General features: G+C 46.2%; 1 protein-coding gene across 1 annotated transcript; it reads left to right on the top strand.

Annotated features, from left to right (window-relative positions):
* The first annotated feature begins 1,048 nt into the window (after positions 1-1,048).
* ints6l (integrator complex subunit 6 like) lies at positions 1,049-31,913 on the top strand. Its single transcript, XM_029659365.2, has 18 exons — positions 1,049-1,347; positions 1,464-1,541; positions 12,931-13,080; positions 14,247-14,336; positions 15,080-15,263; positions 17,459-17,587; positions 17,794-17,957; positions 18,768-18,920; positions 19,414-19,546; positions 23,304-23,398; positions 23,528-23,638; positions 23,926-24,141; positions 24,336-24,462; positions 25,554-25,696; positions 25,820-26,051; positions 26,466-26,873; positions 27,861-27,954; positions 29,861-31,913. The coding sequence occupies exons 1-18, from the start codon at positions 1,237-1,239 to the stop codon at positions 29,967-29,969; spliced, it is 2,727 nt and encodes a 908-aa protein (XP_029515225.2). The 5' UTR covers positions 1,049-1,236; the 3' UTR covers positions 29,970-31,913.
* Positions 31,914-72,089: the final 40,176 nt, after the last annotated feature.

The following is a 72,089-nucleotide window of genomic DNA, read 5'->3' on the forward strand; positions in this document are numbered from 1 at the left end:
AACCGATAAAAGGATCTATCGTAAATCTGCATGTAAATGTACTGGCAGCTATCACAGCAGTTTCTTTTACTGCCTGCTACGTTTAGGTTAAGGACAGCAAGTCGACAACCCTCCCTCTCCGTCATATTCAGCCAAGTACACTAGTCTCTTAGTTAAGACAGCCACAAAGTCAAATTTGGCAACGACAAAATAAGCTTATTAGCAGTGTGGTAAGGTTAGGTAAATCGAATTGCAAGAAGATAAATGGTAGAAATGGGCGGGGTTTAGCCATAATTATGACTTTGTGGTTGTGTTAACTAGTGATGACCCAAACAGGCAGAGGGGCGGTCGTTGCATATGTCCCTGACCAAAAAAACTAAAAGGTTTTGGTAAACAGTGTGGCTCCTACTGTCTTTAAAACGTGTTCTACAGAAATTACACAACGATTCCCAAGTAGCAGAAACATAAAATAAGGAGCCATGATGAGGCAGCAGCAGAACATTCACCTTCGTGCAAGCACGCATTCGCACTGGAGCTTTTGCATTTTGCAATATGGCGCTTCGAGGTGCTGCTTGCACAGAGGAGATTTAACATGGAGGGGAAGGTGAGGGAAGGCACGATTATTATCAAAATCGTACGGTGATGCGACTCTCTCGCACCCTCCCCCACTAAGACAGCAAAACGGGAACGAGGGATGGGGGGTCGTCGTCCTTTATGTTCAACTATCCCATACCACTAATTAATACTCGCAAATTATGAGGTCATATTGCTTTTTTAGTATATGTTGTATGTATGTGAAGTCATTACAACGTTATACTATGCAGAATAGAGTGGCCATATCATCAATATTTGTATTAATGTATCTTCTTGCAACAGTACATGTATCCCCTCTCTGAATGATCCTCTGCTTAGCAGAACAAGAACGGAGAAACCATCTCGACCTCATTATTACATATTTATGCACGGCAGGGAGTGGCCACTGTGGTCAGGCTCAACCAATACGATCGCAGCGGTGAAAGGAAGGCGTTTCACTCTGTTCGGAAGATAACTTCTCTAAACAGCGCTAACCCAGCAGTGCTTAGGAAAGACAGATAGTCAGGCAGCGGCAAGGGGTGGCTGTACGACCCTCTTTTGGGGGGGGTCTGATTATTACAAAAAAAATATACACACATATATGCATGCCCCGGCCGCAAGATAGGTCATATGACGATAATAGGTATTTTAGAAAGCATATAGCTATATATCTATAAATTTAAGATGCCTATTTTACTTTTCCTGATAGACACGTCCGCTTCTATGAATCAGCGCACTTATTTGGGTACGACGTATCTGGACATTGCTAAAGGCGCGGTTGAGATCTTTATGAAGGTAAAGAATAATTTTACCCCAATTTTTTTCAGCTTACTATTTGCCTTGATAGTGTTGAGGGTCCCTTTGACATATTCAGTCGAAATTAACATGTATTGTTTCGTTTTCTTTAACAGCTGCGTGCCCGAGACCCGGCTAGTAGAGGCGACAGGTACATGCTAGTTACATTCGATGATCCACCATACGGAGTTAAGGTAAATAAATACTGTTAAATGGTTTTATATGTGATTAAGGCGCGGATATTTTGCTGGCAGTGAGACTTTACTGTCCCTCTGGTTTGTAGCTGCGGGTTGGGCGGCCTCCCGGTGGCGAAAACGGCAAATTTTTGTAAAAAATATCCGCAGACCGGTGCAGCGCTGCCTCTGAACATGGCGGACATTTTGCTTTTGTGTTGGGAGAGCTCTCGGGCGCTGAGATGGAGGCGGAGAGATATATTATCTATCGTGACGTCTCTATTTCTGTGGGCTAACTCATCCTGGATTGGTCAACTGGCCTGCACCTCTTCACGAGTCCTCCTGTTGCATTCGTTCTGTGGCTGAACTCTATGCACTCGCATTGGCCAATGTGGACTGGGCGACTCAAACTTATTTGATTTGACAAAACCTCCTTTATCATAGAACATGATGATGTTCACACGACACTCAATATTTTCATCTAAATCTGAGTTTACACCGTAAGGTGCCCATTCTGTAGTTTACACTATCATAACTTCATAATGATCAAATGCCCTTATAAAGTGTCAACATCATAACCCCCCCAGTCTATACACACCATCATCATTACAATGGTTAATGTGAAGGTTAAAGGTTAGGATAGGGAGGTCTCAAGGATCAGGATAGAGATGACCATTTCCCAATGCCCCCACCCTCAGGGTCCCTTTTCTTATATAAAAATAAAACATCCTAACCCATGCCAATAATTAAGCAACAGGCAGAGGCAGCAGGTAGTAATGTTTACATAATCAAATCAAATTTTATCAAATCAAATGTCATGTAATAATGTGGCATAGGCACATAAGCACATATGACTCCTTATGGGTAGTTATAGACTGTTGTTTCTGCCACCACCATGCAAGCAGTACCGGTGCACTAAGTCTGGAACCAACAGGACCCTGAACAGCTTCTACCCCCATAAGACTACTAAATAGTTAGTCAAAATAGTTGACCAATAGCTACCCGGACTATCTGCATTGACTCTTTTTGCACTAACTCTTTTTGACTCATCACATATGCTGCTGTTACTACTGTTTGTTATCTATCTTGTTGCCTAGTAACTTTATCCCTACCTATATGTACATATCTACCTAAATTAACTCGTACCCCTGCACATCGACTTGGCGCTGGTACCCCGTGTATATAACCAAGTTATCGTTACTCATTGTGTATTTATTATTAGTTTTATTATTACATGTTTTACCTTTTCTATTATTTCTCCATTTGTTTCTCTCTGCAATTTGGGAACGGCCCGTAAATGAACATTTCACTGTTAGTTTACACATGTTGTTTATAAGGCATGTGACAAATACAATTTGATTTGTTTTGGTATCCAATTCAAATCTGCCCCAAAGCAGGAAAAGATGGAGTGAAATATGTTCTCCATTTTAGTGTATGTGAGTGGCAGCTAACACCAACGCTCTCAAACATGGAAATAATATTTCAATGACAAGTTCTCTCAGTTTACAAAACAATTAGATGTGACTGTTTGAATGAACCCATATGAATCATGCAGTTACTGCAGCAGCTAGCTTTATCATTGGGATGTCAGTGTAACATTACACCAGACTTAGGAACATGAATAAGCAGTTGGGGCTAACTTGCTGTCAAGTATCTGAGTCTTTTAGCAGACACTCTTATCCAGAGTGACTTACAGTTAGTGCATTCATCTTAAGATAACCATGTATTAATCCTATATGAATTCACTGTCACATGTCTATTCATGCACTCTTGTTGGGGATGGGCACATATTTTGTATAATAGTCAAATGAGTAGTGCTGAAGTGCATTGCATGTAGCCTATGTTATAATGAATGTGTAAAGGCCAAGTGTATGAAACTGCATTGTTGCTTCTTTCATGTGCAACGTTGCCGATGTGCAGAAGGTGTGCCTGCATCAGTGTATGCTGCTGTAGTTTTGTGGTTTGACAGTGACAGTACTGTAGAGTGGCTTATTCCCTGGCACTTCATTAGCTTTGTCTCTCTGGCAGGTGGCCAGACATCCTCCCAGGGCTTTTCTACACCCCCCTCCCTCCAATGCATACACATTTTGCCTCCTTCTCCAGGTCTTCTTCCTCTCCATCCAAGGATAGGTGGTGGTTCATTAGCTATTCCATTTCACATTCCTTGGTGTCAGAGCTTGTTCAGGTTCTGTTTCTGTCTTAAATTACCAGATAGGCCTATAAAGCTTAATTGTCTTCAGAATTTTCCTTGAGGGCATTTTTCCTGATTTGTTGCATATTAATGGATTATTATCAAGGGACTTTTGATGAAACTATTCAAAAGCAGAAGTGCTAAGCGTTCTGGGAAATAACTAGCTAACTGCATGTCTACTGAATTTTTTTCTAGGCACTTTGGAGAGAAAGCTCCTCCCTGTGTTAGGTTTTGACAACCAGACGAACAGATTTTGCCCAACAATAACCCAGCCTGTAATGTCTTGCCTACATTGCCTGGTGCGAGATGGAATCTGACTACTGAACTTCTGCACTTCTACTGAGCAGTGTGGCTGTTTAGCCCTCTTTTATTATTCATAAGCTATTCAGCCACCAATAAGAGAGGAGTTCCATGGAGACGCTGCTGGATAAAGACAATGCTGTCTTTTCCTCCTCCCCCTGAGTTCACTTGTTGTCCCGTTCCTGGACCGTCGAGAGGAAGGTCATTCTTCTCTTCCTCTTCCTCCTCCTGCCCCAGCGCTGACATTACTTTTCTCACTTGGATTTTTTTTCTCTTTCACACTCCTTTCCTCTCTAGCATGACATGTTATTAGGCAGGAGATGTGTACTGTGTGTACGCTATGCATGCTGAAGCAGTTCATCCACGTTCTGTCATAAAGAGCACATGTTCAACTTCATAAAAAAACGCGACAGGGTTGACCGTAAAAGGGTTGACAATTTCATCTTAAATCTGCTATAAATCCCCTTGTTACAGGAGGAATGGAGTCTTGTTGTCTTGTTGTGTTCAACAAGGAGTGGCAATTGAGTTCATTGTTAAAACATTTCTAGCCTGTCTATCTATGGGTAACAGGGTTGACGTGTTATACTCAACCCACTCAGTTTTCCATCACAAAATGGCCAAAAAAAGTACCTGCTTTTACACTATGATTTGACTATTAGATGTTCAATGTTTCTTTTGAAAAAACATTTTGCAAAAGGAATAGTTTCACCACATTAAAACGAGAGTTCACTTCATGTAATAGGACAGACGCAAATGAATCACTAATCACATGAAATAGATATAATGTTCAGGAAAGACTTTGTCAAAGCAACAAGATAACTAGGGCTTTATAATGATAGTGAAAACCTTTGGAAATGTTAGGGTTAAGTGGGTTATAATTTTCCTGGAAGTCACAGAAGGTGCATGGGGGGACATGTCAATATGCTGAATTTTGGCATTTTAGCAAGTCGTTATTCATATTTTAAAAATCTGATTAATTGAATTATCCATGTAGTCTATATTACAGGCCACTTCATTTAATATAACAGGCTTTTAAAATTAAATAACAAAGGGGTGCAAAAGGCAGTCTTTTCGTGAAATGACTCCAAATGTTTAACATTGTGTTATAATCATTCAGGCTTGTGTTTACACATACCTGACCGGTACATCCAGGGCTGTCAGTCACATACCTGACCGGTACATCCAGGGCTGTCATTCAGTAATACAATGTGCATATAAGGAAGACTTCTGCCCTCTTCTTATGGGATTCTGGTTTAGGGCCACACATCCTAATAGTCATTCCTTGACCCTGTCTACTAAGGACTTTACTCCCACTGAGGCCTGTAGCGGGGACTGTAGCGAGGTCTGTAGCGGGGTCTGTAGCGGGGTCTGTAGCGGGGTCTGAAGCGTTCTGTAGCGGGGTCTGAAGCGTTCTGTAGCGGGGTCTGTACTCGTGTCTGAAACCTACTCCGCTTCACTGGCTGTGAGTCTGTGACCCCTTCCCTTTGCCTTCCATATGATCACAGCTCTTTGGGCTTGTTAAGCAGCCTAGCTTTCACTGCAGTGATAGCTCTGATTTCTACCATGCTCACGCTGCTCTCATCTCCTGCTCTCATGACCAGTTAGTTCATCACCACCCTTCTGAGTCAGAAATGCACAATGACATGATGCTTTCTTTTTCCATTCTACTGAATGGGTATTGGTGCTTTCTGGTGGTGCTGTCTTGCCTGCTCAAGTTCCATGAATCAAGACCTCATCACGTGCCTTCAACCTGGCACATTTTGGTTCTGCTCCTTAACTAAAGGATCATGGGAACTTAATGTTTTTTATTTATAGGAGTCTGCTTTCCCATAACTGGGGCTTTTGCGTGGAACAAGTTGTTATCTGTCTGTTTATGGAAAGCGGTCTCCTGTCCTGCAGTCAGTATGTGCAGGAACCCAGCATGACTTAGCCTAGGCCCCAGCTGCTGTATCCTGGCTTATAGACTGCCACTGTTCTATCGGGGGTGGGGGGACCTAGCTATATTCAGCTGCTATACCCTGGCTCATAGACTACCACTGTTAAATTGGGGGTGGGGGGGCTTAGCTATATACAGACACAAGTACATATAACAGTTTTTGATAATAAATCATTCATGATGATGTAATCACTTTTTTCATTGTGAATTTGATGTTGTCTTTTTCTTGGCACTCTAACTCGGTGTCTGGGTTGCCGAGAGACATTTGAAGACGATGATGTCAGTGCTGTAGGCTAGCTCTATGTCTTGTGTCATGTTGTATTCCTGTTTCACCACATGGCATGAAGCGCAGCCCACAAATAAATAGCCTAGCAATATAATGTTGACAATCCAGTCTCAATATCCTAACCCTTCCCCAAACGCCGCAACATCAGCATAGTGGAGCACATTTTTTTCTAATGCATTGAGCCTCTTTCACTCTTTTTCATGTCTCCCTCCACCTGTTTTCCCTCCCTTTCCCACCCCACCCACCAGACAAGGTTGTCTTAAAACAAGGGACTCTGGTTGCACACTTATACAGCCTATAATGAATAGTTGATTTGGAGGGGGGGAAAGAAGGTTGGACAGGTAAAATTGAATTACTCTTTCGTTTGAATTATTGAGTGTGAGTTAAGAGTTCTACGGCCTGCCAGTAGGACTTTGTCTTCAGTTCTACGGCCTGCCAGTAGGACTTGTCTTCAGTTCTACAGCCTACCAGTAGGACTTTGTCTTCAGTTCTACAGCTTACCAGTAGGGCTTTGTCTTCAGTTCTACGGCCTGCCAGTAGGGCTTTGTCTTCAGTTCTACAGCCTACCAGTAGGGCTTTGTCTTTAGTTCTACAGCCTGCCAGTAGGGCTTTGTTTTCAGTTCTACAGCCTGCCAGTAGGGCTTTGTCTTCAGTTCTACAGCCTACCAGTAGGGCTTTGTCTTCAGTTCTACAGCCTACCAGTAGGGCTTTGTCTTCAGTTCTACAGCCTACCAGTAGGGCTTTGTCTTCAGTTCTACAGCCTACCAGTAGGGCTTTGTCTTCAGTTCTACAGCCTACCAGTAGGGCTTTGTCTTCAGTTCTACAGCCTACCAGTAGGGCTTTGTCTTCAGTTCTACAGCCTACCAGTAGGGCTTTGTCTTCAGTTCTACAGCCTACCAGTAGGGCTTTGTCTTCAGTTCTACAGCCTACCAGTAGGGCTTTGTCTTCAGTTCTACATCCTACCAGTAGGGCTTTGTCTTCAGTTCTACAGCCTACCAGTAGGGCTTTGTCTTCAGTTCTACAGCCTACCAGTAGGGCTTTGTCTTCAGTTCTACAGCCTGCCAGTAGGGCTTTGTCTTCAGTTCTACAGCCTACCAGTAGGGCTTTGACTTCAGTTCTACAGCCTACCAGTAGGGCTTTGTCTTCAGTTCTACAGCCTGCCAGTAGGGCTTTGTCTTCAGTTCTACAGCCTACCAGTAGGGCTTTGTCTTCAGTTCTACAGCCTACCAGTAGGACTTTGTCTTCAGTTCTACAGCCTACCAGTAGGGCTTTGTCTTCAGTTCTACAGCCTACCAGTAGGGCTTTGTCTTCAGTTCTACAGCCTACCAGTAGGGCTTTGTCTTCAGTTCTACAGCCTGCCAGTAGGGCTTTGTCTTCAGTTCTACAGCCTACCAGTAGGGCTTTGTCTTCAGTTCTACAGCCTGACAGTAGTTTTTTGTTCTTCAGTTCTACAACCTGCCAGTAGGATTTTGTCTTAACTTCTACAGCCTACCAGTAGGGCTTTGTCTTCAGTTCTACAGCCTACCAGTAGGGCTTTGTCTTCAGTTCTACAGCCTGCCAGTAGGGCTTTGTCTTCAGTTCTACAGCCTACCAGTAGGGCTTTGTCTTCAGTTCTACAGCCTACCAGTAGGGCTTTGTCTTCAGTTCTACAGCCTGCCAGTAGGGCTTTGTCTTCAGTTCTACAGCCTACCAGTAGGGCTTTGTCTTCAGTTCTACAGCCTGCCAGTAGGGCTTTGTCTTCAGTTCTACAGCCTACCAGTAGGGCTTTGTCTTCAGTTCTACAGCCTACCAGTAGGACTTTGTCTTCAGTTCTACAGCCTACCAGTAGGGCTTTGTCTTCAGTTCTACAGCCTACCAGTAGGGCTTTGTCTTCAGTTCTACAGCCTACCAGTAGGGCTTTGTCTTCAGTTCTACAGCCTGCCAGTAGGGCTTTGTCTTCAGTTCTACAGCCTACCAGTAGGGCTTTGTCTTCAGTTCTACAGCCTGACAGTAGTTTTTTGTTCTTCAGTTCTACAACCTGCCAGTAGGATTTTGTCTTAACTTCTACAGCCTACCAGTAGGGCTTTGTCTTCAGTTCTACAGCCTGCCAGTAGGGCTTTGTCTTCAGTTCTACAGCCTACCAGTAGGGCTTTGTCTTCAGTTCTACAGCCAACCAGTAGGGCTTTGTCTTCAGTTCTACAGCCTACCAGTAGGGCTTTGTCTTCAGTTCTACAGCCTACCAGTAGGACTTTGTCTTCAGTTCTACAGCCTACCAGTAGGGCTTTGTCTTCAGTTCTACAGCCTACCAGTAGGGCTTTGTCTTCAGTTCTACAGCCTACCAGTAGGGCTTTGTCTTCAGTTCTACAGCCTGCCAGTAGGGCTTTGTCTTCAGTTCTACAGCCTACCAGTAGGGCTTTGTCTTCAGTTCTACAGCCTGACAGTAGTTTTTTGTTCTTCAGTTCTACAACCTGCCAGTAGGATTTTGTCTTAACTTCTACAGCCTTCTTTATTTATTTATTTTTGTTCAACCTTTATTTAACTAGGCAAGTCTGTTAAGAACAAATTCTTATTGACAATAATGGCCTACAGTGGCCAAACCCGGAGGATGCTGGGCCAATTGCATTTCTTCTACAGTGAAGGAACGCAACATGCTACTTCACATATACAATTGCTTTAGCATTTATGCTATTTTTCACTACTTCATAAGTACATTGGAGTAAACACAATCTAGAGGTTAGATATAATAACTTATGCCTTGTATCCAAGGACTACAAACACTTAAAAGTTAAGCCAACTCTGTCCTGTTGTATTTCCTGCTCAGTGTCCATGTCACCTCCAAACTCCCACCCTCTATTTCTCTCTTCCTCCTTCTCCTCCTCTCTCTCTTTAGGAAGCATGGTACCGCTTACGGTGGGGCTGGTAAGCCTGCAGGTCATCCGTAGATTAAGCATAATGCTGTAACAGTAAGGTACTTGACCTCAGTGGAGGAAAGAGCGAAAGCAGCCACTCACTCACACTCCCCTACTAGGCTGCTCTCCTACGGGAAAGCCCCGGTCTCGTGGGAAAGCCCTGGTCTCGTGGGAAAGCCCTGGTCTCGTGGGAAAGCCCTGGTCTCATGGGATGAGCAGCTTCAGGAAGTGCTTCAGCAAGAGCCAATAGTGGCCATTACTTTGTGTTTTCTGAGATATTTTCTACATTACAAATAGACCTACCATTTTCAAACCAAGCACTCTAAAGGCATAACCTAAGGAAGATGTAATCTCGTAGCTTCATAGTATCATAAACATATTATTTAAAGGGATAGTTTACCTAAATTACTAAATGACTCACTGGTTTCCTTACCGTGTAAGTATTCTATGGACAAGGTATGACAGCAATCCATGCTTTGGTTTAGTTTCCCTGGCACTGTTTCCACATGCTAACGTTTTAGCATTTTTGGCACAAATCCCATTTATGTCAAGGGACCGATATTAGCATTTTTTGCGCATCATAACCAAATTAGCTAAAAGTATCTAACATTGATTGTGAAGCTCAGCAAAGTCACTTATAGATGATTTTAACATGGTCCATGAAAAATGCTAATTTTGGTCCCATGACTTGAATGGGATTTGTGCCACAAATGCTTAAACGTGAGCATGTGGAAACCGTGCCAGCTAAAACTAAACCAAAGCATGTATTGCTGTCATACCTTGTCCATAGACTGCTTGCAGGGTAAGGAACCAATTAGTGTTTTGTCATTTGGGTGATCTAACCCTTTAATATAGAGCCTAATGTATGATAAATATATTTCATCTGTTGTGATAATACATATTTTCTTTAGCCTATATGAGTATGGAGCTTTTACTGTATGTCTTTAACCCAGCACTAATATGTTTAATATGAGTCAGTGTGTGGTTGTCTTTAACCCAGCACTAATATGTTTAATATGAGTCAGTGTGTGGTTGTCTTTAACCCGGCACTAATATGTTTAATATGAGTCAGTGTGTGGTTGTCTTTAACCCAGCACTAATATGTTTAATATGAGTCAGTGTGTGGTTGTCTTTAACCCGGCACTAATATGTTTAATATGAGTCAGTGTGTGGTTGTCTTTAACCCGGCACTAATATGTTTAATATGAGTCAGTGTGTGGTTGTCTTTAACCCAGCACTAATATGTTTAATATGAGTCAGTGTGTGGTTGTCTTTAACCCAGCACTAATATGTTTAATATGAGTCAGTGTGTGGTTGTCTTTAACCCAGCACTAATATGTTTAATATGAGTCAGTGTGTGGTTGTCTTTAACCCAGCACTAATATGTTTAATATGAGTCAGTGTGTGGTTGTCTTTAACCCGGCACTAATATGTTTAATATGAGTCAGTGTGTGGTTGTCTTTAACCCGGCACTAATATGTTTAATATGAGTCAGTGTGTGGTTGTCTTTAACCCAGCACTAATATGTTTAATATGAGTCAGTGTGTGGTTGTCTTTAACCCAGCACTAATATGTTTAATATGAGTCAGTGTGTGGTTGTCTTTAACCCAGCACTAATATGTTTAATATGAGTCAGTGTGTGGTTGTCTTTAACCCAGCACTAATATGTTTAATATGAGTCAGTGTGTGGTTGTCTTTAACCCAGCACTAATATGTTTAATATGAGTCAGTGTGTGGTTGTCTTTAACCCAGCACTAATATGTTTAATATGAGTCAGTGTGTGGTTGTCTTTAACCCGGCACTAATATGTTTAATATGAGTCAGTGTGTGGTTGTCTTTAACCCAGCACTAATATGTTTAATATGAGTCAGTGTGTGGTTGTCTTTAACCCAGCACTAATATGTTTAATATGAGTCAGTGTGTGGTTGTCTTTAACCCAGCACTAATATGTTTAATATGAGTCAGTGTATGAGTCAGTGTTGTCTTTAACCCAGCACTAATATGTTTAATAGTGTGTGGTTGAGTCAGTGTGTGGTTGTCTTTAACCCAGCACTAATATGTTTAATATGAGTCAGTGTGTGGTTGTCTTTAACCCAGCACTAATATGTTTAATATGAGTCAGTGTGTGGTTGTCTTTAACCCAGCACTAATATGTTTAATATGAGTCAGTGTGTGGTTGTCTTTAACCCGGCACTAATATGTTTAATATGAGTCAGTGTGTGGTTGTCTTTAACCCAGCACTAATATGTTTAATATGAGTCAGTGTGTGGTTGTCTTTAACCCAGCACTAATATGTTTAATATGAGTCAGTGTGTGGTTGTCTTTAACCCAGCACTAATATGTTTAATATGAGTCAGTGTGTGGTTGTCTTTAACCCAGCACTAATATGTTTAATATGAGTCAGTGTGTGGTTGTCTTTAACCCAGCACTAATATGTTTAATATGAGTCAGTGTGTGGTTGTCTTTAACCCGGCACTAATATGTTTAATATGAGTCAGTGTGTGGTTGTCTTTAACCCGGCACTAATATGTTTAATATGAGTCAGTGTGTGGTTGTCTTTAACCCGGCACTAATATGTTTAATATGAGTCAGTGTGTGGTTGTCTTTAACCCGGCACTAATATGTTTAATATGAGTCAGTGTGTGGTTGTCTTTAACCCGGCACTAATATGTTTAATATGAGTCAGTGTGTGGTTGTCTTTAACTCAGCACTAATATGTTTAATATGAGTCAGTGTGTGGTTGTCTTTAACTCAGCACTAATATGTTTAATATGAGTCAGTGTGTGGTTGTCTTTAACCCGGCACTAATATGTTTAATATGAGTCAGTGTGTGGTTGTCTTTAACCCGGCACTAATATGTTTAATATGAGTCAGTGTGTGGTTGTCTTTAACCCAGCACTAATATGTTTAATATGAGTCAGTGTGTGGTTGTCTTTAACCCAGCACTAATATGTTTAATATGAGTCAGTGTGTGGTTGTCTTTAACCCAGCACTAATATGTTTAATATGAGTCAGTGTGTGGTTGTCTTTAACCCGGCACTAATATGTTTAATATGAGTCAGTGTGTGGTTGTCTTTAACCCAGCACTAATATGTTTAATATGAGTCAGTGTGTGGTTGTCTTTAACCCGGCACTAATATGTTTAATATGAGTCAGTGTGTGGTTGTCTTTAACCCGGCACTAATATGTTTAATATGAGTCAGTGTGTGGTTGTCTTTAACCCGGCACTAATATGTTTAATATGAGTCAGTGTGTGGTTGTCTTTAACCCGGCACTAATATGTTTAATATGAGTCAGTGTGTGGTTGTCTTTAACCCAGCACTAATATGTTTAATATGAGTCAGTGTGTGGTTGTCTTTAACCCAGCACTAATATGTTTAATATGAGTCAGTGTGTGGTTGTCTTTAACCCAGCACTAATATGTTTAATATGAGTCAGTGTGTGGTTGTCTTTAACCCGGCACTAATATGTTTAATATGAGTCAGTGTGTGGTTGTCTTTAACCCGGCACTAATATGTTTAATATGAGTCAGCGTGTTTGTTTGTGCGTGCAAACATGCCTCTGTGCTCTGGGGTCAATGTAATGTAATACTGTCTGTGTATGTGTGTGTAAGAGTGAGCGTGTGGATGTTGTGTCCACTTTCATGACTGGTGTTTATGTGGGTTGATCATGCAGTGTATTGTGATGACGCAAGACTCCCTCTGTCTGCCTGAGTATGCAATGTACTGCATTCCCTTCATGTGTGTGTGTGTGTGTGTGTGTGTGTGTGTGTGTGTGTGTTTGACACACTATCCCTGTGTGTATTTCAGGCGGGCTGGAAGGAGAACCATGCCACGTTTATGAGTGAACTGAAGAATCTGCAGGCGTCTGGACTGACAACTCTGGGTCACGCTCTCCGCGCAGCCTTTGACCTACTCAACCTAAACCGCCTTGTCTCTGGCATCGACAACTATGGACAGGTATTCCTGACACTCAACCCTCTACACCTTTAAATATAACATACTTTAGTATAAAGTACATCACCCAGGTCATAGAAATAGCATTTATTTCCCCCAAAATATCCTATGGAATATCAGGCAATAGTTAACTTTTTTAAACGTATTATTATGCACAAGCATTGTGTACAATAGCATGCAATACAGTGCATATATATTTGAGGAATATTCCGTTTGTGTATGTATTTGTGTATATCAGCCAATATGAGCAGTATTAGACCATTAGGGCTAGGCTAGCGGTGAACCTTGGGAGTATGTAAATCTTCTTAGTCTTTCTCTGCAGGTAGCATAGTGGTTAGAGCGGTGGGCCAGTAACTGAAAGGTTGCTGGATCGAATCCCAGAGCTGACAAGGTAAAAATCTGCCGTTCTGCCCCTGAACAAGGCAGTTAACCTACTGTTCCTCGGTAGGCTGTCATTGTAAATAAGAATTTGTTCTTAACTGACTTACCTAGTTAAATAAAGGTTCAATAAATAAAACATATATATCTAAAAAATGTCGCTGATAGTGTGTGTGTTTGTGTGTAAATAAGAGAACGCTGGCGGTAGGAAGCTCAGCAGCTAAGGAGTTGGACCTGTAGCCTCAAGGTGTCCGGTTCGATTCCCGGGCCGGGCGCTAGAAAAAGGGCAAAATTAATCTGGCAACTTGAGGGCTACTCTGGGTTCACACCCTCAAGACATTCCCCTACTGTTGGGCCTTTGAGCAAGGCACTTAACCCCATAACCCTGTACTCATCTCAACTGTCTGTTTGGTGTCTGGTGGTGGGGGGCTGAGAACACAAGACAATATTTAGTGGTTCTCTGGAACATCTGGACAATAAAGTTGTATTGTATATCACAGAAGGTTGATGGCACCTTAATTGGGGAGGGCGGGTTTATGGTAATGGCTGGAGCGGAATTTGTGGAATGGTATCAAATATATCAAAAGCATAGTTTTCATGTGTTTGATGCCATTCCATTGGCTCCATTCCAGCCATTAGTATGAGCTGTCCTCCCCTCAGCAGCCTCCACTGTTGTATGTAGTCCAGGGAAGGAGCCTCTGTCCTCACAGAGTACCAAAACGACAATCATCTCTCAGCCTGACCAACAGCAAACAGTTTTTTAACCCATGAACTTCCCTGTCTATCCTCAGGGCCGTAACCCGTTCTTTCTGGAGCCTTCGGTGATCATCACCATCACGGATGGGAACAAGCTGACTCACACCTCTGGGGTGCCGGATGAGGTGAGCGAGGACAATGGTCGTTCCTCTGACTGGTTAACTGTAAGTCAGAGGCCGTGCTCATAAAGCGTCTCAAAGTAAAAGTGCTGATCTAGGATCAGGTCCCCCTGTCCATGTGATCTTATTAAGGAAAAACTGATCCTAAGTTAGCACTTCTACTCTGAGAAGCTTGATACATATGGCCCCAGGTTTAAAAGCAGTGGACTGTGGTCCTGGCTAGGTCTAATGAAGAAGGAACAGTTTCACTCTCCAGCCAGTAGAGTTCTACTATGGTCCTGGCTAGTAAGTGAGGCTGTTAAAGAGAGCCCACATTTGAAGCAGGCAAAGAATTCCAGGACATATGATTCTTTATGAGCTGCATGTTATTCCGATGACTCACATTATCTAAATCGTTATTACACTGTATAAGAAGAATACCACTCATCTGGGCCCAATTAAGATGTCCAGCCAGAGTCTAATAACAAGACAAATTAAATGCTAATCCAATTTTCACATCTTCCCCACCTCTACATTTTAGTCATTTAGCAGACGCTCTTATCCAGAGCGACTTACAGGAGCAATTAGGGTTAAGTACCTTGCTCAAGGGCACATTGTCCATTTTTTTTTGTTGCCTACTGTAGTCGGCTCAGGGATTTGAACCAGCAACCTTTCTGTTACTGGCCCAATGCTCATAACTGCTAGGCTAATTGCTGCCACCTCTACCACGCCCCTCTTCCTCCTTTGTGCTCCTCTCTCCCTGTCTCCAGCTTCACCTGCCCCTGACCTCTCCACTGCCAGGCAGTGAGCTGACCAAGGAGCCATTCCGGTGGGACCAGCGGCTCTTCGCCCTGGTGCTGCGTCTCCCTGGGGCAGCCACGCCCGACAGCGAGCAGCTGGGCAGCGTCCCCAACGACGAGTCTGCCATCACCCAGATGTGTGAGGTCACTGGAGGTAGGATGCCCCCCATAGAAATAGTTAACATCCTGCTTTTACTTCTTGCCCTATGGGTACACTGACAAATGTCTGCCAGTTCAACTATTATGGCATCATTGACTTCAATGGAGACGCCCATTGTACTCATTCTAACTGGCTCTGGGGTGGGACTGTGTCTGTTGTGATGTCAAAATGTGTAATGTATAAAAACACAGACACAAGGTCACAGTCTATATATGCTCTCAACAATTTAATGGGTCAACCAACATTTGGGCACAGAGTACCTTCTTCAGGGTCCAGGCTATGTATCATTTAACATTTGCAATGTTTCTAGAGACTGGAAATTAAATCTGCAACTACTTTCTGGAAGATATAGAGTACTAGTCAAAAGTTTGGACACACCTACTCATTCCAGGGTTTTCTTTATTTTTGCTATTTTCTAAATTGTGAATAGTGAAGACATCACAACTATGAAATAACACACATGGAATCATGTGGTAACCAAAAAGTGTTAAACAAATCTAAATACATTTTATATTTGAGATTCTTCAAAAAAAACACCCTTTGCCTTGATGACAGCTTTGCACACCCTCGGCACTCTCTCAACCAGCTTCATGAGGTAGTCACCTGGAATGTATTTCAATTAACAGGTGTGCCTTGTTAAAAGTTAATTTGTGGAATTTCTGTCATTCTTAATGCGTTTGAGCCAGTCAGTTGTGTTGTGACAAGGTAGGGGTGGTATAGAGAGGATAGCCCTATTTGGTAAAAGACCAAGTCCATATTATGGCAAGAACAGCTCAAATAAGCAAAGAGAAACAACAGTCCATCATTACTTTAAGACATGAAGGTTAGTCAATCCGGAAAATGTAAAGAACTTTGAAAGTTTCTTCAAGTGCAGTCTCAAAAACCATCAAGCGCTATGATGAAACTGGCTCTCATGAGGACTGCTACAGGAAAAGAAGACACAGAGTTACCTCTGCTGCAGAGGATAAGTTCATTAGAGTTACAAGCCTCAGAAATTGCAGCCCAAATATATGCTTCACAGAGTTCAAGAAAGAGACACATCTCACTGCGTGAATCAGGCCTTCATGGTCGAATTGCTGCAAAGAAACCACTACTAAAGGACACCAATAAGAAGACGAGATTTGCTTGGGCCAAGAAACACGAGCAATGGACATTAGACCGGTGGATATCTTTCATTTGGTCTGATGCGTCCAAATTTGAGATTTTTGGTGCCGACCGCCATGTCTTTGTGAGACTCAAGAGTAGGTGAACGGATGATCTCGTGATGGCGTGGGGGTGCTTTGCTGATGACACTGTCTGTGACTTATTTAGAATTCAAGGCACACTTAACCAGCATGGCTACCATAGCATTCTGCAGCGATACACCATCCCAGCTGGTTTGGGCTTAGTGGGACTATCATTTGTTTTTCAACAGGACAATGACCCAACACACCTCCAGGCTGTGTAAGGGCTATTTGACCAAGAAGGAGAGTGATGGAGTGCTGCATCAGATGACCTGGCCTCCGCAATCACCCGACCTCAACCCAATTGAGATGGTTTGGGATGAGTTGGACCGCAGAGGAATGAAAAGCAACCAAAAAGTGCTCAGCATATGTGGGAACTCCTTCAAGACTGTTTGAAAAGTATTCCAGGTGAAGCTGGTTGAGAGAATGCCAAGAGTGTGCAAAGGCAAAGGGTGTCTAATTTGAAGAATATAAAATCTAAAATATACTTTGATTTGTTAAGCACTTCTTTGGTTACTACATGATTCCATATGTGTTATCTCATAGTTTTGATGTCTTCACTATTATTCTACAATGTAGAAAATAGTAAAAATAAAGAAAAACCCTTGAATGACTAGGTGTCCAAACTTTTGACTGAGAGTGTACATGCAGAATAACACTAATGCCGGGACAATACCGGTATCACCATACTCCTTAGTATCATGGCAAGGAAACAAAACACGAAGCGGATTTAACCTCTTTAGGAAAACAGCCCTAATGTTGGAAACAAACATCGTTATGTTGTCATCTAGAGTCACACAATAATTTACATACAGACGGTTTTTAGAGGAAAAAATAACTGCTTCTTGTTTTAATTTTTGTCATGGAAAAGATATTGCAATACTGGTATCATTATAGCCCTTAATAACAGGTCTTCTCCATCCCTCTGTCTTTGTTCTTCATCCCTCCTACTCTTTCTTTCTCCAGGTCGGTCATACTGTGTACGGACTCAGAGGATGCTGAACCAGTGTCTGGACTCTCTGGTCCAGAAGGTTCTGAGTGGTGTCGTCATTAACTTTGAAAAGACAGGGCCAGATCCGCCTCTGGTAGGCGAAGGTATGTGTTAACAGGAATGCGCTCTAACTTCTTGTGTAAGACTATGTGTGTCACTGATGAAGTGTCCTCTGATGGTCTCAAGGTGACTCTCTCTGACAGCGCTTGACTGATGTGTTCCGAACAGCTGCTTCGGACCTGTGGCTGTTCTTCTGTTTGTGTTCGGTTGAGAAATGGACACCGCATGTTGTTGTTGTTTGGTTCTACAGATGGTATGGTTGACCCGAGCCGGGCCGTGTTGTCCTTCAGCCCACAGCCCTGGCACAGCTGCCACAAGCTCATCTACGTGCGACCCAACCCCAAGACAGGGGTGCCTGTAGGCCACTGGCCGATCCCCGAGTCCTTCTGGCCGGACCAGAACTCCCCCGCTCTGGTGAGAGGATGCCATTAACCCCACAGTTACTGAAGCAGTAACACTAACGCAAGCTCATTAGTCCCTCCATTTTGAAATACTAAGATATTGTTTGTGTGATTATTAAGCAGTCAGTTAATGGGTCATGTGAAAGAGGATGAGAGTTAAGCATTATGCTCCTCTTAAATCCAGTACTTGGTGTTAAATGTGGCTCTGCACTGTTGCCCCCTGGGACCTGTAGTTGTCCTGGCCTCTGGGACCTGTAGTTGTCCTGGCCCTCTGGAACCTTTAGTTGTCCTGGCCCTCTGGGACCTATAGTTGTCCTGGCCCTCTGGGACCTATAGTTGTCCTGCCTTCTGGGACCTGTAGTCATGGCCCTCTGGGACCTGTAGTCCTGGCCTCTGAGACCTGTCATTGTCCTGGTCCTCTGGGACCTGTAGTCCTGGCCTCTGAGACCTGTAGTCCTGGCCCTTGGCATCCTGTGAATGATTGCTCCTCACTGTGTCTTTATTGCCAAAAACTGGGGGTGAAGTTTGCCTAGGACTCTCTCTCTGTATATTGACTATCTGTAGTGTTACTGGGGCAGTGCCAAGGACAGAGGGTCAGGGTGGATGCTGACTGACTAGAGTCTGCCAGCTCCATCCTACTGTTTAATGTTCTGTCTCTACTCCCTTTTTCACCCCCCCACCCACACACACACACACAGTAGTTCCTGTGGTGTCGGCATGGCATTGGTATAGTTTCAGGATGTTTATTTCTCCTCAACAAGGACAACATTGTATGAAATGCTCTAAATGTTCTCTGTCATTCTCTCCCTTTGCCCACCAATAGCCTCCTCGCTCTGCCCACCCCATGGTGCGTTTCACCTGTGTGGACTGTGAGCCCATGGTGATTGACAAGCTGCCCTTTGACAAGTACGAACTGGAGCCCTCGCCACTCACCCAGTATATCCTGGAGAGGAAGTCCCCACACATGTGCTGGCAGGTAGGAGAAATGCTCCCACACACAACCTCAAGGAGTTATGGTGTTTGTATTTCTAGTTATGCTGTGGGATGTTATTTGTGCTGAGCCCTCTCTCTTTCTCTCTCTCACTTGCTCTCTCTCTCTGCCTCTCTCTTTTTCCTTCTCTGTTCCTCTCTCTCGCTCCCCCTTTCTCTCTCTCTCTCTCTCTCTCGCTCTCTTTCACTCTCTGTTTCTCTCTGTCTCTCGCTCGCCACCCCCGCTCTCTCTCATATTCTCTCTTTCTCTCTCTGTCTCTCTCTCTTTCTCATTTTCTCTCTGTCTCTCGCTCCCCTCTCTCTCTCTGTCTCTCTCTCTTTCTCTACCCTCCTCACTGGCCCCCCCTGTCTCTCTTTCTTCCTGTTTCTCCACTCTCGCTGTCTCCCCTCCCCTCTTTCTGTCTCTCTCTGTCTGTCTGTCTCTCTCACTCTCTTGCTGTCTCCCCCAATTCTCTCTCTCTCTGTCTCTTTCCCTGCAGGTCTTTGTGAACAGTAGTGGAAAGCACAGTGACCTAGCCCAGCCCTTTGGCTACCTGAAGGCCAGCACCACTCTCTCCTGTGTCAACCTCTTCGTCATGCCTTACAACTACCCAGTTGTTTTGCCACTCCTTGGTAAGTGAGATTGTGGATGTCTTCTATGCTGAAGCTGTAACAGTCATACATTAGCGACATTTGTGGGGTGTTTCTGTTACATGTATTTGAAATAGGTATTTAAATTACTTTTGAGTATTTTGTCATTTGTGTTTGGAGGCCTGAGTACCTGACTAAAATCATCCATGTATTTGGAAGGCCTGAGTACCTGACTAAAATCCCCATGTATTTGGAAGGCCTGAGGTTCTGACTAAAATCACCATGTATTTGGAAGGCCTGAGTACCTAAATAAAATCCCCATGTATTTGGAAGGCCTAAGTACCTAAATAAAATCCCCACGTATTTGGAAGGCCTGAGTAGATGACCAAAATCACCATGTATTTGGAAGGCCTGAGTACATGACCAAAATCCCCATGTATTTGGAAGGCCTGAGAACCTGACTAAAATCCCCATGTATTTGGAAGGCCTCAGTACCTAAATAAAATCCCCATGTATTTGGAAGGCCTGAGAACCTAACTAAAATCCTCATGTATTTGGAAGGCCTGAGTACCTAAAATCACCATGTATTTGGAAGGCCTGAGTACCTGACCAAAATCCCCATCTATTTGGAAGGCCTGAGTACTTGACTAAAATCCCCATTTATTTGGAAGGCCTGAGAACCTAACTAAAATTCCCATGTATTTGGAAGGCCTGAGTACCTGGCTAAAATCCCCAAGTATTTGGAAGGCCTGAGTACCTGACCAAAATCCCCATCTATTTGGAAGGCCTGAGAACCTGACCAAAATCCCCATGTATTTGGAAGGCCTGAGTACCTGACCAAAATCACCATGTTTTTGGAAGTACCTTACTAAAATCCCCATGTATTTGAATGGCCTGAGAACCTGACCAAAATCAGCATGTATTCGGAAGGCCTTAATACCTGACTAAAATCCCCATGTATTTGGAAGGCCCGAGAACCTGACCAAAATCCCTGTGTATTTGGAAGGCCTGAGAACCGAACTAAAATCCCCATGTATTTGGAAGGCCTGAGTACCTGAGCAAAATCCCCATGTATTTGGAAGGCCTAAATACCTGACCAAAATCCCCATGTATTTGGAAGGCCTTAGGTTCTGACTAAAATCACCATGTATTTGGAAGGCCTGAGTACCTGACCAATATCCCCATGTATTTGGAAGGCCTGAGTACCTGACCAAAATTACCATGTATTTGGAAGGCCTGAGTACCTGAGCAAAATCCCCATGTATTTGGAAGGCCTAAATAACTGACCAAAATCCCCATGTATTTGGAAGGCCTAAATACCTGACCAAAATCCCCATGTATTTGGAAGGCCTTAGGTTCTGACTAAAATCACCATGTATTTGGAAGGCCTGAGAACCTGACCAATATCCCCATGTATTTGGAAGGCCTGAGTACCTGACCAAAATCCCCATCTATTTGGAAGGCCTGAGTACTTGACTAAAATCCCCATTTATTTGGAAGGCCTGAGAACCTAACTAAAATTCCCATGTATTTGGAAGGCCTGAGTACCTGGCTAAAATCCCCAAGTATTTGGAAGGCCTGAGTACCTGACCAAAATCCCCATCTATTTGGAAGGCCTGAGAACCTGACCAAAATCCCCATGTATTTGGAAGGCCTGAGAACCTGACCAAAATCAGCATGTATTCGGAAGGCCTTAATACCTGACTAAAATCCCTATGTATTTGGAAGGCCCGAGAACCTGACCAAAATCCCTGTGTATTTGGAAGGCCTGAGAACCGAACTAAAATCCCCATGTATTTGGAAGGCCTGAGTACCTGAGCAAAATCCCCATGTATTTGGAAGGCCTAAATACCTGACCAAAATCCCCATGTATTTGGAAGGCCTTAGGTTCTGACTAAAATCACCATGTATTTGGAAGGCCTGAGTACCTGACCAATATCCCCATGTATTTGGAAGGCCTGAGTACCTGACGAAAATTACCATGTATTTGGAAGGCCTGAGTACCTGAGCAAAATCCCCATGTATTTGGAAGGCCTAAATAACTGACCAAAATCCCCATGTATTTGGAAGGCCTAAATACCTGACCAAAATCCCCATGTATTTGGAAGGCCTTAGGTTCTGACTAAAATCACCATGTATTTGGAAGGCCTGAGAACCTGACCAATATCCCCATGTATTTGGAAGGCCTGAGTACCTGACCAAAATCCCCATCTATTTGGAAGGCCTGAGTACTTGAATAAAATCCCCATTTATTTGGAAGGCCTGAGAACCTAACTAAAATTCCCATGTATTTGGAAGGCCTGAGTACCTGGCTAAAATCCCCAAGTATTTGGAAGGCCTGAGTACCTGACCAAAATCCCCATCTATTTGGAAGGCCTGAGAACCTGACCAAAATCCCCATGTATTTGGAAGGCCTGAGTAGCTGTCCAAAATCCCCATGTATTTGGAAGGCCTGAGTACCTGACCAAAATCACCATGTTTTTGGAAGTACCTTACTAAAATCCCCATGTATTTGAATGGCCTGAGAACCTGACCAAAATCAGCATGTATTCGGAAGGCCTTAATACCTGACTAAAATCCCCATGTATTTGGAAGGCCCGAGAACCTGACCAAAATCCCTGTGTATTTGGAAGGCCTGAGAACCGAACTAAAATCCCCATGTATTTGGAAGGCCTGAGTACCTGAGCAAAATCCCCATGTATTTGGAAGGCCTAAATACCTGACCAAAATCCCCATGTATTTGGAAGGCCTTAGGTTCTGACTAAAATCACCATGTATTTGGAAGGCCTGAGTACCTGACGAATATCCCCATGTATTTGGAAGGCCTGAGTACCTGACCAAAATTACCATGTATTTGGAAGGCCTGAGTACCTGAGCAAAATCCCCATGTATTTGGAAGGCCTAAATAACTGACCAAAATCCCCATGTATTTGGAAGGCCTAAATACCTGACCAAAATCCCCATGTATTTGGAAGGCCTTAGGTTCTGACTAAAATCACCATGTATTTGGAAGGCCTGAGAACCTGACCAATATCCCCATGTATTTGGAAGGCCTGAGTACCTGACCAAAATCACCATGTATTTGGAGGGCCTGAGTACCTGACCAAAATCACAATGTATTTGTAAGAACATACTTCGGAGAATGGTATTTTGTATTTTCAAAATATGTTATAATGCTTCAGAATTTTGATACCCCATATTACCCCAAATTTGCTGCATTTGTTTAAGAAATGTTAGGTCACTATCGTGTTGCCCTGAGAGGTGTTGGTAGAGGAGGAGTGAGGATAATGCCGTGAATATGGTCCCAAAGGTGGAAGTGAACTCTTGTTTTTTGATATTGCCATACTATCACTACACTCTCTGTCATTTGGGAAGTGAGTCCTGTACCTGAACTTTATATCAAACCCCTTTATGCCTCCATCTGCACCACTGATTACGTGATACTCATGGTAAGGTATGGAATCTCATTTCTGACACCAATGCAGTGTATGTTGAGTAATAGGGTCCACAAAGCTCTGAAGACTAACAATATATGAACTCGGCAATTGGTACTGTTCGTGTAAGCCGAAGGTCACAGGTTGTTTTATGACTTATTTAAGGTTGCTATGTGCAAATGTATCTATTTCAATTAAATAAATAAAAAATACCCAGTTTTGTGTAGATTATTTTGATACATTGGTCTTAAGGGTATTTTGTAACAAGATACTTTCTGATTGCCCATCTCTGGGTGTTCTTGGATGATTATGCTTGTCTCAGGTCTTTTTCCTCTTCCCAACCCCCAACCCTGCTGTCTTCACAGATGACCTGTTTAAAGTGCACAAACTGAAGCCAAACCTAAAGTGGCGGCAGGCCTTTGAGATCTACCTGAAGACCATGCCTCCTTACTTTCTCTTGGTAATGTACTGTTCTTGGTCAATGTCATATATGTAAATATATATTTGTATCCATATGTGCTTTATGTATTTCATGTTTGTTTGATGGTGTTTGATGGTCTCTATGGGCTCTCTCTGTGTTTCCATACAGCCATTGAAGAAGGCACTGCGCATGATGGGAGCGCCCAACCTCATCTCCGACAACATGGACTGTGGCCTCAGCTACAGTGTCATCTCCTACCTAAAGAAGCTTAGCCAGCAGGTGGGGCTTCCCTTCACCTGGGTAGCATCCCAAATGGCACCATATTCTCTATGTAGTGCACTACTTTGACCAGGGCCCAAAGTAGTACACTATATAGGGAATAGGGTGCCATTTGGGACGCGCACCTAGACTTAGTATATATCTATAGATTTCAAAATTTGTACAACGTGATATGTGTTTAACTTACAAGGGTCACTTATGTAGGTCTGAATACACTTTAGGAGCACACCCAGCTGGTGTGAATTAGTGAATAAAGAACCTGTCTTTGTCTCTTTCTCTGTCTGCAGGCAAAGATGGAGTCAGATCGCCTGATCGTGTCTGTAGGGAAGAAGGCTCCCCAAGAGACTGGGATAAAGGTGAAGAACCACTCCAACACTCTGTCCCTGGCCCACCGCAAAGACTTCAAGCAGCTGCTGCAGGGTATCACTGGAGAGATGTCCCTCCGCCTTGCAGACATCAACTTCAAGGAGTTTGCCGGCTTTCAGATTGCACTGCTCAACAAGGTACAGAACTGGCAGGGTGAAACGCTGAGATGCCTGAGAGGATAACTGTATCCCAAATGGCACCCTATGCCATATATAGTGTACAACTTTTGACCAGAGCCCAGTGAATAGGGTTCCATTTGGGACACAGACAATGTTCCTAGATTGAAGTGGCAGACAGGGTTTCTGTATCTCATTAATTCCGATCTCTTCAGGATCTAAAGCCTCAGGCGTATCGAAACGCCTATGACATCCCAAGGAGGAACCTTCTGGATCAGCTGACACGGATGCGCTCCAACCTTCTGAGGACTACTCAGAAACTTATCAGAGGACAAGATGAAGGTAGGCAGGCTTGAAAGCTGCTTAACGCCCTAGAGTCGGTTGATGCACTGGTGCGTCAATCTATGTTACATTAAAAAAGAATCCCCATCAAAATCCATCAGTTTAAGCGAGAGATATCAGTTTTTTCGCATTGGATGCTTCTCAATCCACCACATCTGCCCGCCGGTGTCACACTTCTGCATCTGAGGTGAAAGGTGACAGAGCGGTGTTTGTCAGACCATGAGACAAAAAAAAAATCAGTTTTTTTTGTGTAATCGTCTGTAGTGTCCAAATGGTTTGACCTACAAACCTTTACTCTACGGTCCCCACCAAGTGTCAGGAGACTTGTCGGTACCGACGATGTGCCACCTTCTGTTAGGTAGCGTCCGAACCATTTGGACTACAAACCCCATTGTGGAAAAGGGAGATTCTCATGAACATGATGGTGTTCTCTGTTTTTGCTCTACGACCCCCACACGTGTCATGGGTCTGAAATGAACCGGTACCGTTTTTAAAAAAGAAATGGAAGTATGAAGGTAGTTTTGTTCCAACCCAAAAAAAGGGCTTAAATATGTGTAAAAAAAATAATATATATATATATATCTCCTGATAAAATTGTTTTATATATATATATATATATATATATCTCCTAGATTTAGGACAGACACTTCAAAACCTTGTTTCTTATGATTTATTTTGTGACTGTCTTTTTTAAATTAATGAATGTGTTATTCAATGTGTTTCTATAGGCTATAGTAGTAAAGGCGAACATCTATATTTTATCAAAACATTGTTTTATATGATTATTTATACCTAAAGAGGTCCTAAAATTCAAAATCAAACAGCTAAATGATCCATAGTAAAATTCCATATGTCAGCTTAGTGCCCCCTTCCCCAAAGGCTTTGAATCTAAAGAATGAATCATCAGTTAGATTATTCTTGTCAGTCTATTGACTACAGTATGAAAAGATTATGTAAGAAGTGGAAAAATGTCACATGAACTGTTGATACTAGCCATCCTAAGAATGTTTTTAATGAATACAACAGTGGGCTTTTATGCTGATTGAAATTAAATGAATTTGTTTTGACATTGACTATGTGCTGGTTGTTAGACTACCTTCACAGTATACCCATGGTTCAGATGGGCAACTATCAGGAGTATCTAAAGATGATGCCCTCTCCTCTGAGAGAGATCGACCCTGACCAACCCAAACGCCTGCACACCTTCGGCAACCCATTCAAACAGGACAAGAAGGTACAAACATACACACACACGGCAGAGATCAGCAAAAACAACAGTGATAATAGTATGACATCATAATGATTGTTTGCAAGTCTTTTGCCTACAACCCCTTGGTTTCTTTGTTCTTGATCCCAGGGGATGATGATTGATGAGGCAGATGAGTTTGTAACGGGTCCCCAAAGCAAGAAGAGAGGCGTTACTGGGGACCCCAACTCGGGGGCTGCTCTGAAGAGAAGGCGGAGCATGTCCCCTTTACTGCGTCGGCCCCAGACTCCACCAATCATCACCAACCATGTAGTGGGGAAGGGGTCCAATGGGAACGGGGTCCCGGGACAGCCTGGCATCAAGCCCATCCCACTGCACAAAGGTAGGGGTGAGTTGCTGGGGCTTCGGGCCTGACTGTCTCTCTGACGCCGAATGACTGGATCCCTCCGAGACCATCAACACTTCCTCTTCTCTCAACTCCCAGAGAAATTCCCTTCCATCCTGACTGACACTTAAACATTTGTTTTTGTTTAAATAATGTTTTTAATGATATGTAGTATGCTCATGGATTTCAGTTTGTATTGATTGCTATATGAGTGTAATAGAACTGGACACATACAGTATGGAAATGGCGGATCTCATTCTACTGAAAGTGTTAGTTAGTGGTCAGAAAATGACATGCAGACATAAAACTTTAACCTCAATATTAAATGGATCTTCATTTAAGACAGTTTCCCTGGTGTGGGTGTTCATCATCTTGATAATGTCATGAAATGTGCTCTTCTGCCCCCCACAGGAGCAGAGGGGAACAGCATGCTGGGCACAGAGAATAACAGGGAGGGGGGTGTGGGGCCTGAATCAGGGGACGGCTGGCCTGGAGTGGTGGTGGACGGTGTGGACGGTGTGTGCACAAATGCACTCATCCTGGAGGAGAGAGAGAGTGAGAGGCCTGGGATGTGTGCGGGGGACAGTGGGGAGGACAGTGGCGTGGAGGAGGACAGGTTAGGGGAGGGTGGCCTGGATGAGCGGCCCCCCTCAGAGAGACAGCAGCAAAGCTGTGAGGGGGACCAGGAGGGAGAGCTGGAGGGAGATGAAAATGGAGCAGACCAAGCTGAGCCTGAGGCGGTCACCATAGCCCCACTAGATGGCAGCAATGCTGAGCTGCGCACGCGGGTCATCAAGGAGGTCCGCAAACCTGGCCGCAGTGAGTACTGGCCGCACATACTACTGTCCCAACGCTGTCGTGTGCAGTGCATTTCTGTCCAGATCACACTTAGAAGAGTACCGAGTCGTGATACACATACTACTTAGAAGAGTACATTTACATTTACATTTAAGTCATTTAGCAGATGCTCTTATCCAGAGCGACTTACAAATTGGTGCATTCACCTTATGACATCCAGTGGAACAGCCACTTTACAATAGTGCATCTAAATCTTTTAAGGGGGGGGTGAGAAGGATTACTTTATCCGTACTGAGTACTGAGTCGTGATACACATACTACTTAGAAGAGTACTGAGTCGTGATACACATACTACTTAGAAGAGTACTGAGTCGTGATACACATACTACTTAGAAAAGTACTGAGTCGTGATACACATACTACTTAGAAGAGTACTGAGTCGTGATACACATACTACTTAGAAAAGTACTGAATCGTGATACACATACTACTTAGAAAAGTGCTGAGTCGTGATACACATACTACTTAGAAGAGTACTGAGTCGTGATACACATACTACTTAGAAAAGTACTGAGTCGTGATACACATACTACTTAGAAAAGTGCTGAGTCGTGATACACATACTACTTAGAAAAGTACAGAGTCGTGATACACATACTACTTAGAAGAGTACTGAGTCGTGATACACATACTACTTAGAAAAGTGCTGAGTCGTGATACACATACTACTTAGAAAAGTACTGAGTCGTGATACACATACTACTTAGAAGAGTACTGAGTCGTGATACACATACTACTTAGAAAAGTGCTGAGTCGTGATACACATACTACTTAGAAAAGTGCTGAGTCGTGATACACATACTACTTAGAAAAGTGCTGAGTCGTGTCCCAAACGGCACCCTATTCCCTTTATAGTGTAGGGCTCTGGACAAAACTAGAAAAGTCCCTTATCTTCCATCTGCTGGACCACCTCCACTGATCCCTGACTGTGCCTGTCCTTGTTCCCAGACTATGAGACCATATTCAGGCTGCTGGAGGAGGTGAAGGGGTCTGTGACGATCCAGAGGTACTTCATCCATCACGCGATCAAGGAGGCTGCCAGGTGAGACCCACTGTCTGTCTGTCTGTCTGTCTGTCTGTCTGTCTGTCTGTCTGTCTGTTCACACCAGACTACCCACAGTACATACTGACCCACCATCTTTCTGTCTACACCAGATTACGCATAGTACAGACTGACCCACCATCTGTCTGTCTACACCAGACTACCCACAGTACAGACTGACCCACCATCTGTCTGTTTACACCAGACTACCCACAGTACAGACTGACCCACCATCTGTCTGTTTACACCAGACTACCCACAGTACAGACTGACTACCCACAGTACAGACTGACCCACCATCTGTCTGTCTACACCAGACTACCCACAGTACAGACTGACACACCATCTGTCTGTTTACACCAGACTACCCACAGTACAGACTGACACACCATCTGTCTGTTTACACCAGACTACCCACAGTACAGACTGACACACCATCTGCCTGTTTACACCAGACTACCCACAGTACAGACTGACACACCATCTGTCTGTTTACACCAGACTACCCACAGTACAGACTGACACACCATCTGTCTGTTTACACCAGACTACCCACAGTACAGACTGACCCACCATCTGTCTGTTTACACCAGACTACCCACAGTACAGACTGACACACCATCTGTCTGTTTACACCAGACTACCCACAGTACAGACTGACTACCCACAGTACAGACTGACCCACCATCTGTCTGTCTACACCAGACTACCCACAGTACAGACTGACCCACCATCTGTCTGTTTACACCAGACTACCCACAGTACAGACTGACCCACCATCTGTCTGTTTACACCAGACTACCCACAGTACAGACTGACACACCATCTGTCTGTTTACACCAGACTACCCACAGTACAGACTGACACACCATCTGTCTGTTTACACCAGACTACCCACAGTACAGACTGACAAACCATCTGTCTGTTTACTCCAGACTATCCACAGTACAGACTGACACACCATCTGTCTGTTTACACCAGACTACCCACAGTACAGACTGACACACCATCTGTCTGTTTACACCAGACTACCCACAGTACAGACTGACCCACCATCTGTCTGTCTACACCAGACTACCCACAGTACAGACTGACACACCATCTGTCTGTTTACACCAGACTACCCACAGTACAGACTGACACACCATCTGTCTGTTTACACCAGACTACCCACAGTACAGACTGACCCACCATCTGTCTGTTTACACCAGACTACCCACAGTACAGACTGACACACCATCTGTCTGTTTACACCAGACTACCCACAGTACAGACTGACCCACCATCTGTCTGTTTACACCAGACTACCCACAGTACAGACTGACACACCATCTGTCTGTTTACACCAGACTACCCACAGTACATACTGAGAACAATGAAAACAACACAGTGTAACTAAGCTCCACTATGTAGGAGAATATTGCTGCAATCTTGCTTTCATCATTCATTCATTATATTAATTTTCAGCAAGGGTGGCTACATCGGTCTGTATGATATTTGGAAATACAAAATGCAAGTGAAGAAATGCAATAAAAAATGCAACTTAAGATAAGGACACTGTTCTTGATTAGAAAGCATAGTAATTCTTCATTTGAAAGCATAGTAAGCTACTTACTTCACTGCTGTTACCCATTTAGAGCTCTAACTGCGATTCCTCCCCAGGTTTAGTGCTGTCAGTACACTGTACACTGCAGACATAAATTGTTGGCCATAAGTACATTGCAGTCATTATTCTGCTTCGTCAAAGCAGTCGTTGCATCCGGTCGTATAACACCTCCACTGCAATGCAGTTGCAAACCTCATGGCCTCTGTTTCCTTCCATTTTTCATCTGTTCTTTTTTCTTTCCATCCCTTTTCCCCCCTATCTCTTTCTCTCTCTTTCTCTCTCTCTTTCCTCTCCTCCCAGGTTTAAGAAGCGGGTGCTGATCCAGCAGTTGGAGACAGCTCTGGAGTTGATTGAGGAGAAGGAGCTGCAGCTCCCTGCTGTCCGCCTCAACAACGACCATGGTAGATAGTGAAGAAGTGGCCTGCAGGGGTCCCTGCTCAGAATCACAAAGATATGTACAGGAACAGGGTACTCTCCTTCACAAGACATGGACAGGAACAGGGTACTCTCCTTCACAAGACATGGACAGGAACAGGGTACTCTCCTTCACAAGACATGGACAGGAACAGGGTACTCTCCTTAATAAGACATGACATACACATGGTCCAACAACACCCCATAGGATGTAAAGTTGAAAGAAGGAGGCAATAGAGGAGACGACAGAGGGCTGAGATCCCTCCCTATCTATGTGTTGTGACATTGTGCCTCAACAGCACTCACACATGGAGATGGAAGGGTCAGGGGTTATAATTCGGGAGGGAGGAGGAGGGTAGGGCCAGAGCCAGACCAATGTGGAGATAAGTTAAGAGACTCTGGATGTAATCCACTCCAATAGTGACTGATGCCATTGCTGACCATATGGCTAATTCAGTTTGTCCACAGACATTGATTAATTCACACACACACACCATAGACTTAGATAGACATCGCATCATTGTATCTGTCTCTTTATGCTGTCTGTGAGAGCATGGGCAGTGCCATTAAGGCCATCTCCATTTTGAAGTAGCCCATTTTCTTATTCTACTACTTCTATGAGTTGGTAAACAAACTGAAAGGGCGCATACTGTCCTCTAAAATGTGTTGTTTGAACAGGTATAAAGCCAATGTTTTGCTCACAAGTGTAATTATTTGGCTTGTCCCTTCATGTGATCCTTCCTGAACCCATAGGAAGTCCCACCCAGTTGACTACTTCAAAATGGTGAAAGTCCTTAATGGCGCTGCCCATGCTCAAACTGGCTTTTGGGCACTAGTTCTCTATATTTCTCTATGACACACACACACACACACACCTTTTGAATCAGGTCTTAGTGCAGTTCTGATTAGTCATTATAGGACAGGAAGGATTTTTCATGTGAGGCATGTAATAATGGAACTCTTATTACAGCAATTTTACATGTAGTGTAATTACTAGTAATACTGGTAATGACTATTGACAATACAGCTGTAGGACAACTGTGCTCACATTACAGTTTAGAGCAATAAGGATATCTGCCGACTGATCGGAAGGTTTAACATTAGCCTATTTATGTTTGGCCTAAATATATACATTTGATGTAAGAAACACACTGTGTACTAACTACATAGGCGTTGTGGCTCACATGAGAAATCTGATCTACCTCAAGTCTTCTAGGTGTTGGAGTGCTGTGGGTTTTTGTGCTGCATGGGCCTGCAGGACAATAATACCATGTCAAATCACATACTGACCTAAGATGCCCTCCATGGATCAACTGTCCCAGCATGGGAGCTGTTCTCAAAGCAATAGCACACTTCATGTAGGTTATGTTCAGTAACGTGTGGACTTGGTTCAGTAAAACATTGGTGCAGTCACTGAGATTACGCTAGCTGTTGGGGTCCATCTTGAGGGACTGGAGCCTGGCCTGCTGTCTCCACTCTCTCTCTCCCTGCCTTCTCCTCGGCACTCTAGTGCACTATATACGGAATAGGGTGCCATTTTGGAAGCGCTCAAGTGTCACAGTCTCCCCATTGATTCTCCCCTGGAAGAACTGTGTGGTCAACCAAAATCTCTGCTCCCTGTTCGTCGGTCACCTTTTTCTGGACTAGCACAGCTTGGGAACAACCAACCTTCTGTATTTCAGAGAACAAACACAAGCTACCCATTTCTCTTTTGTCTTCCCCCCCAAAGTTTCTTTTTCAAATGAAAGATTGTATTTTATTGTTCATAAATCTAAACTATTTTTGGATGGTGTTCATACCAGAACATTAAAAAAGAGAATATTTTGAGAGTAAAAGTTGTATAAAGGCCATTTTGTTAACTGTTATATATATAACATTGAAAATGTACAATTCTTTTTTAAATAAACAAAAAAATAAAACAAACAAATGACTAAATGTACTATGAAGTGTATTATTAGATATGTTGTGCACTTAGTAAGTGAAATTGTGTCATGTACAATTGCTTGTTGGAAATGTCAAATGAGATAACAGTCTAAATGTAGCCCACTTTTAGTTTTTAGTGGAATATACTAGAAGTATATACAAGCTCGGTCGTCTGGGTTAGGTTTCAGTCGGGAAAGTTTCTGATTTTAAACCTATACATCTAATCATGTCTACGTCCAAAATGTCACCCTTTTTGTCAAGGGACCATACAGCTCTGGTCTAAAGTATTGCGCTATATAGGGAATATGGTGCAATTTGGGATGTACATGTATTACAGCCTTGACTGAGAGCCCTGATGTATCAATCTGTAACCTAACAACTGCATCCTGACTCACAGATATACACTACATGACCAAATGTATGTGGACACCTGCTCCTCAAACATCTCATTCCATAATCATATGGAGTTGGTCCCCTTTTCCTGCTAGAACAGCCTCCACTCTTCTGGGAAGGCTTTCCACTAGATGTTGGAACATTACTGTGGGGACTTGCTTCCATTCAGCCACAAGAGAATTAATGAGGTCAGGCACTGATGTTGGCCGATTAAGCCTGGCTCGCTGTCGACGTTCCCATTCATCCCAAAAGTGTTCAATGGAGTTCAGGTCAGGGCTCTATGCAGGCCAGTCAAGTTCTTCCACACACCGATCACGACAAACCATTTCTGTATGGACCTCGCTTTGTGCACGGTGGCATTGTCATACTGAAACAGGAAAGGGCCTTCCCCAAACTGTTGCCACTAAGTTGGAAGCACAGAATTGTCTGGAATGTCATTGTATGCTGTAGCATAGGAATTCTCAACACTGGAACTAAGGGGCTCAGCCCGAACCATGAAAAACAGCCCCAGACCATTATTCCTCATCCACCAAACATTACAGTTGGTACTATGCATTTGGTAAGGTAGCGTTCTTCGAGCATCCGCCAAACCGAGATTTGTCCGTTGGACTTCCAGATGGTGAAGTGTGATTCAACACTCCAGTGATCGTGTTTCCACTGCTCCAGAGTCCAATGGCAGCGAGCTTTACACCTAGAGAAGAACCAGGCTATGAGAGGTGGCCAGTCCTCTTCTGGCTGTGCCGGGTGGAGATTATAACAGAACATGGCCAAGATGTTCAAATGTTCAGAAATGACCAGCATGGTCAAATAATAGGTCTGGGACAGGTAACATGTCCGGTGAACAGGTCAGGATTCCATAGCCGCAGGCAGAACAGTTGAAACTGGAGCAGCAGCATGGCCAGGTGGACTGGGAACAGCAAGGAGTCATCATGCCAGGTAGTCCTGAGGCATGGTCCTAGGGCTCAGGTCCTCCGAGAGAGAGAAAGAAAGAGAGAATTAGAGAGAGCATACTTAAATTCACACAGGACACCGGATACGACAGGAGAAGTACTCCAGATATAACAAACTGACCCTAGCCCCCCGACACATAAACTACTGCAGCATAAATACTGGAGGCTGAGACAGGAGGGGTCAGGAGACACTGTGGCCCCATCCGATGACACCCCCGGACAGGGCCAAACAGGAAGGATATAACCTGAGGCACCCCTCACTTGAGCACCAGTAAGCCAGTGACTCAGCCCCTGTAATAGGGTTAGAGGCAGAGAATCCCAGTGGAAAGAGGGGAACCGGCCAGGCAGAGACAGCAAGGGCAGTTCGTTGCTCCAGAGCCTTTCCGTTCACCTTCACACTCCTGGACCAGACTACACTCAATCATTTGACCCACTGAAGAGTCTTCAGTAAAGACTTAAAGGTTGAGACCGAGTTTGCGTCTCTCACATGGGTAGGCAGACCATTCCATAAAAATGGAGCTCTATAGGAGAAAGCCCTGCCTCCAGCTGTTTGCTTAGAAATTCTAGGGACAATTAGGAGGCCTGCGTCTTGTGACCGTAGCGTACGTGTAGGTATGTACGGCAGGACCAAATCAGAGAGATAGGTAGGAGCAAGCCCATGTAATGCTTTGTAGGCATTGCAGTAGTCTAACCTAGAAGTAACAAAAGCATGGATACATTTTTCTGCATCATTTTTGGACAGAAAGTTTCTGATTTTTGCAATGTTACGTAGATGGAAAAAAGCTGTCCTTGAAACAGTCTTGATATGTTCGTCAAAAGAGAGATCAGGGTCCAGAGTAACGCCAAGGTCCTTCACAGTTTTATTTGAGATGACTGTACAACCATTAAGATTAATTGTCAGATTCAACAGAAGATCTCTTTGTTTCTTGGGACCTAGAACAAGCATCTGTGTTTTGTCCGAGTTTAAAAGTAGAAAGTTTGCAGCCATCCACTTCCTTTTGTCTGAAACACAGGCTTCTAGCGAGGGCAATTTTGGGGCTTCACCATGTTTCATTGAAATGTACAGCTGTGTGTCATCCGCATAGCAGTGAAAGTTAACATTATGTTTTCGAATGACATCCCCAAGAGGTAAAATATATAGTGAAAACAATAGTGGTCCTAAAACGGAACCTTGAGGAACACCAAAATTTACAGTTGATTTGTCAGAGGACAAACCATTCACAGAGACAAACTGATATCTTTCCGACAGATAAGATCTAAACCAGGCCAGAACTTGTCCGTGTAGACCAATTTGGGTTTCCAATCTCTCCAAAAGAATGTGGTGATCGATGGTATCAAAAGCAGCACTAAGGTCTAGGAGCACGAGGACAGATGCAGAGCCTCGGTCTGACGCCATTAAAAGGTAATTTACCACCTTCACAAGTGCAGTCTCAGTGCTATGATAGGATCTAAAACCAGACTGAAGCATTTCGTATAAATGTTTTGTCTTCAGGAAGGCAGTGAGTTGCTGCGCAACATCCTTTTCTAAAATCTTTGAGAGGAATGGAAGATTCGATATAGGCCGATAGTTTTTTAATGTTTTCTGGGTCAAGGTTTGGCTTTTTCAAGAGAGGCTTTATTACTGCCACTTTTAGTGAGTTTGGTGCACATCCGGTGGATAGAGAGACGTTTATTATGTTCAACATAGGAGGGCCAAGCACAGGAAGCAGCTCTTTCAGTAGTTTAGTTGGAATAGAGTCCAGTGTGCAGCTTGAGGCCATGATTATTTTCATCATTGAGTCAAGAGATACAGTACTAAAACACTTGAGTGTCTCTCTTGATCCTAGGGCCTGGCAGAGTTGTGCAGACTCAGGACAACTGAGCTTTGAAGGAATACGCAGATTTAAAGAGGAGTCTGTAATTTGCTTTCTAATAATCATGATCTTTTCCTCAAAGAAGTTCATGAATTTATTACTGCTGAAGTGAAAGCCATCCTCACTTGGGGAATGCTGCTTTTTAGTTAGCTTTGCGACAGTATCAAAAGGAAATGTAGGATTGTTCTTATTTTCCTCAATTAAGTTGGGAAAATAGGATGATCGAGCAGCAGTAAGGGCTCTTCGATACTGCATGGTACTGTCTTTCCAAGCTAGTCGGAAGACTTCAAGTTTGGTGTGGCGCCATTTCCATTCCAATTTTCTGGAAGCTTGCTTCAGAGCTCGGGTATTTTCTGTATACCAGGGAGCTCGTTTCTTATGAGAAATGTTTTTAGTTTTTAGGGGTGCAACAGCATCTAGGGTATTGCGCAAGGTTTAATTGAGTTCCTCAGTTAGGTGGTTAACTGATTTTTGTCCTCTGACGTCCTTGGGTAGGCAGAGGGAGTCTGGAAGGGCATCAAGGAATCTTTGTGTTGTCTGTGAATTTATAGCACGACTTTTGATGCTCCTGAGCTGAGCTGACTACACTGACTGTGCTAGTGGCAGACTCCACTAAGCTGGCAGGCTGGCTAACAGCCTGCTGCCTGGCCTGCACCCTACATCATTGTGGAGCTAGAGGAGTTAGAGCCCTGTCTATGTTTGTTGATAAGATGAGAGCACCCCTCAAGCTAGGATGTAGTCTGTCACTCCTCAGCAGGCCAGGCTTGGTCCTGTTTGTGTTGTGGGTGAGTCCCAGAAAGAGGGCCAATTATCTACAAATTCTATCTTTTGGGAGGGGCAGAAAACAGTTTTCAACCAGCGATTGAGTTGTGAGACTCTGCTGTAGAGCTCATCACTCCCCCTAACTGGAAGGGGGCCAGAGACAATTACTCCATGCCGAGACATCTTTCTAGCTGATTTATACGCTGAAGCTATGTTGCACTTGGTGACCCCTGACTGTTTCATCCTAAAATCTTTGGTGCCAACGTGGATAACAATATCTCTATACTCTCTACACTCACCAGTTTTAGCTTTAGCCAGCACCATCTTCAGATTAGCCTTAACGTCGGTAGCCCTGCCCCCTGGTAAACAGTGTATGATCGCTGGATGATTCGCTTTAAGTCTAATACTGCGGGTAATGGAGTCGCCAATGACTAGGGTTTTCAATTTGTCAACTTCGGCGTCTCAGACCCAGTAACGGGAGGAGTAGAGACAAGAGAAGGCTCGGCCTCAGACTCCGACTCGCTGCTTAATGGGAAAAACCGGTTGAAAGTTTCTGTCAGCTGGATGAGCGACACCGGTTGAGCATTCCTACAGCATTTCCCTCCAGAAACCATGAGAAAGTGGCTGGTCATGTCTGGTCATGGCTCACATCAACACAATTATCCCAGAAACCGTAGACTCACTCCAATTTGCACACCGTACCAACAGATCCACAGATGATGCAATCTCTATTACACTCCACACTGCCCTTTCACACCTGGACAAAAGGAACACCTATGTGAGAATGCTATTCATTGACTACAGTTCAGTGTTCAACACTATAATGACCTCAAAGCTCATCACTAAGCTAAGGACCCTGGGACTGAACATCTCCCTCTGCAACTGGTTCCTGGACTTCCTGACGGGCCGCCCCCAGGTGGTGAGGGTAGGTAACAACACATCTTCCACGCTGATCCTCAACACGGGGGCCCTTCAGGGGTGCGTGCTCAGTCCCCTCCTGTACTCCCTGTTCACTCATAACTGCATGGCCAGGCACGACTCCAACACCATCATTAAGTTTTCTGATGACAAAAAGTGGTAGGCCTGATTACCGTCAGTGATGAGACAGCCTATAGGGAAGAGGTCAGAAACCTGACCGTGTGGTGCAAGGACAACAACCGCTCCCTCAACGTGATCAAGACAAAGGAGATGATTGTGGACTACCGGAAAAGGAAGACAAGCACGCCCCCATTCTCGTCAACGGGACTGTATTGGAGCAGGTTGAGAGCTTCAAGTTCCTTGGTGTCCACATCCACCAACAAACTAACATGGTCCAAGCACACCAGACAGTCGTGAAGAGGGCACGACAAAACCTATTCCCCCTCAGGAGACTGAAAAGATTTGGCATGGGTCCTCAGATCCTCAAAAGGTTTACAGCTGCACCATCGAAAGCATCCTGACGGGTTGCATCACTGCCTGGTGTGGCATCTGCTCGGCCTCTGACAGCGAGGCACTACAGAGGGTAGTGTGTACGGTCCAGTACATCACCGGGCCAAGCTTCCTGCCATCCAGGACCTCTAATACAGGCGGTGTCAGAGGAAGGCCCTAGAAATTGTCAAAGACTCCAGCTACCCTAGTCATAGACTGTTCTCTCTGCTACTGCACAGCAAGCGGTACCGGAGCAAAAAGTCTAGGTCCAATAGGCTTCTAAACAGCTTCTACCCCCAAGCCATAAGACTCCTGAACAGCTAATCAAATTGTTACCCGGACTATTTGCACCCACCCCCCCCCCCCCTTCTACACTGCTGCTACTCTGTTATTATCTATGTAGTCACTTTAATATCTCTACCTACATGTGTATATTACCTCAATTACCTTGACACCGGTGCCCCCGCACATTGACTCTGTACCAGTACCCCCTGTATATAGTCTACTCATTGACTCTGTACCAGTACCCCCTGTATATAGCCTCCACATTGACTCTGTACCAGTGCCCCCTGTATATAGTCTCCACATTGACTCTGTACCAGTGCCCCCTGTATATAGTCTCCACATTGACTCTGTACCAGTACCCCCTGTATATAGCCTCCACATTGACTCTGTACCAGTGCCCCCTGTATATAGTCTCCACATTGACTCTGTACCAGTGCCCCCTGTATATAGTCTCCACATTGACTCTGTACCAGTGCCCCCTGTATATAGTCTCCACATTGACTCTGTACCAGTGCCCCTGTATATAGTCTCCACATTGACTCTGTACCAGTACCCCCTGTATATAGTCTCCACATTGACTCTGTACCAGTGCCCCCTGTATATAGCCTCCACATTGACTCTGTACCAGTGCCCCCTGTATATAGCCTCCACATTTGACTCTGTACCAGTGCCCCCTGTATATAGCCTCCACATTGACTCTGTACCAGTGCCCCCTGTATATAGCCTCCACATTTGACTCTGTATCAGTGCCCCTGTATATAGTCTCCACATTTGACTCTGTACCAGTGCCTCCTGTATATAGCCTCCACATTTGACTCTGTATCAGTGCCCCCTGTATATAGTCTCCACATTTGACTCTGTACCAGTGCCCCCTGTATATAGTCTCCACATTGACTCTGTACCAGTGCCCTCTGTATATAGCCTCCACATTGACTCTGTACCAGTGCCCCCTGTATATAGCCTCCACATTGACTTTGTACCAGTACCCCCTGTATATAGTCTCCACATTGACTCTGTACCGTAACACCCTGTATATAGTCTCCACATTGACTCTGTACCAGTGCCCCCTGTGTATAGCCTCCACATTGACTCTGTACCAGTGCCCCCTGTATATAGCCTCCACATTTGACTCTGTATCAGTGTCCCCTGTATATAGTCTCCACATTTGACTCTGTACCAGTGCCCCCTGTATATATTCTCCACATTGACTCTGTACCAGTACCCCCTGTATATAGTCTCCACATTGACTCTGTACCATTGCCCCCTGTATATAGCCTCCACATTGACTCTGTACCAGTGCCCCCTGTATATAGTCTCCACATTGACTCTGTACCAGTGCCCCCTGTATATAGCCTCCACATTGACTCTGTACCAGTGCCCCCTGTATATAGTCTCCACATTGACTCTGTACCAGTAACACCCTGTATATAGTCTCCACATTGACTCTGTACCAGTGCCCCCTGTATATAGCCTCCACATTGACTCTGTACCAGTGCCCCCTGTATATAGCCTCCACATTGACTTTGTACCAGTACCCCCTGTATATAGTCTCCACATTGACTCTGTACCGTAACACCCTGTATATAGTCTCCACATTGACTCTGTACCAGTGCCCCCTGTGTATAGCCTCCACATTGACTCTGTACCAGTGCCCCCTGTATATAGCCTCCACATTTGACTCTGTATCAGTGCCCCCTGTATATAGTCTCCACATTTGACTCTGTACCAGTGCCTCCTGTATATAGCCTCCACATTTGACTCTGTACCAGTGCCCCCTGTATATAGTCTCCACATTGACTCTGTACCAGTGCCCCCTGTATATAGCCTCCACATTGACTCTGTACCAGTGCCCCCTGTATATAGCCTCCACATTTGACTCTGTATCAGTGCCCCCTGTATATAGTCTCCACATTTGACTCTGTACCCTGCCTCCTGTATATAGCCTCCACATTTGACTCTGTACCAGTGCCCCCTGTATATAGTCTCCACATTTGACTCTGTACCAGTGCCCCCTGTATATAGCCTCCACATTTGACTCTGTACCAGTGCCCCCTGTATATAGCCTCCACATTGACTCTGTACCAGTGCCCCCTGTATATAGTCTCCACATTTGACTCTGTACCATTGCCCCTGTATATAGCCTCCACATTTGACTCTGTACCAGTGCCCCCTGTATATAGTCTCCACATTTGACTCTGTACCAGTGCCCCCTGTATATAGCCTCCACATTTGACTCTGTACCAGTGCCTCCTGTATATAGCCTCCACATTTGACTCTGTACCAGTGCCCCCTGTATATAGTCTCCACATTTGACTCTGTACCAGTGCCCCCTGTATATAGTCTCCACATTTGACTCTGTACCAGTGCCCCCTGTATATAGCCTCCACATTTGACTCTGTACCAGTGCCTCCTGTATATAGCCTCCACATTGACTTTGTACCAGTACCCCCTGTATATAGTCTCCACATTGACTCTGTACCAGTGCCCCCTGTATATAGTCTCCACATTTGACTCTGTACCAGTGCCTCCTGTATATAGCCTCCACATTTGACTCTGTACCAGTGCCCCCTGTATATAGTCTCCACATTTGACTCTGTACCAGTGCCCCCTGTATATAGCCTCCACATTGACTCTGTACCAGTGCCCCCTGTATATAGCCTCCACATTGACTTTGTACCAGTACCCCCTGTATATAGTCTCCACATTTTTTTCCTGCCCCTGTATTTTTTTCTGTAGTCTCCACATATTTGCACCCTGTATATATTTTAATCTGACTCTTCCAACTACAGGCTGAATATACTCCACATTGACCTGCAACCCGCATCACCCAATGTGACTCTCCAGTACTCGTGCCCCTTTTTCTATACTTTAGAATCTGTATAACCCTCATCACTCTGAAGCATTGACTCTGTACCAGTGCCGCTGTAATAGCTCCACATTGACTCTGCCACTGTATATAGCATTGGTCTTCAGTGCCCCCTGTATATACTCCACATTGACTCACCAGTGCCCCTGTATATCTACCCAAACATATCTGACTGCTTTTCTCTACTACCATCTCCTGGATTCCTACCAGTGCCCCCACATTGACTCTGACCACCTGTTATAGTCTCCACATTGACTCTGTACCAGTAGCCCCTGCAATCCATTGAGTGGCCACTGCCCCTGTATATAGCTAATTGTCTCTGTCCCAGATATAGCACATTGACTCTGTACCAGTGCCTGGATATAGCCTCCACATTGACTCTGCCCAGTCCCCTGTATATAGTCTCCAAGAGGTCCAAAGATAGCCTCCACATTTGACTCTGTACCAGTGCCCCCTATATAGCCTCCACATTGACTCTGTACCAGTGACCCTCTGCTCCACATTGACACGGAGCCCCAGTGCCCCCTGTATCCATCACGACTGGTCCTCCACATATTGACTCTGTACCAGGGGGTTTCACCAGGCTGTTTTCCACATTGACTCTGTACCAGTCCCCTGTATAAGATCCATCTGCTGGCCAGTGCCCCTGTATATAGCTCCACATTTGACTCTTGACTCTGTACCAGTGAATCGCTCCACATTATCTCCAGCTCCACATTGACTCTGACCAGTGCCCCTGTAAATAGACTCCCCATTGACTCTGTACCAGTGCCCCCCATAAGGCCTCCACATTGACTCTGTACTAGCCCCCTGTATATATCTCCCATTGACTCTGTACCAGTGCCCCCTGTATATATCTCCACATTTGACCTACCAGTGCCCCCTGTATATAACATTGGCTTGTCAATATAGCTTGACTCTGTCCGTATATAACTGCTACCAGTTGTATATAGCATTTCTGTACCAGTGCCACGTATATAACATTGTTACCAGCCCCTGTTAGCACAGACTCTGTACCAGTACCCCCTGTATATACCTCCACATTGACTCACCAGTGCCCCATATCACATTGACTCTGTACCACCCCATTTGACTTGTACCAGTCTCTGTATTTATTTTTACATTTGACTTTATACCAGTGCCCCCTGTATATAACCTGCCTCACTCCAATGTGATGCCCCTGTATATAGTCTCCACATTGACACACTCATATAACCTCCACATTGACTCTGTACCAGTGCCCCCTGTATATAGTTCCACATTGACTCTTACCAGTTTATAAAAAAAAAAAACCCCTGTATATAGTCTCCACATTGACTCAGCCCAGTGCCCCCCATCCACCAGCTAGCCCCATTGACACTGTACCAGCCCCTTGGCTACATAGCTGTACCACGTATATAGTCTCCACATTGACTCTGTACCTGGACTCTGTGTCCATTAACCAGTGCCCCGGTACTCCACTTTCTGTACCAGTTGTATTGTCTTGACCTGTACCAGTGCCCCTGTATGCCTAGTTAACGCCATTTACCTGCTGTACCAGTCTGTATAGTCTCCACATTGCTGTACCAGTGCCCCCTGTATATAGCTCCCATTGACCTGTACCACTGTTTTTCCACATTGACTCTAGCCCCTTTCCAATTGACTCTGTTCAACACCTGTATATAGATTACTGTAGTGCCCCTGTATGTCTCTCTGTACCAGATGTCAATATGCCTTGTACCAGTGCCCCTGTATGTCTCCAGGTTGACTCTGTACCAGTGCCCCCTGTTTTAGTTCACAATGGAGCCCCTAGACCCATTGACTCTGTACCAGTGCCCCTGTATACCTCCTTTGTCCCAGTGCCCCTCCCACACATGTACCAGTGTGTATATACCTCACCCATTGACTGTACCAGCATGTCCACAGATACCAACCTAGTCTCCACATTGACTCATCACCCAGTGACCTGGGCCCCCTGTATATAGCCTCCACCGCTGTACCAGTGCCCCTGTATATAGTCTCCACACCATACCCCTGTCTGCCATTACCAGTGCCCTGTATATAGTCTCCACATTTTCTACCATGCCCAGAAACTCTGCAGTGCCCCTCTTATCCTCTGCCCCCTGTATATAGCCTCCACATTGACTCTACCAGGCGACCAGTTTTGATAGCCTGTACCAGTGCACCCTGTATATAGCCTCCACCCTGTACCAGTGCCCCCTGTATATACTCCACTTGACTCTGTTCCCAGGTGATGTGGAGGTAAACCCAGGCCCTGTACCATAGTCTCCACATTGACTCTGTACCCTCATTTGTTGACTTCTGTGTGCCCCTGTATATAGTCTCCACATTGCCTTGGTTTTATGCATGTCAACATCAGTCTCCAATTGCCTACCAGTGCCCCCTAAGTTTGTTTTACTCACTGCTTTAGCACATTGACTCTGTACCAGTGCCCCTGTATATAGTCTCACATTGACTCTGTACCAGTGCCCCCTGAATCCATTGACTCTGGAAGTGCCCTGTATATAAAATTCAGAGATTTCCATTACCCAACTATAACATTGACTCTGTACCAGTGCCCCTGTATATAGCCTCCACAGAACCAGTGCCCCTGTATATAGTCTCCACATTGACTCTGGCGGAGTTGCAGTCTACTGTAGAGAGCCTCCACATTGACTCTGTACCAGTACCCCTGTAATGTCATACTCTTACCAGGTCCATAGTCTCCCAAACAGTTCTGAACTACTACTCTTTTGTATATAACATTACCCTCCCAGATATATAATTGACTCTACCAGTGCCCCTGTGTATAGCCGCCATTGACTCTGTACCAGTGCCCCCTCAGCTCCCATTTGCTGTGCCCTGTATATAGACACCATTTGACTCTGTACCATTGATATAGCCCCTGTACTAGCTGACTCTGTACCAGAGTTTGTCTCTGACTCTTACCAGGTGACCTAAACTGGGATATAGCTCCAATTTGACTCTGTACCAGTGCCCCAGTCCTACAATGTACCAGTGCCCCTAGATGCCCTCAATCTCACTCAAATCATCAAGGAACCCTGTACCAGTGGTACAAGCCTCCCATTGAACAGTGCCCCTGTAAACAAGGGCACTCCACATTGACTCTGTACCAGTAACCCCTGAGTCTCCCATTGACTCTGTACCAGTGCCCCCAAATACACCTACCAGTGTCTTCAACACATTGACTCTCAGTGCCCCCTGTATATAGCCTCCACATTGCCTGTACCAGTGCCCCCTGTATATAGTCCCCTGTATATAGCCTCCACATTGACTCTGTACCACCCCTGTATATAGTCTCCACATTGACTCTGTACCAGTGCCCCCTGTATAAGCCTCCACATTGACTCTGTACCAGTGCCCCTGTATATAGTCTCCACATTTGACCTGTACCAGCCGGGTATCCTGGATAGGACATTGACTCTACCATCCTGTATATAGTCTCCACATTTGACTTGACCAGTGCCCCCTGGCCTCATTGACTCTTACCAAATAGCCTCCACATTGACTCTGTACCAGTCACCATTTTAGATATTGAGCATGCTCCTGTATATAGCCTCCACAAAAATGCCCCATATAGCCTCCACATTGAACAGATACCAGCCCTGTATATAGTTCATTGACTCCAGACCTGTATATACTGCATTGACTCTGACCTCTGACCAGCACAAAAACATCCTGTGGCGGACTGCTGTATATAGTCTCCACATTGATCGTACCAGCCCCTGTATATAGCCTGCACATTGACTGTACCAGGGAAGTCATTGGAACCATATAGTCTCCACATTGACTCAGTCAGTAACCCCTGTATATAGCTCCACATTGACTCTGCCAGTGCCCCTATCTTCAGGCAGTACCCCTGTATATAGTTTGCATCCTGTAGCTCCAACTCCAAAAAGTTCTGGGACACTCTGTACCAGTGCCCATGGAGAACATTTGACTCTCCTCCCAGCTGCCCACTGCACTGTACCAGTGCTGTATATAGCCTCCACATTGACTTTGTACCAGTACCCCCTGTATATAGTCTCCACATTGACTCTGTACCAGTAACACCCTGTATATAGCACATTGACTCACCAGTGCTGGCCATTGACTCTGTCCAGCCTATATACTCCACACCTCTGTACCAGTGCCCCGTCTCCCCTGCAGCTCCCCTGTATATAGCTCCAATTTGACTCTGTACCAGGTTCTCTGTATATACCCACAAATCCAGATAGCCTCATTGATGTTCTGTAAAGATTGCTGTACCAAACCTAGACCTCTGTACCAAAGTCTCACTTGACTCTGACAATCTGGACCCTCTGATTTCTGTATATAACTATCTGTACCAGTGCCATTGTCTGTACCCCTATTACCAGCCTGTTCTGTATATACCTCCACTTGACTCTGTACCAGTGCCCCTGTATATAGCCTCCACATTGACTCTGTATCATTGATATAGCTCCACATTGACTCTGTCATCCCCCTGTATATCTTCACATTGACTCTGACCAGTGCCCCCTGTATATAGTCTCCCAAACTGCTATATACCTCCACATTGACTCCTGTACCAGTGCCCCTGTATATCTCCACATTGACTCTGTACCAGTACCCCTGTATATAGTCTCCCATTGACTCTGTACCAACAAATAGGTCACTCTGACCAGTGCCCCTGTATATAGTCTCCCATTGACTCTGTACCAGTTCTCCGCTGTATATAGCCTCCACATTTGACTCTGTTTCCTGTATATAGCCGGTCACATTGACTCTGTACCAGTGCACCTCAGCCACATTGCTCTGTACCAGTGGTAGCTCCACATTGAACCAGTGCCCCCTGTATATATCCACATTGACTCTGTACCAGTCGATATAAATTTGACTCTGTACCAGTGCCCCCGTATATTCTCCACATTGACTCTGTACCAGTGCCCCTGCTTCCACATTTGACTCTGTCAATCACCTGTATATAGTCTCCACATTGACTCTGTACCAGACTCATATAGCCTTGACTTTACCAGTGCCCCGTATATGTCTCCACATTGACCTTGCCTGTTCAGCCTCCACATTGACTTTGCAGACATAGCCTCCACATTGACTCTGTCAAATCGGAGGGCATGACTCTGTACCAGTACCCCTGTATATAGGCAGTCTCTATGTATATTGCCACAGGGTTCACATTGACTCTGTACCAGTGCCCCTGTATATAGTCTCCACATTGACTTTTACCAGTCTGTATATAGCCTCAATGATGTTGCTCTTGCTGTACCAGTGCCCCGTATATAGTCTCCACATTGATCCACCTCTCCACATTGACTCAGTACCAGTGCCCCCTGTATATAGTCTCCATATTGACTCTGTACCGTGCCCCTGTATATAGCCTCCACATTGACACAGTGCCCCCTGTATATAACCTCCAATTGAGCTGTACCAATGCCATACAGCACATTGACTCTTACCAGTGTGGCCTCCAACTGCTCTTATATAGTCTCCACATTGACTCTGAGTAAAACCAAATGCATGCTTTTCAACCGTATATAGTCTCCGCATTGACTCTGCACCAGTGCACCCATAGCCTCCACATTTGACTCTGTATCACCCCCTGTATATGGTTCTCTGTACCAGTTGAATATGACTCTGTACCAGTCTATATAGTCTCCACCTCTGTGTCTGGCTAGACTGCAAACTCTCCTTCCAGACTCTGTACCATCAAACATCTCCATTGACTCTGTACCAAATCAAATCAAGAGTACCAGTGCCCCCTGTATATTCTCCACATTGACTCTGTACCAGTGCCCCTGTAAAGCCTCACTTGACTCTGTACCGTGCCCCCGTCTCCACATTGCTTACCCTAGTAAAACTCCACATTGATCCTACCATCCTCTGACTCCACATTTGATGTCATCTACAAAATTTGACTCTGTACCAGTGCCCCTGTATATAGCCTCCACATTGACTCTGTACCAGTGCCCCCATATACTCTACTCTGTCAGCAAACTTGACTCTGCAGTCCCCTCATAGTGCCATCCATTTTGTCACCAATAGTCTCCACATTTGACTCTGTACCAGTGCCCCCACCACATTGACTCTGTACCAGTTGTATAGCTCCACATTGACTCTGTACCAGTGCCCCTGGCCTCCACCTCTGTACCAGTGCCCCTGTATATATCTCCACATTGACTCTGTACCAGACCCACTGGCTCCACAGGTCACTCTGTACCAGTGCCCATGTATATAGGTAAAGCTCAGCCTATATCTCAGTTCACTGGTGCCACGTATATGGCAACACCCAGTCCTGTATATAGCCTCCACATTGCTCCAGCAGGTGTATCTCACTGATACCAGTACCCCCTAAAGCCAATATACCTCCACATTTGACTCTGTACCAGTGCCCCTGTATATAGCCTCCACAGTACTCTGTACCAGTGCCCCTGTATATAGACTGGACCACGTATATACTCCACATTGAACCAACCCCTGAAGTTGGAGACTTTTATCCACATTGACTCTGTACCAACTTCAAACATCAGCTGACTCTGTACCAGTGCCCCTATAGCCTCCCATTGACTCTGTACCAGTGCCCCTGTATATAGCCTCCACATTGACTCTGTACCAGTAGCCCACCCTTTCACCTACCTATATTCTCCACATTGACTGTTTTTATACTGCCTTTTTTAAGTGCCCCTTTTTTATTTACTTTACTGCCCCTTTTGCCTCCACATTGACTCAATATACCCCCTGTATATAGTCTCCACATTTGACCTCTGAGTCATTTATGACTCTGTACCAGTGTTAATCTGCAAAATTGTATTAGCCTTTGACTCTACCAGTGCCCCCTCATAGCCTCCACATTTTGTACCATTGTATATAGACTCCACATTGACTTTACCAGTTCTACTGTGTTATTGACTTGTTAATTGTATATATTCCATGTGTAACTCTGTGTTGTCTGTTCAGTGCCACTGCTATAGTCTCCACTTTATCTTGGCCAGCCCCTGTAGTTGCCTCCAAATGAGAACTTGTTCTCACATTAGCCTACCTGGTTAAATAAAGGTGAAATAAAAATAAAATAAAAAACATTGACTCTGTACCGTAACACCCTGTATATAGTCTCCACATTTGACTCTGTACCAGTGCCCCCTGTGTATAGCCTCCACATTGACTCTGTACCAGTGCCCCCTGTATATAGTCTCCACATTTGACTCTGTACCCTGCCTCCTGTATATAGCCTCCACATTTGACTCTGTATCAGTGCCCCCTGTATATAGTCTCCACATTGACTCTGTACCAGTGCCCCCTGTATATAGCCTCCACATTGACTTTGTACCAGTACCCCCTGTATATAGTCTCCACATTGACTCTGTACCGTAACACCCTGTATATAGTCTCCACATTGACTCTGTACCAGTGCCCCCTGTGTATAGCCTCCACATTGACTCTGTACCAGTGCCCCCTGTATATAGCCTCCACATTTGACTCTGTACCAGTGCCCCCTGTATATAGTCTCCACATTTGACTCTGTACCAGTGCCCCTGTATATAGCCTCCACATTTGACTCTGTACCAGTGCCCCCTGTATATAGTCTCCACATTGACTCTGTACCAGTGCCCCCTGTATATAGCCTCCACATTTGACTCTGTACCAGTGCCCCCTGTATATAGCCTCCACATTTGACTCTGTACCAGTGCCCCCTGTATATAGCCTCCACATTGACTCTGTACCAGTGCCCCCTGTATATAGCCTCCACATTGACTCTGTACCAGTGCCCCCTGTATATAGCCTCCACATTGACTCTGTACCAGTACCCCCTGTATATAGTCTCCACATTGACTCTGTACCAGTGCCCCCTGTATATAGCCTCCACATTGACTCTGTACCAGTGCCCCCTGTATATAGCCTCCACATTTGACTCTGTATCAGTGCCCCCTATATATAGTCTCCACATTTGACTCTGTACCAGTGCCTCCTGTATATAGCCTCCACATTTGACTCTGTACCAGTGCCCCCTGTATATAGTCTCCACATTTGACTCTGTACCAGTGCCCCCTGTATATAGCCTCCACATTTGACTCTGTACCAGTGCCCCCTGTATATAGTCTCCACATTGACTCTGTACCAGTGCCCCCTGTATATAGCCTCCACATTGACTCTGTACCAGTGCCCCCTGTATATAGTCTCCACATTGACTCTGTACCAGTACCCCTGTATAGTCTCCACCTCTGTATATAGTCTCCACATTGACTCTGTACCAGTGCCCCCTGTATATAGTCTCCACATTGACTCTGTACCAGTGCCCCTGTATATAGCCTCCACATTGACTCTGTACCAGTGTATATAGTCTCCACCCCTGTATATAGTCTCCACATTGACTCTGTACCAGTACCCCCTGTATATAGCCTCCACATTGACTCTGTACCAGTACCCCCTGTATATAGTCTCCACATTGACTCTGTACCGGTAACCCCTGTATATAGTCTCCACATTGACTCTGTACCAGTGCCCCCTGTATATAGCCTCCACATTGACTCTGTACCAGTGCCCCCTGTATATAGCCTCCACATTGACTCTGTACCAGTGCCCCCTGTATATAGCCTCCACATTGACTCTGTACCAGTGCCCCCTGTATATAGCCTCCACATTGACTCTGTACCAGTGCCCCCTGTATATAGTCTCCACATTGACTCTGTACCAGTGCCCCCTGTATATAGCCTCCACATTGACTCTGTACCAGTGCCCCCTGTATATAGTCTCCACATTGACTCTGTACCAGTGCCCCTGTATATAGCCTCCACATTGACTCTGTACCAGTGCCCCTGTATATAGCCTCCACATTGACTTTGTACCAGTACCCCTGTATATAGTCTCCACATTGACTCTGTACCGTAACACCCTGTATATAGTCTCCACATTGACTCAGTACCAGTGCCCTCTGTATATAGCCTCCACATTGACTCTGTACCAGTGCCCCCTGTATATAGCCTCCACATTGACTTTGTACCAGTACCCCCTGTATATAGTCTCCACATTGACTCTGTACCAGACCCCCTGTATATAGTCTCCACATTGACTCTGTACCAGTGCCCCCTGTATATAGTCTCCACATTGACTCTGTACCAGTGCCCCTGTATATAGCCTCCACATTGACTCTGTACCAGTGCCCCTGTATATAGCCTCCACATTTGACTCTGTACCAGTGCCCCTGTATATAGTCTCCACATTTGACTCTGTACCAGTGCCCCCTGTATATAGCCTCCACATTGACTCTGTACCAGTGCCCCTGTATATAGTCTCCACATTGACTCTGTACCAGTGCCCCCTGTATATAGCCTCCACATTGACTCTGTACCAGTGCCCCCTGTATATAGTCTCCACATCATTGACTCTGTACCGTAACAGTGCCCCCTGTATATAGCCTCCACATTGACTCTGTACCAGTGCCCCCTGTATATAGCCTCCACATTGACTCTGTACCAGTGCCCCCTGTATATAGTCTCCACATTGACTCTGTACCAGTGCCCCTGTATATAGTCTCCACATTGACTCTGTACCAGTGCCCCTGTATATAGCCTCCACATTGACTCTGTACCAGTGCCCCCTGTATATAGCCTCCACATTGACTCTGTACCAGTGCCTCCCCCTGTATATAGCCTCCACATTGACTCTGTACCAGTGCCCCCCTGTATATAGCCTCCACATTGACTCTGTACCAGTGCCCCCTGTATATAGTCTCCACATTGACTCTGTACCAGTGCCCCCTGTATATAGCCTCCACATTGACTCTGTACCAGTGCCCCCTGTATATAGCCTCCACATTGACTCTGTACCAGTACCCCTGTATATAGTCTCCACATTGACTCTGTACCGTAACACCCTGTATATAGTCTCCACATTGACTCTGTACCAGTGCCCCCTGTATATAGCCTCCACATTGACTCTGTACCAGTGCCCCCTGTATATAGCCTCCACATTGACTCTGTACCAGTACCCCCTGTATATAGTCTCCACATTGACTCTGTACCAGTAACCCCTGTATATAGCCTCCACATTGACTCTGTACCAGTGCCCCCTGTATATAGTCTCCACATTGACTCTGTACCAGTGCCCCCTGTACCATTGCCTGTACCAGTGCCCTGTATATAGCCTCCACATTGACTCTGTACCAGTGCCCCCTGTATATAGCCTCCACATTGACTCTGTACCAGTGCCCCTGTATATAGCCTCCACATTGACTCTGTACCGTAACCCCCTGTATATAGTCTCCACATTGACTCTGTACCAGTGCCCCCTGTATATAGCCTCCACATTGACTCTGTACCAGTGCCCCCTGTATATAGCCTCCACATTGACTCTGTACCAGTGCCCCCTGTATATAGCCTCCACATTGACTCTGTACCAGTGCCCCCTGTATATAGTCTCCACATTGACTCTGTACCAGTGTACCCCCTGTATATAGTCTCCACATTGACTCTGTACCAGTGCCCCCTGTATAGTCTCCACATTGACTCTGTACCAGTGCCCCTGTATATAGCCTCCACATTGACTCTGTACCAGTGCCCCCTGTATATAGCCTCCACATTGACTCTGTACCAGTGCCCCTGTATATAGTCTCCACATTGACTCTGTACCAGTGCCCCTGTATATAGCCTCCACATTGACTCTGTACCTGTATATAGTCTCCACATTGACTCTGTACCAGTGCCCCTGTATATAGCCTCCACATTGACTCTGACCAGTGCCCCTGTATATAGCCTCCACATTGACTCTGTACCCCCTGTATATAGCCTCCACATTGACTCTGTACCAGTGCCCCCTGTATATAGTCTCCACATTGACTCTGTACCAGTGCCCCCTGTATATAGCCTCCACATTGACTCTGTACCAGTGCCCCCTGTATATAGCCTCCACATTGACTCTGTACCAGTACCCCCTGTATATAGTCTCCACATTGACTCTGTACCAGTGCCCCTGTATATAGTCTCCACATTGACTCTGTACCAGTGCCCCTGTATATAGTCTCCACATTGACTCTGTACCAGTGCCCCCTGTATATAGCCTCCACATTGACTCTGTACCAGTGCCCCTGTATATAGCCTCCACATTGACTCTGTACCAGTGCCCCTGTATATAGCCTCCACATTGACTCTGTACCAGTGCCCCTGTATATAGTCTCCACATTGACTCTGTACCAGTGCCCCCTGTATATAGCCTCCACATTGACTCTGTACCAGTGCCCCCTGTATATATAGTACCAGTGCCCCCTGTATATCTCCACATTGACTCTGTACCAGTGCCCCCTGTATATAGCCTCCACATTGACTCTGTACCAGTGCCCCCTGTATATAGCCTCCACATTGACTCTGTACCAGTACCCCCTGTATATAGTCTCCACATTGACTCTGTACCGTAACACCCTGTATATAGTCTCCACATTGACTCTGTACCAGTGCCCCCTGTATATAGCCTCCACATTGACTCTGTACCAGTGCCCCCTGTATATAGCCTCCACATTGACTCTGTACCAGTACCCCTGTATATAGTCTCCACATTGACTCTGTACCAGTAACCCCCTGTATATAGTCTCCACATTGACTCTGTACCAGTGCCCCTGTATATAGCCTCCACATTGACTCTGTACCAGTGCCCCCTGTATATAGCCTCCACATTTGACTCTGTATCAGTGCCCCCTGTATATAGTCTCCACATTTGACTCTGTACCAGTGCCCCCTGTATATAGTCTCCACATTGACTCTGTACCAGTGCCCCCTGTATATAGTCTCCACATTGACTCTGTACCAGTGCCCCCTGTATATAGCCTCCACATTGACTCTGTACCAGTGCCCCCTGTATATAGTCTCCACATTGACTCTGTACCAGTGCCCCCTGTATATAGCCTCCACATTGACTCTGTACCAGTGCCCCCTGTATATAGCCTCCACATTGACTCTGTACCAGTACCCCCTGTATATAGTCTCCACATTGACTCTGTACCAGTGCCCCCTGTATATAGTCTCCACATTGACTCTGTACCAGTGCCCCCTGTATATAGCCTCCACATTGACTCTGTACCAGTGCCCCTGTATATAGCCTCCACATTTGACTCTGTACCAGTGCCCCCTGTATATAGTCTCCACATTGACTCTGTACCAGTGCCCCCTGTATATAGCCTCCACATTGACTCTGTACCAGTGCCCCCTGTATATAGCCTCCACATTGACTCTGTACCAGTGCCCCCTGTATATAGCCTCCACATTGACTTTGTACCAGTAGCCTCCCCCTGTATATAGCCTCCACATTGACTCTGTACCAGTGCCCCCCCTGTATATAGTCTCCACATTGACTCTGTAGCCTCAGTACCACCCCTGTATATAGCCTCCACATTGACTCTGTACCAGTGCCCCTGTATATAGCCTCCACATTGACTCTGTACCAGTGCCTCCCCCTGTATATAGCCTCCACATTGACTCTGTACCAGTGCCCCCTGTATATAGTCTCCACATTGACTCTGTACCGTAACACCCTGTATATAGTCTCCACATTGACTCTGTACCAGTGCCCCCTGTATATAGCCTCCACATTGACTCTGTACCAGTGCCCCCTGTATATAGCCTCCACATTTGACTCTGTACCAGTGCCCCCTGTATATAGTCTCCACATTTGACTCTGTACCAGTGCCTCCTGTATATAGCCTCCACATTGACTCTGTACCAGTGCCCCTGTATATAGTCTCCACATTGACTCTGTACCAGTGCCCCTGTATATAGCCTCCACATTGACTCTGTACCAGTGCCCCCTGTATATAGTCTCCACATTGACTCTGTACCCCCCTGTATATAGTCTCCACATTGACTCTGTACCAGTGCCCCCTGTATATAGCCTCCACATTGACTCTGTACCAGTGCCCCTGTATATAGCCTCCACATTGACTCTGTACCAGTACCCCTGTATATAGTCTCCACATTGACTCCAGTGTACCCTGTGCCCCCTAGCCTCCACATTGACTCTGTACCAGTGCCCCCTGTATATAGTCTCCACATTGACTCTGTACCAGTGCCCCCTGTGTATAGCCTCCACATTGACTCTGTACCAGTGCCTCCTGTATATAGCCTCCACATTTGACTGTGTACCAGTGCCCCCTGTATATAGTCTCCACATTGACTCTGTACCAGTGCCCCCTGTATATAGCCTCCACATTGACTCTGTACCAGTGCCCCCTGTATATAGTCTCCACATTGACTCTGTACCAGTGCCCCCTGTATATAGCCTCCACATTGACTCTGTACCAGTGCCCCCTGTATATAGCCTCCACATTGACTCTGTACCAGTGCCCCCTGTATATAGCCTCCACATTGACTCTGTACCGTAACACCCTGTATATAGCCTCCACATTGACCCCTGTATATAGCCTCCACATTGACTCTGTACCAGTACCCCCTGTATATAGCCTCCACATTGACTCTGTACCAGTGCCCCTGTATATAGCCTCCACATTGACTCTGTACCAGTGCCCCCTGTATATAGCCTCCACATTGACTCTGTACCAGTGCCCCCTGTATATAGTCTCCACATTTGACTCTGTACCACTGCCTCCTGTATATAGCCTCCACATTTGACTCTGTACCAGTGCCCCCTGTATATAGCCTCCACATTTGACTCTGTACCAGTGCCCCCTGTATATAGTCTCCACATTGACTCTGTACTCTGTACCAGTGCCCCCTGTATATAGCCTCCACATTGACTCTGTACCAGTGCCCCCTGTATATAGCCTCCACATTGACTCTGTACCAGTACCCCTGTATATAGTCTCCACATTGACTCTGTACCGTAACACCCTGTATATAGTCTCCACATTGACTCTGTACCAGTGCCCCCTGTTTATAGCCTCCACATTGACTCTGTACCAGTGCCCCCTGTATATAGCCTCCACATTTGACTCTGTACCAGTGCCCCCTGTATATAGCCTCCACATTTGACTCTGTACCAGTGCCCCAGCCTCCACATTGACCCCTGTATATAGCCTCCACATTTGACTCTGTACCAGTGCCCCCTGTATATAGCCTCCACATTGACTCTGTACCAGTCCCCTGTATATAGCCTTTGACTCTGTACCAGTGCCCCCTGTATATAGCCTCCACATTGACTCTGTACCAGTGCCCCCTGTATATAGCCTCCACATTGACTCTGTACCAGTGCCCCCTGTATATAGCCTCCACATTGACTTTGTACCAGTACCCCCTGTATATATTCTCCACATTGACTCTGTACCAGTGCCCCTGTATATAGCCTCCACATTTGACTCTGTATCAGTGCCCCCTGTATATAGTCTCCACATTTGACTCTGTACCAGTGCCCCCTGTATATAGCCTCCACATTTGACTCTGTACCAGTGCCCCCTGTATATAGTCTCCACATTTGACTCTGTACCAGTGCCCCCTGTATATAGCCTCCACATTTGACTCTGTACCAGTGCCCCCTGTATATAGTCTCCACATTGACTCTGTACCAGTGCCCCCTGTATATAGCCTCCACATTGACTCTGTACCAGTGCCCCTGTATATAGCCTCCACATTGACTCTGTACCAGTACCCCCTGTATATAGTCTCCACATTGACTCTGTACCGTAACACCCTGTATATAGTCTCCACATTGACTCTGTACCAGTGCCCCTGTATATAGTCTCCACATTGACTCTGTACCAGTGCCCCCTGTATATAGCCTCCACATTGACTCTGTACCAGTACCCCTGTATATAGTCTCCACATTGACTCTGTACCAGTGCCCCCTGTATATAGCCTCCACATTGACTCTGTACCAGTACCCCCTGTATATAGTCTCCACATTGACTCTGTACCGTAACACCCTGTATATAGTCTCCACATTGACTCTGTACCAGTGCCTCCTGTATATAGTCTCCACATTGACTCTGTACCAGTACCCCCTGTATATAGCCTCCACATTGACTCTGTACCAGTACCCCCTGTATATAGCCTCCACATTGACTCTGTACCAGTGCCCCCTGTATATAGCCTCCACATTGACTCTGTACCAGTGCCCCCTGTATATAGCCTCCACATTGACTTTGTACCAGTACCCCCTGTATATAGCCTCCACATTGACTCTGTACCAGTGCCCCCTGTATATAGTCTCCACATTGACTCTGTACCAGTGCCCCCTGTATATAGCCTCCACATTGACTCTGTACCAGTGCCCCTGTATATAGCCTCCACATTGACTCTGTACCAGTGCCCCTGTATATAGCCTCCACATTGACTCTGTACCAGTGCCCCCTGTATATAGCCTCCACATTGACTCTGTACCAGTACCCCCTGTATATAGTCTCCACATTGACTCTGTAACACCCTGTATATAGTCTCCACATTGACTTGTACCAGTGCCCCCTGTATATAGCCTCCACATTGACTCTGTACCAGTGCCCCTGTATATAGCCTCCACATTTGACTCTGTACCAGTGCCCCCTGTATATAGTCTCCACATTGACTCTGTACCAGCCTCCACATTGACTCTGTACCCCCCTGTATATAGTCTCCACATTGACTCTGTACCAGTGCCCCTGTATATAGCCTCCACATTGACTCTGTACCAGTGCCCCCTGTATATAGCCTCCACATTGACTCTGTACCAGTGCCCCCTGTATATAGCCTCCACATTGACTCTGTACCCACCCCCTGTATATAGCCTCCACATTGACTTGACTCTGTACCAGTGCCCCTGTATATAGCCTCCACATTGACTCTGTGCCCCCTGTATATAGTCCACATTGACTCCCCTGTATATAGCCTCCACATTTGACTCTGTACCAGTGCCCCCTGTATATAGCCTCCACATTGACTCTGTACCAGTGCCCCTGTATATAGTCTCCACATTGACTCTGTACCAGTGCCCCCTGTATATAGCTCCACATTGACTCTGTACCAGTGCCCCTGTATATAGCCTCCACATTGACTCTGTACCAGTCCCTGTATATAGCCTCCACATTGACTCTGTACCAGTACCCCCTGTATATAGCCTCCACATTGACTCTGTACCAGTACCCCCTGTATATAGTCTCCACATTGACTCTGTACCAGTGCCCCCTGTATATAGTCTCCACATTGACTCTGTACCAGTGCCCCTGTATATAGCCTCCACATTTGACTCTGTACCAGTGCCCCCTGTATATAGCCTCCACATTGACTCTGTACCAGTGCCCCCTGTATATAGCCTCCACATTGACTCTGTACCAGTGCCCCTGTATATAGCCTCCACATTGACTCTGTACCAGTGCCCCCTGTATATAGCCTCCACATTGACTCTGTACCAGTGCCCCTGTATATAGCCTCCACATTGACTCTGTACCAGTGCCCCCTGTATATAGTCTCCACATTGACTCTGTACCAGTGCCCCTGTATATAGCCTCCACATTGACTCTGTACCAGTGCCCCCTGTATATAGCCTCCACATTGACTCTGTACCAGTACCCCTGTATATAGTCTCCACATTGACTCTGTACCAGTAACCCCTGTATATAGTCTCCACATTGACTCTGTACCAGTGCCCCCTGTATATAGCCTCCACATTGACTCTGTACCAGTACCCCCTGTATATAGTCTCCACATTGACTCTGTACCCCCTGTATATAGTCTCCACATTGACTCTGTACCAGTGCCCCCTGTATATAGCCTCCACATTGACTCTGTACCAGTGCCCCTGTATATAGCCTCCACATTGACTCTGTACCAGTGCCCCCTGTATATAGCCTCCACATTGTGCCCCCTGTATATAGTCTCCACATTTGACTCTGTACCAGTGCCCCCTGTATATAGTCTCCACATTGACTCTGTACCAGTACCCCTGTATATAGTCTCCACATTGACTCTGTACCAGTGTATAACACCCTGTATATAGTCTCCACATTGACTCTGTACCAGTGCCCCCTGTATATAGCCTCCACATTGACTCTGTACCAGTACCCCCTGTATATAGCTCCACATTGACTCTGTACCAGTGCCCCTGTATATAGCCTCCACATTGACTCTGTACCAGTGCCCCTGTATATAGCCTCCACATTGACTCTGTACCAGTGCCCCCTGTATATAGCCTCCACATTGACTCTGTACCAGTGCCCCCTGCCTCCACATTGACTCTAGTCTCCACATTGACTCTGTACCAGTGCCCCTGTATATAGTCTCCACATTGACTCTGTACCAGTGCCCCCTGTATATAGCCTCCACATTGACTCTGTACCAGTGCCCCCTGTATATAGCCTCCACATTGACTCTGTACCAGTGCCCCCTGTATATAGCCTCCACATTGACTCTGTACCAGTGCCCCCTGTATATAGCCTCCACATTGACTCTGTACCAGTGCCCCTGTATATAGCCTCCACATTGACTCTGTACCAGTGCCCCCTGTATATAGCCTCCACATTGACTCTGTACCAGTGCCCCTGTATATAGCCTCCACATTGACTCTGTACCAGTACCCCCTGTATATAGTCTCCACATTGACTCTGTACCGTAACACCCTGTATATAGTCTCCACATTGACTCTGTACCAGTGCCCCCTGTATATAGCCTCCACATTGACTCTGTACCAGTACCCCTGTATATAGTCTCCACATTGACTTGTACCAGTGCCCCTGTATATAGCCTCCACATTGACTCTGTACCAGTGCCCCATATAGCCTCCACATTGACTCTGTACCAACCCCTGTATATAGCCTCCACATTGACTCTGTACCAGTGCCCCCTGTATATAGCCTCCACATTGACTCTGTACCAGTGCCCCTGTATATAGTCTCCACATTGACTCTGTACCAGTGCCCCCTGTTTATAGCCTCCACATTGACTCTGTACCAGTGCCCCCTGTATATAGCCTCCACATTGACTCTGTACCAGTGCCCCCTGTATATAGTCTCCACATTTGACTCTGTACCAGTGCCCCCTGTATATAGCCTCCACATTGACTCTGTACCAGTGCCCCTGTATATAGTCTCCACATTGACTCTGTACCAGTGCCCCTGTATATAGCCTCCACATTGACTCTGTACCAGTGCCCCTGTATATAGTCTCCACATTGACTCTGACCAGTGCCCCTGTATATAGCCTCCACATTGACTCTGTACCAGTGCCCCTGTATATAGCCTCCACATTGACTCCACATTGACTTGTACCAGTGCCCCCTGTATATAGTCTCCACATTGACTCTGTACCAGTGCCCCCTGTATATAGCCTCCACATTGACTCTGTACCAGTGCCCCTGTATATAGTCTCCACATTGACTCTGTACCAGTACCCCTGTATATAGCCTCCACATTGACTCTGTACCAGTGCCCCCTGTATATAGCCTCCACATTGACTCTGTACCAGTGCCCCTGTATATAGCCTCCACATTGACTCTGTACCAGTGCCCCCTGTATATAGCCTCCACATTGACTCTGTACCAGTGCCCCCTGTATATAGCCTCCACATTGACTCTGTACCAGTGCCCCCTGTATATAGCCTCCACATTGACTCTGTACCTGCCCCTGTATATAGTCCACATTGACTCTGTACCAGTACCCCCTGTATATAGTCTCCACATTGACTCTGTACCGTAACACCCTGTATATAGTCTCCACATTGACTCTGTACCAGTGCCCCCTGTATATAGCCTCCACATTGACTCTGTACCAGTACCCCCTGTATATAGTCTCCACATTGACTCTGTACCAGTAACCCCTGTATATAGTCTCCACATTGACTCTGTACCAGTGCCCCCTGTATATAGCCTCCACATTGACTCTGTACCAGTGCCCCCTGTATATAGCCTCCACATTTGACTCTGTACCAGTGCCCCCTGTATATAGTCTCCACATTTGACTCTGTACCAGTGCCCCCTGTATATATTGACTCTCCACCTGTATTGACTCTGTACCAGTGCCCCCTGTATATAGTCTCCACATTGACTCTGTACCAGTGCCCCCTGTATATAGCCTCCACATTGACTCTGTACCAGTGCCCCTGTATATACTCCACATTGACTCTGTACCAGTGCCCCTGTATATAGCCTCCACATTGACTCTGTACCAGTGCCCCCTGTATATAGCCTCCACATTGACTCTGTACCAGTACCCCCTGTATATATAGTCTCCACATTGACTCTGTACCAGTAACCCCTGTATATAGTCTCCACATTGACTCTGTACCAGTGCCCCCTGTATATAGCCTCCACATTGACTCTGTACCAGTGCCCCCTGTATATAGCCTCCACATTTGACTCTGTACCAGTGCCCCCTGTATATAGTCTCCACATTGACTCTGTACCAGTGCCCCCTGTATATAGCCTCCACATTGACTCTGTACCAGTGCCCCCTGTATATAGCCTACATTGACTCTCCAGTGCCCCCATTGACTCTGTACCAGTGCCCCCTGTATATAGCCTCCACATTGACTCTGTACCAGTGCCCCTGTATATAGCCTCCACATTGACTCTGTACCAGTGCCCCTGTATATAGCCTCCACATTGACTCTGTACCAGTGCCCCCTGTATATAGCCTCCACATTGACTCTGTACCAGTGCCCCAGTCCACATTGACTCCCCCTGTATATAGTCTCCACATTGACTCTGTACCAGTGCCCCCTGTATATAGCCTCCACATTTGACTCTGTACCAGCCCCTGTATATAGTCTCCACATTGACTCTGTACCAGTGCCCCTGTATATAGCCTCCACATTGACTCTGTACCAGTGCCCCCTGTATATAGCCTCCACATTGACTCTGTACCAGTATAGCCTCCCCCTGCCCCTATATAGTCTCCACATTGACTCTGTACCAGTGCCCCTGTATATAGCCTCCACATTGACTCTGTACCAGTACCCCCTGTATATAGTCTCCACATTGACTCTGTACAGTAACCCCTGTATATAGTCTCCACATTGACTCTGTACCAGTGCCCCCTGTATATAGCCTCCACATTGACTCTGTACCAGTGCCCCCCCTGACTCTGTATAGCCTCCACATTGACTCTGTACCAGTGCCCCCTGTATATAGCCTCCACATTGACTCTGTACCAGTGCCCCCTGTATATAGCCTCCACATTGACTCTGTACCAGTGCCCCCAGTACCCCCTGTATATAGCCTCCACATTGACTCTGTACCAGTGCCCCTGTATATAGTCTCCACATTGACTCTGTACCAGTGCCCTGTATATAGCCTCCACATTGACTCTGTACCAGTACCCCCTGTATATAGTCTCCACATTGACTCTGTACCAGTGCCCCTGTATAAGCCTCCACATTGACTCTGTATATAGTCTCCACATTGACTCTGTACCAGTGCCCCTGTATATAGCCTCCACATTGACTCTGTACCAGTGCCCCCTGTATATAGCCTCCACATTGACTCTGTACCAGTACCCCTGTATATAGTCTCCACATTGACTCTGTACCAGTGCCCCCTGTATATAGTCTCCACATTGACTCTGACTGCCCCTGTACCAGTGACCCCCTGTATATAGCCTCCACATTGACTCTGTACCAGTGCCCCCTGTATATAGCCTCCACATTGACTCTGTACCAGTGCCCCCTGTATATAGCCTCCACATTGACTCTGTACCAGTGCCCCCTGTATATAGCCTCCACATTGACTCTGTACCAGTGCCCCTGTATATAGCCTCTCCACATTGACTCTGTACCAGTGCCCCCTGTATATAGTCTCCACATTGACTCACCAGTGCCCCTGTATTGACATTGACTCTGTACCAGTGCCCCCTGTATATAGCCTCCACATTGACTCTGTACCAGTGCCCCTGTATATAGCCTCCACATTGACTCTGTACCAGTGCCCCCTGTATATAGCCTCCACATTGACTCTGTACCAGTGCCCCTGTATATAGTCTCCACATTGACTCTGTACCAGTGCCCCTGTATATAGTCTCCACATTGACTCTGTACCAGTGCCCCCTGTATATAGCCTCCACATTGACTCTGTACCAGTACCCCTGTATATAGCCTCCACATTGACTCTGTACCAGTGACTCCCCCTGTATATAGCCTCCACATTGACTCTGTACCAGTAGCCTCCCCCTGTACCATATAGCCTCCACATTGACTCTGTACCAGTGCCCCTGTATATAGTCTCCACATTGACTCTGTACCAGTGCCCCCTGTATATAGCCTCCACATTGACTCTGTACCAGTGCCCCCTGTATATAGCCTCCACATTGACTCTGTACCAGTACCCCTGTATATAGTCTCCACATTGACTCTGTACCAGTAACCCCTGTATATAGTCTCCACATTGACTCTGTACCAGTGCCCCCTCCACATTGACTCTGTACCAGCCCCCTGTATATAGCCTCCACATTGACTCTGTACCAGTACCCCCTGTATATAGCCTCCACATTGACTCTGTACCAGTAACCCCCTGTATATAGTCTCCACATTGACTCTGTACCAGTGCCCCTGTATATAGCCTCCACATTGACTCTGTACCAGTGCCCCCTGTATATAGTCTCCACATTGACTCTGTACCAGTAACCCCTGTATATAGTCTCCACATTGACTCTGTACCAGTGCCCCTGTATATAGCCTCCACATTGACTCTGTACCAGTGCCCCTGTATATAGCCTCCACATTGACTCTGTACCAGTGCCCCTGTATATAGTCTCCACATTGACTCTGTACCAGTGCCCCTGTATATAGCCTCCACATTGACTCTGTACCAGTGCCCCTGTATATAGTCTCCACATTGACTCTGTACCATTCCCCCCTGTATATAGCCTCCACATTGACTCTGTACCAGTGCCCCCTGTATATAGTCTCCACATTGACTCTGTACCAGTGCCCCCTGTATATAGCCTCCACATTGACTCTGTACCAGTGCCCCCTGTATATAGCCTCCACATTGACTCTGTACCAGTACCCCCTGTATATAGTCTCCACATTGACTCTGTACCAGTAACCCCTCCACATATATAGTGCCTCTCCACATTGACTCTGTACCAGTGCCCCTGTATATAGCCTCCACATTGACTCTGTACCAGTGCCCCTGTATATAGCCTCCACATTGACTCTGTACCAGTGCCCCCTGTATATAGCCTCCACATTGACTCTGTACCAGTGCCCCTGTATATAGCCTCCACATTGACTCTGTACCAGTGCCCCCTGTATATAGCCTCCACATTGACTCTGTACCAGTGTCTCCACCCCCAGTGTATATAGCCTCCACATTGACTCTGTACCAGTCCACCCCCTGTATATAGCCTCCACATTGACTCTGTACCAGTGCCCCCTGTATATAGTCTCCACATTGATCTGTACCAGTAACCCCTGTATATAGTCTCCACATTGACTCTGTACCAGTGCCCCCTGTATATAGCCTCCACATTGACTCTGTACCAGTACCCCTGTATATAGTCTCCACATTGACTCTGTACCAGTAACCCCTGTATATAGCCTCCACATTGACTCTGTACCAGTGCCCCTGTATATAGCCTCCACATTGACTCTGTACCAGTGCCCCCTGTATATAGCCTCCACATTGACTCTGTACCAGTGCCCCCTGTATATAGCCTCCACATTTGACTCTGTACCAGTGCCCCCTGTATATAGTCTCCACATTGACTCTGACTCTGTAGCCTCCAGTGACTCCCCCTGTATATAGTCTCCACATTGACTCTGTACCAGTGCCCCCTGTATATAGTCTCCACATTGACTCTGTGTGCCCCATATAGTCTCCACCTCTGTACCAGTGCCCCCTGTATATAGCCTCCACATTGACTCTGTACCAGTGCCCCCTGTATATAGTCTCCACATTGACTCTGTACCAGTGCCCCCTGTATATAGCCTCCACATTGACTCTGTACCAGTGCCCCCTGTATATAGCCTCCACATTGACTTTGTACCAGTACCCCTGTATATAGTCTCCACATTGACTCTGTACCCGTAACACCCTGTATATAGTCTCCACATTGACTCTGTACCAGTGTCTCCCCCTGTATATAGCCTCCACATTGACTCTGTACCAGTGCCCCTGTATATAGCCTCCACATTGACTCTGTACCAGTGCCCCTGTATATAGCCTCCACATTGACTCTGTACCAGTGCCCCCTGTATATAGTCTCCACATTGACTCTGTACCAGTGTCTCCACCCCTGTATATGCCCCCTCCACATTGACTCTGTACCAGTGCCCCCTGTATATAGCCTCCACATTGACTCTGTACCAGTGCCCCCTGTATATAGCCTCCACATTGACTCTGTACCAGTGCCCCCTGTATATAGCCTCCACATTGACTCTGACTCTGTACCAGTGTACCCCCCTGTATATAGCCTCCACATTTGACTCTGTACCAGTGCCCCCTGTATATAGTCTCCACATTTGACTCTGTACCAGTGCCCCTGTATATAGCCTCCACATTGACTCTGTACCAGCCCCTAGCCTCCACATTTGACTCTGTACCAGTGCCCCCTGTATATAGTCTCCACATTGACTCTGTACCAGTGCCCCCTGTATATAGCCTCCACATTGACTCTGTACCAGTGCCCCTGTATATAGCCTCCACATTGACTCTGTACCAGTGCCCCCTGTATATAGTCTCCACATTGACTCTGTACCAGTGCCCCCTGTATATAGCCTCCACATTGACTCTGTACCAGTACCCCCTGTATATAGTCTCCACATTGACTCTGTACCGTAACCCCCTGTATATAGTCTCCACATTGACTCTGTACCAGTGCCTCCTGTATATAGTCTCCACATTGACTCTGTACCAGTGCCCCTGTATATAGCCTCCACATTGACTCTGTACCAGTGCCCCTGTATATAGCCTCCACATTGACTCTGTACCAGTGCCCCCTGTATATAGCCTCCACATTGACTCTGTACCAGTGCCCCCTGTATATAGCCTCCACATTGACTCTGTACCAGTGCCCCCTGTATATAGCCTCCACATTGACTCTGTACCAGTGCCCCCCCTGTATATAGCCTCCACATTGACTCTGTACCAGTGCCCCTGTATATAGCCTCCACATTGACTTGTACCAGTGCCCCTCTGTCTCCACATTGTACCCCCTGTATATAGTCTCCACATTGACTCTGTACCAGTGCCCCTGTATATAGTACCTCCACATTGACTCTGTACCAGTGCCCCCTGTATATAGCCTCCACATTGACTCTGTACCAGACCCCTGTATATAGTCTCCACATTGACTCTGTACCAGTAACCCCTGTATATAGTCTCCACATTGACTCTGTACCAGTGCCCCTATATAGCCTCCACATTGACTCTGTACCAGTGCCCCCTGTATATAGCCTCCACATTTGACTCTGTACCAGTGCCCCCTGTATATAGTCTCCACATTTGACTCTGTACCAGTGCCCCCTGTATATAGTCTCCACATTGACTCTGTACCAGTGCCCCTGTATATAGCCTCCACATTGACTCTGTACCAGTGCCCCCCCTGTATATAGTCTCCACATTGACTCTGTACCAGTGCCCCTGTATATAGCCTCCACATTGACTCTGTACCAGTGCCCCCTGTATATAGCCTCCACATTGACTCTGTACCAGTGCCCCTGTATATAGCCTCCACATTGACTCTGTACCAGTGCCCCTGTATATAGCCTCCACATTGACTCTGTACCAGTGCCCCTGTATATAGCCTCCACATTGACTCTGTACCAGTGCCCCTGTATATAGCCTCCACATTGACTCTGTACCAGTGCCCCCTGTATATAGCCTCCACATTGACTCTGTACCAGTGCCCCCTGTATATAGCCTCCACATTGACTCTGTACCAGTACCCCCCCCTGACTCTGTATAGCCCCTGTATATAGCCTCCACATTGACTCTGTACCAGTGCCCCCTGTATATAGCCTCCACATTGACTCTGTACCAGTGCCCCCTGTATATAGCCTCCACATTGACTCTGTACCAGTGCCCCCTGTATATAGCCTCCACATTGACTCTGTACCAGTGCCCCCTGTATATAGCCTCCACATTGACTTTGTACCAGTGCCCCTGTATATAGTCTCCACATTGACTCTGTACCAGTAACCCCTGTATATAGCCTCCACATTGACTCTGTACCAGTGCCCCTGTATATAGCCTCCACATTGACTCTGTACCAGTGCCCCTGTATATAGCCTCCACATTGACTCTGTACCAGTGCCCCCTGTATATAGTCTCCACATTGACTCAGTACCAGTGCCCTCTGTATATAGCCTCCACATTGACTCTGTACCAGTGCCCCCTGTATATAGCCTCCACATTGACTCTGTACCAGTACCCCCTGTATATAGTCTCCACATTGACTCTGTAGTCTCCATTGACTCTGTACCCCCTGTATATAGTCTCCACATTGACTCTGTACCAGTGCCCCTGTATATAGCCTCCACATTGACTCTGTACCAGTGCCCCCTGTATATAGCCTCCACATTTGACTCTGTACCAGTGCCCCTGTATATAGTCTCCACATTTGACTCTGTACCAGTGCCCCCTGTATATAGCCTCCACATTGACTCTGTACCAGTGCCCCTGTATATAGTCTCCACATTGACTCTGTACCCGTGCCCCTGTATATAGCCTCCACATTGACTCTGTACCAGTGCCCCCTGTATATAGTCTCCACATTGACTCTGTACCAGTGCCCCTGTATATAGCCTCCACATTGACTCTGTACCAGTGCCCCTGTATATAGCCTCCACATTGACTCTGTACCAGTACCCCTGTATATAGTCTCCACATTGACTCTGTACCAGTAACCCCTGTATATAGTCTCCACATTGACTCTGTACCAGTGCCCCCTGTATATAGCCTCCACATTGACTCTGTACCAGTGCCTCCACCCCTGTATATAGCCTCCACATTGACTCTGTACCAGTGCCCCTGTATATAGCCTCCACATTGACTCTGTACCAGTGCCCCCCCTGTATATAGCCTCCACATTGACTCTGTACCAGTGCCCCCTGTATATAGCCTCCACATTGACTCTGTACCAGTGCCCCCTGTATATAGCCTCCACATTGACTCTGTACCAGTGCCCCCTGTATATAGCCTCCACATTGACTCTGTACCAGTGCCCCCTGTATATAGTCTCCACATTGACTCTGTACCAGTGCCCCCTGTATATAGCCTCCACATTGACTCTGTACCAGTGCCCCCTGTATATAGCCTCCACATTGACTTTGTACCAGTACCCCTGTATATAGCCTCCACATTGACTCTGTACCAGTACCCCCTGTATATAGTCTCCACATTGACTCTGTACCAGTGCCCCTGTATATAGTCTCCACATTGACTCTGTACCAGTGCCCCTGTATATAGCCTCCACATTGACTCTGTACCAGTGCCCCCTGTATATAGCCTCCACATTTGACTCTGTACCCTGCCTCCTGTATATAGCCTCCACATTTGACTCTGTACCAGTGCCCCCTGTATATAGCCTCCACATTGACTCTGTACCAGTGCCCCCTGTATATAGCCTCCACATTGACTCTGTACCAGTGCCCCCTGTATATAGCCTCCACATTGACTCTGTACCAGTGCCCCTGTATATAGCCTCCACATTGACTCTGTACCAGTGCCCCCTGTATATAGCCTCCACATTGACTCTGTACCAGTGCCCCTGTATATAGCCTCCACATTGACTCTGTACCAGTGCCCCCTGTATATAGTCTCCACATTGACTCTGTACCAGTAACCCCTGTATATAGTCTCCACATTGACTCTGTACCAGTGACTCCCCAGTATATAGCCTCCACATTGACTCTGTACCAGTGCCCCCTGTATATAGCCTCCACATTGACTCTGTACCAGTGCCCCTGTATATAGTCTCCACATTGACTCTGTACCAGTGCCCCCTGTATATAGCCTCCACATTGACTCTGTACCAGTGCCCCTGTATATAGCCTCCACATTGACTCTGTACCAGTGCCCCTGTATATAGCCTCCACATTGACTCTGTACCAGTGCCCCCTGTATATAGCCTCCACACTTTGACTCTGTACCAGTGCCCCTGTATATAGCCTCCACATTGACTCTGTACCAGTGCCCCTGTATATAGCCTCCACATTGACTCTGTACCAGTGCCCCTGTATATAGTCTCCACATTGACTCTGTACCAGTGCCCCCTGTATATAGCCTCCACATTGACTCTGTACCAGTGTCTCCCCCTGTATATAGCCTCCACATTGACTCTGTACCAGTACCCCTGTATATAGCCTCCACATTGACTCTGTACCAGTGCCCCTGTATATAGCCTCCACATTGACTCTGTACCAGTGCCCCCTGTATATAGCCTCCACATTGACTCTGTACCAGTGCCCCTGTATATAGCCTCCACATTGACTCTGTACCAGTGCCCCTGTATATAGCCTCCACATTGACTCTGTACCAGTGCCCCCTGTATATAGCCTCCACATTGACTCTGTACCAGTGCCCCCTGTATATAGCCTCCACATTGACTCTGTACCAGTACCCCCTGTATATAGTCTCCACATTGACTCTGTACCAGTACCCCCTGTATATAGCCTCCACATTGACTCTGTACCAGTATATAGCCTCCCCCTGTATATAGCCTCCACATTGACTCTGTACCAGTGCCCCTGTATATAGCCTCCACATTTGACTCTGTACCAGTGCCCCCTGTATATAGCCTCCACATTGACTCTGTACCAGTGCCCCCCTATATATATAGCCTCCACATTGACTCTGTACCAGTGCCCCCTGTATATAGCCTCCACATTGACTCTGTACCAGTGCCCCCTGTATATAGCCTCCACATTGACTCTGTACCAGTGCCCCCTGTATATAGCCTCCACATTGACTCTGTACCAGTGCCCCTGTATATAGCCTCCACATTGACTCTGTACCAGTGCCCCCTGTATATAGCCTCCACATTGACTCTGTACCAGTGCCCCTGTATATAGCCTCCACATTGACTCTGTACCATTGACCCCTGTATATAGTCTCCACATTGACTCTGTACCAGTGCCCCCTGTATATAGCCTCCACATTGACTCTGTACCAGTGCCCCCTGTATATAGTCTCCACATTGACTCTGTACCAGTGCCCCTGTATATAGCCTCCACATTGACTCTGTCTGTAGTCTCCCAGTGCCCCTGTATATAGCCTCCATATAGCCTCCACATTTGACTCTGTACCAGTGCCCCCTGTATATAGTCTCCACATTGACTCTGTACCAGTGCCCCTGTATATAGCCTCCACATTGACTCTGTACCAGTGCCCCCTGTATATAGCCTCCACATTGACTTTGTACCAGTACCCCCTGTATATAGCCTCCACATTGACTCTGTACCAGTGCCCCCTGTATATAGTCTCCACATTGACTCTGTACCAGTGCCCCATATGATAGCCTCCACATTGACTCTACCAGTGCCCCCTGTTTATAGCCTCCACATTGACTCTGTACCAGTGCCCCCTGTATATAGCCTCCACATTTGACTCTGTACCAGTGCCCCCTGTATATAGTCTCCACATTTGACTCTGTACCAGTGCCCCCTGTATATAGTCTCCACATTGACTCTGTACCAGTGCCCCCTGTATATAGCCTCCACATTGACTCTGTACCAGTGCCCCTGTATATAGCCTCCACATTGACTCTGTACCAGTGCCCCTGTATATAGTCTCCACATTGACTCTGTACCAGTGCCCCCTGTATATAGCCTCCACATTGACTCTGTACCAGTGCCCCCTGTATATAGCCTCCACATTGACTCTTGACTCTGTACCAGTGCCCCCTGTATATAGTCTCCACATTGACTCTGTACCAGTAACCCCTGTATATAGTCTCCACATTGACTCTGTACCAGTGCCCCCTGTATATAGCCTCCACATTGACTCTGTACCAGTGCCCCTGTATATAGCCTCCACATTGACTCTGTACCAGTGCCCCTGTATATAGCCTCCACATTGACTCTGTACCAGTGCCCCCTGTATATAGCCTCCACATTGACTCTGTACCAGTGCCCCCTGTATATAGCCTCCACATTGACTCTGTACCAGTACCCCCTGTATATATTCTCCACATTGACTCTGTACCAGTGCCCCTGTATATAGCCTCCACATTGACTCTGTACCAGTGCCCCCTGTATATAGCCTCCACATTGACTCTGTACCAGTGCCCCCTGTATATAGTCTCCACATTGACTCTGTACCAGTGCCCCCTGTATATAGTCTCCACATTGACTCTGTACCAGTGCCCCTGTATATAGCCTCCACATTGACTCTGTACCAGTGCCCCTGTATATAGCCTCCACATTGACTCTGTACCAGTGCCCCTGACTATATAGTGCCCCCTCCACATTGACTCTGTACCAGTGCCCCCTGTATATAGCCTCCACATTGACTCTGTACCAGTGCCCCCTGTATATAGCCTCCACATTTGACTCTGTACCAGTGCCCCCTGTATATAGTCTCCACATTGACTCTGTACCAGTGCCCCCTGTATATAGCCTCCACATTGACTCTGTACCAGTGCCCCCTGTATATAGCCTCCACATTGACTCTGTACCAGTACCCCCTGTATATAGTCTCCACATTGACTCTGTACCAGTGCCCCCTGTATATAGCCTCCACATTGACTCTGTACCAGTGCCCCCTGTATATAGCCTCCACATTGACTCTGTACCAGTGCCCCTGTATATAGCCTCCACATTTGACTCTGTACCAGTGCCCCCTGTATATAGTCTCCACATTTGACTCTGTACCAGTGCCCCTGTATATAGCCTCCACATTGACTCTGTACCAGTGCCCCTGTATATAGCCTCCACATTTGACTCTGTACCAGTCCACATTGACCCCCTGTATATAGCCTCCACATTGACTCTGTACCAGTGCCCCCTGTATATAGCCTCCACATTGACTCTGTACCAGTGCCCCTGTATATAGCCTCCACATTGACTCTGTACCAGTGCCCCTGTATATAGCCTCCACATTGACTCTGTACCAGTGCCCCTGTATATAGCCTCCACATTGACTCTGTACCAGTGCCCCCTGTATATAGTCTCCACATTGACTCTGTACCAGTGCCCCCTGTATATAGCCTCCACATTGACTCTGTACCAGTGCCCCTGTATATAGCCTCCACATTGACTCTGTACCAGTGCCCCCTGCCTCCACATATAGTGCCTCCACATTGACTCTGTACCAGTGCCCCCTGTATATAGCCTCCACATTGACTCTGTACCAGTGCCCCTGTATATAGTCTCCACATTGACTCTGTACCAGTGCCCCTGTATATAGCCTCCACATTGACTCTGTACCAGTGCCCCCTGTATATAGCCTCCACATTGACTCTGTACCAGTGCCCCCTGTATATAGCCTCCACATTGACTCTGTACCAGTACCCCTGTATATAGCCTCCACATTGACTCTGTACCAGTGCCCCTGTATATAGCCTCCACATTGACTCTGTACCAGTGCCCCCTGTATATAGCCTCCACATTGACTCTGTACCAGTGCCCCTGTATATAGCCTCCACATTGACTCTGTACCAGTGCCCCCTGTATATAGCCTCCACATTGACTCTGTACCAGTACCCCCTGTATATAGCCTCCACATTGACTCTGTACCAGTGCCCCCTGTATATAGCCTCCACATTGACTCTGTACCAGTGCCCCCTGTATATAGCCTCCACATTGACTGTTGACTCTGTAGTCTCCCAGTGTACCCCCTGTATATAGCCTCCACATTGACTCTGTACCAGTGCCCCCTGTATATAGCCTCCACATTGACTCTGTACCAGTGCCCCTGTATATCTCCACATTGACTCTGTACCAGTGCCCCCCCTGTATATAGTCTCCACATTGACTCTGTACCAGTGCCCCCTGTATATAGCCTCCACATTGACTCTGTACCAGTGCCCCCTGTATATAGCCTCCACATTGACTCTGTACCAGTGCCCCCTGTATATAGCCTCCACATTGACTCTGTACCAGTGCCCCTGTATATAGCCTCCACATTGACTCTGTACCAGTGCCCCCTGTATATAGCCTCCACATTGACTCTGTACCAGTGCCCCCTGTATATAGCCTCCACATTGACTCTGTACCAGTGCCCCCTGTATATAGCCTCCACATTGACTCTGTACCAGTGCCCCTGTATATAGCCTCCACATTGACTCTGTACCAGTGCCCCCTGTATATAGCCTCCACATTGACTCTGTACCAGTGCCCCCTGTATATAGTCTCCACATTGACTCTGTACCAGTGCCCCCTGTATATAGTCTCCACATTGACTCTGTACCAGTGCCCCTGTATATAGCCTCCACATTGACTCTGTACCAGTACCCCCTGTATATAGTCTCCACATTGACTCTGTACCAGTGCCCCCTGTATATAGTCTCCACATTGACTCTGTACCAGTGCCCCTGTATATAGCCTCCACATTGACTCTGTACCAGTGCCCCTGTATATAGCCTCCACATTGACTCTGTACCAGTGCCCCTGTATATATAGTCTCCACATTGACTCTGTACCAGTGCCCCCTGTATATAGCCTCCACATTGACTCTGTACCAGTGCCCCTGTATATAGTCTCCACATTGACTCTGTACCAGTGCCCCCTGTATATAGCCTCCACATTGACTCTGTACCAGTGCCCCCTGTATATAGTCTCCACATTGACTCTGTACCAGTGCCCCCTGTATATAGCCTCCACATTGACTCTGTACCAGTGCCCCCTGTATATAGCCTCCACATT

This window comes from Oncorhynchus nerka, linkage group LG5 (assembly GCF_034236695.1).
Source record: "Oncorhynchus nerka isolate Pitt River linkage group LG5, Oner_Uvic_2.0, whole genome shotgun sequence".
NCBI lineage: Eukaryota > Metazoa > Chordata > Actinopteri > Salmoniformes > Salmonidae > Oncorhynchus > Oncorhynchus nerka.

Bases quoted from the DNA above. Each gene is read 5' to 3' on its own strand.
- ints6l (XM_029659365.2), top strand. From the start codon at position 1,237: ATGCCTATTTTACTTTTCCTGATAGACACGTCCGCTTCTATGAATCAG. The intron at 1,542-12,930 runs GTAAATAAATAC...TGTGTATTTCAG, and splicing joins ATCCACCATACGGAGTTAAG to GCGGGCTGGAAGGAGAACCA. The intron at 18,921-19,413 runs GTAGGAGAAATG...CTTTCCCTGCAG, and splicing joins CCCCACACATGTGCTGGCAG to GTCTTTGTGAACAGTAGTGG.